Source organism: Helicoverpa zea, chromosome 27 (assembly GCF_022581195.2).
Source record: "Helicoverpa zea isolate HzStark_Cry1AcR chromosome 27, ilHelZeax1.1, whole genome shotgun sequence".
In the NCBI taxonomy this organism is placed as follows: Eukaryota; Metazoa; Arthropoda; class Insecta; order Lepidoptera; family Noctuidae; genus Helicoverpa; species Helicoverpa zea.
Window position 1 is genome coordinate 3445829 of NC_061478.1, and position 71845 is coordinate 3517673.

Genomic DNA, 71845 nt, shown 5'->3' on the forward strand with positions numbered 1-71845 from the left:
CAGAATTTCTAGCTCCAAAGATGTTTAGTGCAAAATGGAAATTCATCATAATAAGATAGTCACCCAACCAAGAACCAAGAAAACCCTTGCAAGTTCAGGGAAACCCTAAAGAAAATCACACCTAATCGTTTTTTTTCCTAATTTAGACCAACTCCCGTTAACCAATGGACACAAACCCCGGCTATCCTTTAACAAGCCTCCATCGCTCCCCTATCACGCACACTAACACAACTCACGCACTTTCATACACACAAACACACACACACATGCAAGCTACGTAAAGGGCGACGTATGTCAGTTTTTTAGTGCATTGACTTGCATACACCCAACCTAGTTAAGGCTCTTTTTAAGATTTTTATAGGCTGCTTTTGCCACCGGCGTTCAGAGGGACCTATTTCCCGCCTCCGGTTAAAAGAGTAGCCTATGTAAATTTTGGGGTTTTGCCGTTAAACCAAACAGACGGACAAACAAGACAGACAGACTTTCGCATTAGGTACCTACTGAACTTTACGCAAGAGTCCGACTCACACTTGGCCGGGTTTTCCATACTAATTATCTATACTATTAAGAAAAATAGCTCATTTTTTTGGTTTGTTTGCATCCTAAAGATTCAGAAAATGATGAACCGATTTGTAAAATTGGTTCTTCAACTGTTAGAAAGCTACACCTACCTACTATTCCCGTGTAACATCCCTACCAATATTATAAAATATGCGAAAGTAACTGTCTGTCTGTTACGTGAGAAAAAAACAGGATAGTTTTAATCCCGGACTTTTGAAGAATTCTCTTGGAAACGCGATATAACCGAACTCTACGCGGGCGAAGTCGTGGGCGTAAGCTAGTAGGCTATATTTTGTCCTGGTATGAGCAGAAGTCCCCTAGGCCGCGGGTGAAACCACAAAAAAGCAGGCACCTAGAAGATTTTAGTACATTTTGTAAACAGAAAGATTCTACCACCCAGTCTATTTCAATATGAAAAATATTGAAACATTCCTTCAGAAATAACTAGAATTGAAATAGCAATGAAATCGTTCACTGAAATAGAAGTTCCGTTAAAAGATGAACACTGAAAAACATGTTAGAACAACCTGTATATGCCTTATTCGGCATGTTTCCGGAGTGTACGCTTCGGGAACCTATCACACTGTATGGTAATATTGGTAATTTCTACTAAGTAAGTACGAAAAAATCTGTGTGACAGTCGGGCTGACTCACTTAGATAAACCGATATAAATGAAAATTATAAATTTAGCCCAGAAAAAATAAAAAAGTAAGTCATTACTTCCATCATTCTACAATATGTTGTCCAATTAAAACGATATTTAACTGTTCTCTTGTCTCATATTAAGACAAAATTTAACCAATGATTCTAATAAAAAAGCTATTTAATAGTTCATCTATATATGTCACCGTAAGATTACAAACATCGTTAGATTACAATCTATCTCGAGAGATTGTAAACTGTCGAATTATTGTAAACCGTAACATCTGATTGCAATTTAACGCATTATTTTTCGCTATATTATAATCTATCAATGAGAAATTGTCAAATTGTCAACTGTCCGAAAGCTCTCCCTGATTGGTCAGTCTTTTTGTAAGATCGAGAGCGATGTAGAGCGGTCAAATTGTCAACTGGCGTAGAACGGAATGCATCTTGCGCGCTGATTGGTAGAACGTCAAAAAAGACAATGTTCTTTGCTACTCCCGGTGTCACAGCTCTTTGACGTGCAAAAATAAGTGACGGTTTAATTTTTTATAAAATCAAAAATTGTACTTAATTTTTAAGACTCAAATTACACACACAATTAAAAATTGAAGTTAGTGACGAAAACGGATCGCTGCAAAACCGACTCCACGTAGTCTTGTCTGCCCTACCCCTAGAGTGCAATTCAAAACCGCGTAGGCGCGGAGGGGCGAGGCGGCCTGCGAGCTGAGGCGCAGGTAGTTTCAGCGCTCGCCGCCGCGGCTGAGGCTGGCCGGCGGAGCCGGCCAGCAAGCCGAAGCTGCGGTGGTGAGCGTGAAAACCATCTGCGACGATAAGCTCGCATGGGACCGCCGGAGCCCCGCAGCGCCGGAGCCGTGACAGAAGTTATGCTTGCTGCATGTTGCATGCTTACTTCCATGCTGGGTCAATTAATATGGGATGTGTTATATTTTAAACAAAAAACTCAGTAGGTACGAGTAAAAAAATTAGAAGGTAAATAAATATTTTTATGATGTCATTTAATAGTATTTAAGAAGTTTACTGTTAGAATGCATGCTACAAATTTAGATGCAAAAAAATAACCACCATGCTGAGTTGTATTTAGAGTGGAAGATAACTCGTGGCTAAGATAGTATTATTTAGATGCTCGACGCTTTATTAATTGTGGCTGACTTAGTAATTTAGAAGGCAACATACATTTTTGGGGGCGAATAATGATATTAAAAAGAAGCCTGTTTAATTAGCACCCCTTTTATTTTATTTTTAAATATTAGTTTGTATTTGAAGACAAAATACCTAACTGTATTTTTATAAGAGTTATTTTTATATAAATTTAATACTTGAAGAATTTTTGAAGAGCATTTATTTTATTTAACTGACACCTCTATTTCATTCCTAACTCTACGGGAACTCCATGGGAACAGAACGGCTGGTCGTGATTGGTCGATCTTACAAAAAGACTGACCAATCAGAGAGAGCTTTCGGACAGTTGACAATTTGACAATTTCTCATCGATAGATTATAATATAGCGAAAAATAATGCGTTAAATTGCAATCAGATGTTACGGTTCACAATAATTCGACAGTTTGCAATCTCTCGAGATAGATTGTAATCTAACGATGTTTGTAATCTTACGGTAACATATACATATAATAAATCTGTAAAAAAACTGTGTCTGTACATTGAATATATTAAAAAAATAATAATTGGGTGGGGTTTAGAAACAGTAATGGAGCACAAATCCAAAAAAAAAATTCTGTCTGTATGTCTGTATGTCTGTTTGTTTGTACACGCTAATCTTCCGAACTACTGAACGGATTTCAATGATTTTTTCTTTGTTGTGTCAGTATTAAGCCTGGTCAACATATAGGCTATAATTTATCTTCGAAACTTGAAGACCTGATGCAGAACACCAACAGACCAACAAAACTATAAAAGATACAAAAATGGTGTCATGGCAAAAATTGTTTCATGTGATGAGCATTTTCAGCTGAGATAATAAATTTGAAGATCTGGAACACCTGATGTGGAACCCCAAGAGCCCAGCTTCTCTGTACCATATACAGGTATGCCGTTTTAGCAAAAGTTGTTCAATTTGATGAGCACTTTCTATTGACTTATACAAATTGAAGATCTAAAACACCTGATGTGGAACTCCAGGGACCCAGCTAGACTATAGCATATAGAGGTATGACGTTTTAGCAAAAGTTGTTCAATCTGATAAGCACTCTCTGTTGACTTATAAAAATTGAAGATGTAAAACACCTGATGTGGAAACCCAGGAGCCCAGCTAGACTATAGCTTATAAAGATATGACGTTTTAGCAAAAGTGGTTCAATCTGATAAGCACTCTCTCTTTTGACGTATAAACATCGAAGATCTGGAACACCTGATGTGGAACTTCAAGAGCAATACTACACTTGAAATGTATAGAAATGAATGTTATGAAATAGGTATGGTGAATCAAAAAAAGTAATTAGTCCGTCTTTTAGATAACCCTAAAATAATGGACACGTATTTTTTCTTTTCTCCTTCTCACAAACAAATAATAACGAAGATATAACACGCTTGAATTTTGTGTTAAGTCACTGCTTAGTACAAATTTTACAAACCTAGACGTGGCGTCACGAGCCCCCACTCTCCGAATTTTTTGCGTTATATATATCTCATTATTATTTTGTATGTCTCTTCCAGACCTCGGACTACAGAGTTCCGAATTTTTGGGAGCCAACGTGAGGCCAAAGCCAACACGCTGAAGCCCTTTTGAGACAACTTTAATGAAATGGTGACACAAAACCGACAATTATCCCTTTATACACATATATAGAAATGAACCCAAGGACAATCCCCGGTGAACGTCGTTAAAAAAAAGACAATCTGTGCTATACCATTGCTAACTGTGAATGAATACTACTTGGGCTATTGTGATGGGATGCTAATGGACTAGGAATGGGGAAACTACGGGAACTATGGCACCTGCCGATGACAATGTATTAGATACATGTAAAAATGGCAGGTGGAGACTCGCCAACTCACTTACTGGGCCCCCGGGAATCTGTCACTGAATATCAACAAAAGGGCAACAGGGACATGAGCGGCTGAAGTGTGAGGATACCTCGGCGGATTTTAAACGCAGATTACGCGCTCCCTGTGGGTCACTTACCACGAGGCACCTATCCTCCGAGCAGGGCTACTAACCCTGCTCAAGCGACTCCACTCTGGATGGTCAAGCCAAGCCAGAGACGTGAGACCTACCCCCGTCATGGTTCACACCAACCGGCCGGAGATGGGGGACAGTATACTCTCCCTGGAGAACTCAGTATATATGCCCCGCGGGGTCGCTACTCCCCGTCATCAGCCTCAGATGTCCTGCGATGCTTATATCTCATTATTATCTCAAGAGCCTTTGTCCCAATTATGTTAGGGTCGACTTCCAGTCACGATGCAACTGAGTACCAGTGTTTTAAAAGGAGCGACTGCCTATTTGACCTCCACAACCCGGTTAACCGCTCAACCCAACACCCCTCGGTAAAACTGCTCAGACTTACTGGCTTCTGACTACCCATAACGACTGCCAAGAATGTTCAATGACAGCCGGAACCTACAGTTTAACATCCCCTCCAAATAACGGTCATTGGTATCCAAAATATACGTAGAAAGTACATACGAACTTAGAAAAGTTGCATTGGCAGGTACTTGCCAGACCTGGAATCAAAGACGCACGCTCATACTTGAGAGATTGGTTCTCTACCCACTAAACCACCACGACTTCCACTAAGTCATCACGACTTTGTCATCTCAGTAACATTTAATGTTTTTTTACGTAATAATACGTGTAATATTTTTGCCACACACAACTTAAATGCGGACTAATTAGAATCACTACTTTTATCCCTATGGTCACGTCTATTGCGGTTCAGTTCTCAGCGTTTTGTTTAGTCTGCTGTGCTTTTGCCGTTAAAGTACAAAAATTAAATATATGGAACATTTCTAATGGCTATGCGTATTCCGTTGTTTTCAAGTCAACGGGCCCTTAAAATTCAATATCAGACGATTCAGATCTTTGATTTTGCTGACCCCGTACTCCCTAGCATAAGGGACAGGATCCGCGTACGAAGTCGCGGGCAGAAGCTAGTAGCAAATAAATGAAACACTATAATAAAGTGCTTATTTTTTACGATCTGTTTTTTTATTAAATACCAACTGAAATATTTTCTGAATTTTATTTCTGTTTCGTAAGTACTTATATTACAATATTACGCTACGGTGTAAGAGGTCCCCGATCTAAAGGCGTGCACTCACTCCGGAAGCCAACACGACTGCACGGCAAACGCAATCCAAGCTGTCTGTACCACGCCTTACGTCATGTTGACAGACTATATATAAATGTCATCACATTAGTAGCTATTTTAGCTGTTATCCCGGTTTCACCTGGATAAAATATTGCCTGTATTAATCAGGGATAGTGGAGCTTTTCCACTGTGAAAGAATTTTTCAGATCGGTTTAGGAGTTTTGAAGCCTTTACAACAATATGATTCCTCTTTATGATATGATGACAAACAAACCTCTCTTTAAAAGGATGATTAAATTTTCTTTATCGTATTAAAGTTAGTTCCTATTTTGGAAAACTGCATAGGTACATATTCCGGTATCTCTAGGAATACTATAAGTATTTAACTATTTAAGTACGACCCAGCTGCGCGGGAGAATTTAATTTGCCTGCAATTTCATACAAAAATATTTTCCAATACAAACCTTGGCCTAGCAAGTAAAAACTCAATAAATATAAAAAAAGCGTTATTCAATTTGTTGCGATCGTGCTGAAGTTATGTTCGTACATTCATATATTTTCATTAGTTAATATTTATTTAAAGCTCATAACAAGTAAGAGCCTAGACTAGTAATTTAAAAAAACTTTATTTACTAATAAACATATAATAACAAAAAAAACATTGATTAAATACAAAGCGGAAATAATTATTTGAAAAATGTTGGTTAAGACATTAATTTAATTATCTACTGTGTTAACTATGGAATGAGTTTTAATTTTCACATGACAGCCCCAAATCGGTAATTTGATCACTGGTCTCGGCCGTCTATGTCCCGGTCTCGGCCGTCTTTGCCCCGGTCTCGGCCGTACATGACCCGGTTTCGGCCGTATATGACCTGGTTTCGGCCGTATATGCCCTGGTCTCGGCCGTCTATGTCCCGGTCACGGCCGCCTATGCCCCGGCCTAGGTCTTTTAATTGGTCTTGGTCTAAAAGACAATGGTCTCGCTCAGATATACAGGGGAGAGTCATGTGATCCTAGGTGTCCTGAAAATTGAAAATAAATTTCATAGTTAAAAATAAAAAGGATTGCCCTAATTTGTACATGCTTGTCTCATGAATTAGTGGAATTATTATGAAGCGATTAATACTCAAAATTTTCTTCCATAATATTGGTGTATAGATATAAATTATCCTGAGTAAGGAAAGTGGTTATCTCGGGTTGCAGGATTAACTGCATAATATTAGCAATTAAATAAATAATTATATTATATTACCTATAGGTCCATGATGAGGTACAATACTTTTCCGTTCTACCTGAGGGTCTGTCTCTCCATGTTGAAGTTCTGCAGCCACCACATAAGGTATACACAAGATAATTATGATTAATATTCTCATATCTGTGACTTCACAGTTAACTTCAACTTACTGCTGACAGGAATAATGTGGGCATTTAGTTGCCCGTACGACGTTATATATGTAAATAAGTATTGTATATTACAATGGTGTATTTAATTTAAAATTTCCAGAAATTGAAACAAGGTTATAACGGGTTATGGTAAGTTTGTATGAATAAATAGGGATAAATAGATAATACGTGTGATAGGATTTTTTAGACATAATCCGTTTTTATTTTATTCAAAATAGCTAAAAACAATGGCGTCCAGGACAATTATCGCATTCCCTGATCCTTCATTCTCATAACCTGACCGGACAGCAATCCGACACGACCGGAGAGAGATCAGGCGCAGGATCGACATTTACGTGCTCTCCGATGCACGGGTGTACCAATCACCAAATTCCAGACTGCGGGCTGCATTATGAGTATCATATATACAACAAAGCGATTTCGGCCCGACTTGGGATTCGAATCCCGTGACCAGCAATTAACAGCACTAGACTTGCGAAGCAGCATATTATGGTTTGGAAAACCCCAAGTGGCGCCATCTACATATTGTATCCCGAAAGCTCATGAATGTGGTCTTATTTCAGGTCATGTCAGTTTATATGTTGTCAGAAAGATGTCATCATATCTTTTCTATTCATCATCTGCCTAGCCTTTTTCCAACAATGTTGGATACTGGCTTCTGACTACCCATATCGACTGCCAAAGTTATTCTAATGACAACCAGTCTTATCTACGCGTATTGGGCTGCCTGGGTAACTGGGTTGAGGATGTCAAATAGGCAGTCGCTCCTTGTAAAACACTGGTACCCCGCTGCATCCAGTTAGCCTGAAAGCCGACCCCAACATAGTTGGGAAAAAGCTACGCAGATGATATCTATAACACTGATCAACAGCATTTTTGGTGCAAAGGTGAAATATATCATTTCTTATAGAATATTTGATACGTAATCGAAGTCCAGAACATAAAGTTGCACTAGCACGTCGGGATTTAGAGATATACCCCTCCTAAATTACCAAAAACGAGTTTTTTTCATAATAATAGTTTTTTGACCAGTGTAATCGATGGGTAACAAAAAAACTCAATATACCGCATAATCATTTATTATTATTTTTAAGTAGTATTAAATTTTTAATTAATGAATACTTTTACAATGAGAACTAAGAGTACACTTAGATAGTAGGCTCGGGTTTGGGACGCAAGCCTCTAATACTGAGATCATAGACAACTTCTTCTATCTTCTTCACGTCGTATTTCAGAACGTCGAAGCGTTTGCGCAGGTGATCGTTCTTTAGGTTCAGTAATCTGTAAAAAGTAAGTTAGGTAGTGTAAAATTTCTCGCTTTAATCACCTAATGAGAATGTTTTTTGAGAATTTTAATGAAGTATATAATGTAATTTTTTTAAGATATAAGAAATCTTTATTGACGGCACAAAAAACGGTTTTGATATATTTTATAACCTGAATAGCTCACAAATAAATAAATAAGGACCACCAAAATAGTATGATTAGAACCTTATTTTCAAAGATGTATAAGTAAATAAGCAATTCAGTTTCTACTGGTTCAATTCAATTCAAGATAAATTCAATTAAATTCAAGAGTTTTTTTTAATATCCCGATACCTTTCACACAGGGTTGGCTGCTATTAATTAGTCTGTGTTATGTATGGATGCTGGACACAACTGATACACTACAATACGTACATGCATGTAAAATGTATAACTTTAAACTTTTAGTTTTAAATGAAGTAATATTCACCTGAACCCTGCATTTAACTCCATGACAAACTTAGAGATCTGCAGAGGTTTCTCATAGTCGCCCCGAGTTACTGAGTTGACTGCCAGGCGAGCCTGCAAACAAATAAGTCAAACCGTTAAAATATGGATTTATTTCGGCTATTATCAAGTGCCTAGCCTTAGCCCGTACCCTTTCCTAATCAGATTGTGGATGGTTTCCAGTCTAACCGGATGCAGCTGAGTGCAAGTGTGGCTTCATGGAGTGACTGCCTATCTGATCTCCTCAAGTTAGTTACTTGGTCAACAGTATGGTGTGACTTTTTATGAGTGTAAGCTACTTTATTACTAAATGTGTTCTAAAATAATAATTTTCAATTTTTTCAATCCAAAAGGAAAAACGGCACTATTATAGTAGGGGAGGCAAGAGTGCTAAACCGGGAGTGACTCGAGCGTCAATGAGACCTATTAGATTGCGAAGCTTAGATGATAAGAAGAAAAAAATGTCCTGACATACACACACTTTCATCGGTGGGTGGAGCGGCTATAAACTTTCAAAAATGTAAAAAAAAACAGTTGCATGGATATACTCGAGCGCGTCAGATATTAATAGCATGCACGTCGTACGTCATTTTTTAAACATACGTATATTAATCTGACTGTTTCCATGGTGGAGGTGGTCGTAGGTAAGGGTTAAAAATGGGAAAAAAAATAATTTTATCGAGCGCGACAGATTTTCAAAAGGGGTGTTAAGTGAACCAAAACGAAGTCTCTTATGCAATAATCTGACGATTTAGACGTGACCTAAACTCGTGGTCATTATTTAAATTTGCAAAAAAAAATCGCCATTTTGAAATACTCGAGCGCGTCAGATTAAGATATATATGGTTCATTTATGTACCCTTAACGTAATCATCTTATAATCTGACGATTATCTGGAGAGACTCGCTTAATCTGACAATGGAAAGTTTTTAAAACTAATATTAATCAATACTGTAACCTAATTTTCTTTGAAAAATTAACACCAATGTCGTTGTTTTTTAATTTTGTTATAATCATTATCTAAGTCGTGGTGGCCTAGTGAGTAAAGAACCAACCTCTCAAGTATGTGGATTCGATTCCAGGTCAGGCAAGTACCAATGCAACTTTTCTAAGTTTGTATGTACTGTCTAAGTTTATCTTGGACACCAATGTCTGCACAGCAAGTACTTAGTACTTACAAGACATACACGTTGTAGCACTTTGGTATTCCTTTAAAACTTGAGATATCAATAGATTATTTAGTTTTCACTTTTACACACTTTTTGATCTATATCCCAGAACGGATAAACATTTCAACAAAGCTGTCATAATAAAGGTTGTTCTAGATAAAAAGGCCTATCCAATGATATGTATGAAATTGCTATTGGCGGAGTGTACCAATCTGCTCATACATTACATACATTTCTATAAGGGATTGTTCACACCAAACGTATTGTCCGCCGCTGACTGTGAGTATACTCACTGTCTGCCCCAGTATGAACGTCGACTCAATCTGCAGTACGCGTACTCACCAAGCCGACAATAAGCTATAGCGTACGATGCGCTACATGTGTGAACAAAAGAATAGGCTCGTGTAGGTTCACACTAGATGCGTACGCTGAGCGGCTGACTATTCTACACATAAAAGAGCTCAGTATTTGAACCCCCCAATCTTCATACATAACAGATGCTATGTCTTCCCAAGCGCATCTTCGTAAGTTTCTATCACTAAATTCTTCTGAATTCGCATTCCAAATACATTCTCTAGAATGTACTTCTGCAATAAACTTTTCGGTGTCGAACATCGCGAGGTGTCACGTGTCACGTCTGTCCTCATTGAAGTTTGTTTCTCGAGTGTATTGCGGCCGAGGCGCGCGGCGGTGCGGGCGCGGCGGAGCGACGCTATTCGGCAACTGCGTCCGCGTAGCCAATCCGCGTCCGCCGTGCATAGTCGCGTAGTAAAATAATCGGCCACTGAGAGTCAGCGACAACAGGCGACGTAATAGCGTATAGTCGGTTCGGTGTGATGTGAACGACAATTTCAATATATATGGAAAAGCAATAAACTGCGTAACGCGCGCTCACAGTCAGCGGCTGACAATACGTTTGGTCTGAACGATGCCTTATAATTACATTGAATTATAATGACATTGATAAATATACATGTGACATAAACAATACAATTGAATCTATAATAACATGGCTTGACGGAAATAATCTACGCGTAAATCTTACAAAAACTAATTTTATTCAATTTAATACATATAGATAAAAAATAAGGTTCATCATCATCTGCCTAGCCTTTTTCCCAACTATGTTGGGGTCGGCTTCCAGTCTAACCGGATGACTAGGCCACCACGACTGTATAAAAAGAAGACTATAAAGAGTAATTATAGAGGACATAAATTACAAGAAGTATACGAAATGGCATTTCTCGGTATCACGATAGACAAGCAATGCAACTGGAAGGAACACGTATTTAACGAAAGTAGCCAATAAAATGAATCATCTTCGTTAAAAACAGTATATCTGCATACTATGTATGACTTCCTGAGATTAGCGAGTTCAAACAAAAAAACTCTTCAGCTTTATAATATTAGTGTAGATTATTTAAGACCCAAAATGTACCAACACTTATTGCAAATGAATTGAATTGAAAAAAGAGAGAGAGGAATAGAAACCTGGGAGGAGAATACCGGCATCACGTAGCTGCACGCTTTAAACTTTATCGATTAATTTTCCTTACTTCGGCTTACGGGAATCGTCAGATTATATATTTTTCGTGAACGTTGAATTATTCCCTTCAAAATAAAAAAAAAATTAGCCGCGCTCGAGAAAGTCAAGATGAAGTTTTTTTTTACAAGTTTGTAACCTTCCTACTTCTTATCGTCAATCGCAAATTGTCAGATTAGTGGAATATACACTTTTTAGCATATAACTAACTTACCCTATCTTAATCTGACGCGCTGGAGAATGTCAGATGATATTTTTTTTTTTACTAATCTGATCCTTTATTCTAGACACGCGGCTACATATACAGGGCTTATATTTGGTGGAGGTGTTAAATGGGGTAATAGGTACCTCCCTATATACTAATCTGCCGCGCTTGAGTAAATCCCAAAATCCCTTCTAGGCCTCCCCTACTATTAGTAAGACCTCTCTTTAACGATAGGAATGAGTGAGCCCAGTGGATGTGTTTGACTTTTGTCCTCTGAAATCCTACGCCCCTGTGACGCTGCCGCCACTAGGCGTCCTATACGGCCTAGTCATAAATCCAGGACTGGACTGGTTAGTGGTTATCAAACTTCTGATTTTTTTTCATGGGGACCATAATGTTGCAGCTAGCGATGCAACTGATTAGTGCACAAATGATGGGTGTGGGTACATATTGTTTCTGAATTCAATATTCATATAGTTACTCCTTTCAGTGAATATTAGCTGTTCCTGCGGTTCAGTAGTTTTGGCATGAAAAGTACAGTTTTCTTGATACATTGTTTCCTTGCACATATATTATGTATTCAAAGACAAAATTATAATATATAATAGTATGTAGATAATGTTACCAGCTCAGAGCACAGCTGCAGCAGTCCATTGAGGTAGTCCTCTATATCTAGATGGAAGCCCGTCTTCCTTTCAATGACACTTACTGAAAATGATTACATAAAAAGTTATATAAGTCTTAGTAGATTGTCTTTTAAAAAATCATCAAGTCTGAAAATCAATCTCAATCAACATTAGAATGAAAGAAGCCTCTCAAGTTTTGTGTGGGTTAGATTCCAGGTCGGGCAAGTTCCAGTGCAACTTTGCTAAGTTACATAGTTGCATGTACACTTTAAGTGTATCTTAGACACCAAAGACTGAGTAAAGGTAAAGGAAACCTTTTGGGGAAACCTTGAAGTGTGAAATCGCCAGTCAGCCATGAGCGGGTCTAGTGATTGAAGCAAATCAAAGACTTAAACCTTCAGTAATCGATCCTACAAGCTGATAAATTGAGAGACAGGTGTTTTACCCACGGGGCCACTGTAACTTGACATGTCATGTTATAGAAACCCTTTTGCTTGTATTAATTAGTGTGATGTGATATATTGTACTTACTGCCTAATATCTGAGCGACAGTGTCGTGTGTGGCGAGGATGCCTGTCTCCAGCCAGATGGTGAGCGCGATGAGGAAGCAGTAACGCTGTGTCATGTTACGCCAATGCTCCTGGTATCTAAAGTCATTACGGAATCAGGTGTTACTTTACTTAGAATTACTAAAATATTATTGCAATAATAATAATAATGGCGTCCAAGGCCGATTTCGGGTTGGAGTGTAGCAAAGGGTGTGCAAGGCTTTTGGGACTTAGAAAATTTTTCATAAAAAATGAAAATTTCTGAAAATGCCTAGTTTTTCATTTCCATCGTATAGAATACCTAAAAATAAGACGAAAACCATCTATCTGGGCACTTTTTGTCTAGGACCAAGGAGCCCCGCGTAAAGGGGCTCCGTCGACTATGGACACCCCGACTTAGGGCAACCCCGACTCGGACAGGTTAGGTTTTTAAACCACCCAGAAGTAGGAGCCCCGCGTAGCGGGGCTCCGTCGACTTTGCCTTTGTTTACAATGACCTTCAGTGCTCATTTTCAGGTGAACCGTTGGTCCTAGGCAAAAGGTGCCCAGATGGTTTTCGTCTTATTTTTAAGTATTCTATACGATAGAAATGAAAAACTAGACATTTTCAGAAATTTTCATTTTTTATGAAAAATTTTCTAAGTCCCAAAAGTCTTGCACACCCTTTGCTACACACTAACCCGATTTCGGCCATGGCAGCTGTTCTCATATATCGGCCAGCTGCACAGGACATTATAGTGTACAAGCATTTGCGCAGACACAGGTGCACTCTCTTTTCCTTCACTCTCATAGCCTGAGACGGCAATCCGACACGACCGGAAAGAGATCAGGCGCAGGACCGACATTAACGTGCTCTTGATGCACGGGTGAATCAATCTCGAACTTCCAGGCTTCGCTTTCGGGGCTTGCTTTGTTAAAGTCTTCTAAAACCCACAAAGCGATTTCGGCCGGACCCGGCAATCAACACCGATTATAATTATTAATATATTATTGCAATATAAGGTAAATAAAAGAGGAGGTATCAACATGGGCGTAACACTGCATGTAGTTACATACTACTGTAGTGTGTATGTAGTTAGTAAAAACGCGGGAAACATCTAAATAAGTATAAGATAGTCATGAAATAATTTACATTATGCAAAAATAGTGAACATACTTATAATAATCATTAGGGGGTAAAGCCTCTTTCAGTCTTGCGTAGCCTGCTTGTGCCTTTTCAAATAATTCCCTTGCCTTGACACAAGCTGGTGTGACTGAAAAAAAAACGAGATTAGTCAAAGGAGTGTTGAGTATTACTTCAAATTAGTTTTATTTATGAGTTGAATGCTTACTGGCAGCCTCATTATGGTGAATTACTTGAAGAACTGTAGTCGCTTCTCGCGATATTTGACCAACATCTTTGCAAATGTTGCGAATAACCTACATCATACAATGTGTGTTAAATTCATTGAAAATGGCGGGAAAATATTGGTAAAACAATGAAAATATTGTCGGACAGTGTATTTATGTTTAGTTGGGAGTTAAATTAAAAGCTTAAGTAGTAAAATTAAAAGTGCGGTTACGGTAAAAAGAAAAAGCCTATTTGTTTAACAAATAACAGCAAATACCTCACGTATTTCTTGATCCGTATCCATATTTCTTTGAAAATCCGTGAAAATGGTGTTTATTACATGATTTTCACACATTTTGACTGCTTTTTCAGTAATTATTTATGAAACAACAGTGATGAAAACAACTTTTCGTGACAGAAAGAAAATCAATAAGTAGTTTTTTTCTCTCAGAACTTTTTGTTTAGGTTTGAATACGCGTCTTTTGAGCCACCATTTTGTTGCGTTTTCAATGTGCTATGACGATTTCTTGTACTCTAGGATAAATGAATGAGCAAAAATAGATCATTTTGAAAACGTTTGTAATGAAAATAACTTTTCTGTATTCGGGTGAAAAACTAAATCAGTTTATTCTTCAAATTCCTACAAGTATTCAAAAGTAGATACCTGAATCAGTTAATTCTTCAAATACCTACTAGTATCAAATAAAATGTAGATACAAGGTAGAGGCAGCTTTTAAATTAACTTTAATCATCACAGTATCAATATCTCTTCAATACATAATACATTTTACAAGGACATAGGTTAGGTATTTGATAACTCAAGCAACCAAGCAACAAAAAAAAAAACAAACCCAATGATGAAAAAAAAACAATCTTTATTCATAGACATGAATGTGCAAAAAGGTTCTACTCTTATTAGCCAGGGGGCCAGTGCATTTGGCGGCCTCCTAGGATGTGGATGTGAAGGTGGTAGACACTCTGGGCTCCGTTCTTGCCATCATTGATGACAAGGCGGAAGCCAGACTTGTCAAGTCCTTCTTTGTGAGCTACTTTACGGGCTGCAATCAGCAGGTGACCTGTAATAAGTAAAGTTTCAAAGTTTAATTCATCCTCCTTGCTAATGATATTAGTCCAAAGTGGTAGTGGTGGTCTTTTGGTAGTCTAATTAGAATTCTTGTGCTGTTTCTTGTGACAGAAAGGCTAATTTGTGGCACCTGATTAGGTATTGTTTTTTAACTAAAATGAGTTAAATGTATACATATATAATAAAACTTTTTCTGAAAACATTCAGTTATTTCTGGAATACCCCACAAATACAAGCTATGACTGAAATGATATTGAGTGTAGATACAGTTAACTTTGTTATAACTATCTGATTTCAGTTTCATTGTAAGTGGCAGTATTGATCTTATATTATTACCAAGGAGTTGTTCATCATTATCATCTGCCTTCGAGAGCTGTGTGATGGGCTTCCTCGGTATCACCAAGATATGCGTAGGAGCTTGCGGATTCACGTCATGGAACGCCACGCACTGCGGCAAAACACCAAAAATGACTTAAAATAAATCAAGTCTCTTGAAATAACATAAGTCGTTCGAAATTCTAGAGGGTTATTTTACATTTATAACATAAAAATTCTAGGAAAAAATTATGAACAACAGCTGATTTCCCATTGCAGTTTCTCAGCCAGCCGGCCGGTGCTCATAAAATGGTTGAAGGAACAAAAATATACTAGTCAACTTACTTGATCATCTTCATAGACGAACTTAGCAGGTATTTCCTTTCTCAATATCTTTCCGAATATCGTATCTGCGGCCGGAGCGGCCGATTGCGCTAGTTCTACCTCACCGCCAGCCATTTTTGTGAAGAAAATCACTGACAGACAACATGTTAGGACAAACGTCATTGTGTTTTTGACGTTGACGTGTAAGTTTCTTGTTACGCAGAATTTTTACGTCGCGATGGTAAAGAGGGATCAAATCTAAGTAGCAGCCGCACGGGTGGTTCGATTATATAGTTAAGCAACGATTGACGCGGTTATTTTAAAATCTTTGGCAAACGTTAGACATTACCGCTAGTCAGTCATCAAGGTTACCAACCTGTCTTGCAAAGGGTATCTTGATACCAAAATGCGCGTGCAAAGGTTCTCTGGATAGGCAGTCACTTCATGTAAAAGTCTGGTATTCTACATCCGGATAAATTGGAAGCCGGTCAACATTGTTGGGAAATAAAACAGCAGGTAAACTTAAATACATTTATTTACATAACTTACAGAGTATTTTACTATTAATCGTGATTATATCTCCTAAATTCTACTTCTAAAGTCTAGATCCAGGTCCAGTGGGCCACACCATGTGATGCAGTGCCCTCCCGAACACATGGAGAGACTTGAGACTTTTAGTTTGATGTTGTTCATCGACCATCACATGATAACCAGATTTGTCTAGGCCCTTTTCTACAGCAATCTGCTTCGCTACCAGTAACAAGTGTCCTGGAAGAAATTAACTTATTATCATCACTATTATTTTCATGTCGAAACGTAGATGTTTATTAAAGATCATCAGTTTTCACGGGCCAAAGCTGTGCTGATTACGATAAAACTAAATAAAATGGTTTTGCAGATGTCTTAAAGTAATAATAATGGCGTCCACGGCCGATTTCGGCCACGGCGGCTGTTCTCACTAAGGAGATCAGCCAGCAGCGCAGGACATATTATAGTGCACGAGCATTTGCGCAGACACAGGTGCACTCCCTATTCCTTCACTCTCATAACCCGATGGGACGGCAATTCGACACGATCGGAAAGAGATCAGGCGCAGGACCGACATTTACGTGCTCTCCGATGCACGGGTGAATCAATCACCAACTTCCAGACTACGGGCTGCTTTGTGAAAGTTTAAGAAAACCCACAAAGCGATTTCGGCCCGACCCGGGAATCGAACCCGAGACCTCAAGCACAGCAGCCGCGATTTCGACCACTAGACCAACGAGGCAGGTCTTAAAGTAGAGGAATGTCGTAGCTCAACAATAGGGTTGTATATTTTTATATTCATTCACTTAGAAATTTCATAATTACGACCTATTTTGAATACCAACAGTAAAACGGAACACGACGACATTGAAAAACAAGGCTATGGTCGCGTTCAAGAACGTTTGCAAGGCCATGGCCGTAAAATGAACAGCCTTGTCGCTGAAAATGATTTACAAACTCTTTGGAGGCCACTCAGCGTTACCTTGCGAATTCATGTGGCCTTTGATAACAACATAAGTATTTGTTAGAGTACTAAAACGCGCAGTCATTATGAGTTTTGTATTAATAGATTTTTACTTTGAGTACGATATGATTGATTATTAATAAACTTATCTTTCTTTAAAATGTGTCATTAAATTACAAAGATATTATGACAACTAAACGCAAGTTTCAGAGGGGTCAGATAAATGAACTAAACTTGTTTGTTAGTTTTTAGGCAACCACTTTTCCAGAGAATTGCGTAGGTACCTATTACTGCCACGTTTCAATTAGGACTAGTAGTTCCTGAGATTAGCGCGTTCGTGTAAACAAACAAGCAAACTCTTTCGTTTTTAATATTATAAAGATTAGAGCGAGCTAAGAGAACTGCTTCAAATAAACAAAAGTAAACAGTGACAAAATGTTTGGATTAAAAAAAAAATACTGACCTAATGCTTTTTCGTGATCCACAGTTGTGGCTGATAGAGTAGGGGTCATCTTTTTAGGCACCACTATGAAATGTACGGGCGCCTGTTTGTTTCTCTGTTCATCAAATACTATGCACTGAAAAAAAATACAAAGTTGATTTTATAAGAGAAGTTACATTATTTATTATGATGTGTGAGAATTTTGAACTGCCGCATAAAGGATGTGTTGAAAATCGGTCAAGTAGCTGTTTCTTGCTACATCGCCGCGTCCCAGGGGTACTACATTCTAACTGTACCTGTATAATAAATAGTCTATGCTATGTCACCCAGGAATAGAGTAGCTTACCAACAGTGGAAGAATTTTTCAAATTTCTTCAGTAGATTCGGGGACTTTGGGCTTACAAACAAACAAACAAAAATCTGTTTCCTCTTTACTATATTAATATACAGATGAGTTAAACTAATAATAAGTGGTATCTAAGTAAATAAGTATTTACTTGTATACCACGTATTATGTTTACCTGTTCATCTTGAAATATATATTCTGTATCTTCTGGCTCTCTCCCGCCAAAAAATACAGACGCAACACTTGGCCTCTTTTGAGACACCGCCATTTTTTTCAACAAATAAAGCTATTGTTCTTTATAACGACAACAATTAACTGATAACATATGAAATAAAATGTATTTGTTGAAAGGCTAATCAAGATAACGGGCTAATCACTTGTAGTTCGATTAATAAGCGTTCTATCTGTTGTACTCATTAGGATATCGTGTATAACTGAAAGAGATAGATAGAAACGTATATATGATTGGCATAGTGATATGAGAAGCCAACAAGAAAACGTTAAACGGAACGTCCTTACGTTTCTTTTCACGCAAGTAATCAATTTCCTCGCTACTGTTTAGAATTTAACCATTCAACTAACTAAAGCAATTTTGTATAGATACAAAGAATAAAACTAGATAAATTATACACATAGATGGTTTATCAAAATTTTAAAGTCTTTCATGTGAAAAATCATAAAATGACCTCTTCCGCTGTGGGTGCAGCGTGAGGCAGCGTGACTTACTGACTAAAACCCACCATGTTCCTTCTGGAGCCCTTTATGTACCAGGGCCATGGTAACTCGCGCGAATAATCCCGTAGCCCCGACAGTTTTTAGACCTATAGGCGTTAAATAGCGGGAAATACGTGCCTTATTAAATGGAATAAATAAAGCCTCAAAATTAAACAAAACCATTTAATATATTAAGTTATAAATACATAACTTGGGCTATATACATGCACAATAATATAATACAATGCAGATCACAGTCTTATATGGTATTCAATATATTGAAATGTCGGATGTCTGTTGATGCGAACTAGCTAGCTACCTCAATGGTGATCGTCAAAATAAATCGTAAAAATTAAAATGTCTAATTAAAAATTTGAATCGTATATGGAATGAAATTATTGTGATTTCTTTCTTAGTCATACAATTTGGGGATGTAAGGGCGCGCCTAGACGGGCCTGTGTAGCCCATCCAGACGGGCCTTAGTTCAAATTTTATTTATCATGTCACAGTTTAAAAAATCTGATCAATTCATGATACATAAAATATTCTAGTTTAAAGGCCAACAAAAGTGACCTAAAAAAATTTGCTAAAGTGACCAGCTTCAAAAATTAAGATCAATATAATTCGATATTATTGTTACTACAAGATCATTATTACAGAAAATATGTTTATTGCACGACAAAATCAAAATATGGGGTGTGTCGTTCACAATCACATTAAATCCTATCGCATATACTTTATAATATTCTATGAGAAATTGTAAAAAAAAAAATAACCTAATCCATTCAGTGGTTTAACCACAGGAGTCATTTTTCGTTTTTATAATTTACAACATCATGTGTAAAGCAGAGATTAAGTTAGGAGTATCGAATGTATTGATCAGTTGACAGCTGTCAGTTTTCAAGGGAGAATTTCAGTTGTTTGTAATGACTGACTTTTATATGGTGTTCTAATTTTCACACATTTTTATTCTATTTACTTTGTTTGAAAAATTCATTTTTTTATTTTTACGTATTTTTCTTTTTTGTTTGTATTAATCGACATATATTTTAAACAGTATATTAACGCATTTCATTTAATGTGATTGTGAACGACACACCCGATATAAGTTCAGTTATATTCGAGAATAAATCTCAACCTTAGTCTAGAAAATAAAATTAAATTGTGACCTAAGGGTACAGACGCCAGCAGGTCAACCTACTCGAATCTGTCAAATTTTACCAATCGAATATTAACCTTCCACTATTGTGATAAGGTTGAAAATCTATTGAAGACATTTGACAGATAGAGTTAGGTTGACGTTCTGTCTTCTGTACAAATCGTATATAGAAGAAGTGTTTATTTTATTGCCAGTTGAAAAAAACGTACCATGTTATGGTAGTTTTTGTAAAGTTATTAAGTTAAATAATTACATTTCTTCGATATTTACAATTTGAAAACATAAAGCGACATTAAATATTAAAATTAATGGAAGATCTTTCGTTCAATTGAAAAGGAAATTAAAACCTATGTTTGTGACGTCATTTGTCAGTAAATGTTAGACTTTTTGGTAATGCACAATATTATACTAAAAATATTTTTTTATTTGAATACAAGGATGTATCAATTCTCCATATTTTGTATGTTTTCGACAAAGATACGTGGGAATAATTTTTGCCGCCTATCCACGGTTTAGCGTTTCTTAAAAAAAGTAATAATTTAATTATATTATGTCCTGTGAAATGGTATTAAAATATAATGCATTACCAAAACAGCCTACACATAAAATTAAAATGATATATTTACAAAATTATCTATAATCACTTGATTTAGTAACTTTATAGTTAAGTTACTAAAATTATTATTACTAAATATCTTAATTTAGTCGACGCGACTTATATTAGTATTGGCATTATTATATTAATTTGTAGTACACACTGAAGCCACAATTTCGGCTCTTAAATTAAGAATTTAAATCTGTATGTTCCACTAAATGGAGAATTCCATTGGTTTATCAGAAAAGAAAATTGTTGCTTCAGTGTATAACTACTTAAATATGAGCAAAAAGCTTAATTTCTGCGTACAAATCTAATATTGTAAATTACCATTAAAAAAACATTTTGTGTAATATCTTGTCCATCACGAGCCCTTCTAATGTATTTTGAAATCCAAAACATGGGAAAATTATTCACATTTCAAAATACATACTAAAATTTTCAACTACAATAAATAAATTGCCAAAAAACATAGATACAGTCAATGGAGAACCTGTTTTTTCTAACAGCCAGTTTCTTCATCAAAAGTTAAAGCCAAAGTAAAAGTCAAAGTAATGTCTAAAGTAAAAGTAACGGTCAAATTCAATATTTCTATTAGTTTTGCTGTCACTTTAGCCTTGAAAAACGAATTTGACCGTTACTTTTACTTTAGACATTACTTTAACTTTTACTTTTGATGAAGAAACTGGCCGTAAGTCGCATAAAATAATCCTTTAATAGATTCGTACACCAAAAATAAGCTTTACATACCGAACTAAACTAGTGCAGTACGCCCACGAATTACATCTAGTACAGTGTAAACATTCGAAAAGACACGAGAACAAACTCGATTGTATTTACAATAATTTTATATCTAGCGCCAGAGTGACAAGACAGCCATTTTAACCATGTTTTTAATTTTTCGACGCCTCGATTTTTTACCTTTAAGATTGGGTATGATGGAATATTTGAAAGTAGAAAGGGTTTTCAAGGTTTTCATGGATGTTATAAAAAAAATTAAAGAGGGGGCATTATAAGTGCCTCCATGAATTTCTTTCATGTTCAGTAAAGTAATTGTTCAGAAAACTATTATTTTCTGTAACGAGTAATATTTAAAAAAAATATTTAAAAATTTGAAAGTTCATAAATACACATTGTATTTTTATACTTCATCGTGGTGGTGTCATTTAATACCCCAAGTAGTCATATAAGGAAAATTGCAGACTCAATAAGCTACACTCACTAAAACATTGGGACATTCATATAAAAATCTACCATTATAGTATAGGGTGCTTGACACCCCCCAAGTTGGGGTTCAAAAAACCCCAAGTGAGAAATTACGAGTAGTCACAATAGTTACAAATTATATTCCGTTTGAGTGAGCACTTAATTTAAGATAAACAATCTTGATATCTTTATTAAAAAGCCTAAAACAAAGTTAAAAATCAATTGATCATTATTGTAAGCAATATTTTATTTGTTTAATATGTTTGTGAAAAAAGTCTTATCAACAAGACTGTTTGTTCGCGCGAGTTACCGCCGCCATGGTACACTGTGGGCTCCAGAAGGAACATGGTGGGTTTTAGTCAGTAACAGTCTGACACTCCCTCGCGCTGCACCCACAGCCGGAGGAGCCGTCTGATGATTACCCACCAAAAAAAAAGGTATGCCTCAGGGACAACGTTGCTTTTCAACCGTGTATTTTTTGGAATCTTACTTCAGTTGGTTTCAAAGGAGAAATATTGGACAGAGAAATTGTGCCTATGAGGTTTTTCGAATGTGTTCGAATGGTTTTAATCGCTTCAGGGATAACTAGCTTTTCAATATTTTTGTTTTTGGGGAGTCATTTGATGATTCCCAGCAAAAAATAGTATACCTTTAGTTAAGTGCTTATTCAAATGGATTATATAGGAATAATAATAGTGTATTACTAGTATATTCGCTAGCCCCAGGTGGGGTAGTACTTGGTCCAGTCGTAGTCGGGCGCCAGGAACACGCGGCGCCCGCGCACAAAGCATGTGACTATGCCGCGGTACGCCGTGCGGGGGACGCCGCTCTGTGCAACGAAAAATAAAATAACAATTAGGAGGAGAAAACGTAAAAGGAATTAAAAACTGTAAATATATAGACAATGCAGCCAAAAAGTTTGGCTATCAATCTTTTCACAGATATTTTTATTCATGAAAGCCCATAGGCAGAGATATAATATTAGGAGTAGCGTAAAACCCCATAACCCCATTGCTGGACACTGCATTCTATTGCTGCACATTGCATCCAATTGCTGCACATTGCATCCTATTGCTGCACACTGCATCCTATTGCTGCACATTGCATCCTTTTACTACACACTGCATCCCATTGACCGAAAACCTGCTAATATTGCTACAACTCACTCTAAAGTCGTCCATAAGGCCCAGTTTCTTGGCGGCCCGCTGGTAAGTCTTGGCGTTGCTGTACATGACCCGCACGGCATTGTTGCCGGAGACGCCGCTCGCCACCTCCTCTGCCGTCATCTCGGGTAGATTGTATACTTTTTGGACTAGAGCGTCGTCGTAATTTTCCTGAAAAAGGGAGAAATTTTTGAAAACATTTGGAATTTACAGGTTTAATTTAATTTTCCAACATTACATTTTACAATTTTATAAAATGGGGGAGGCATCTGTGAGGGAAGGAAAAAGAAAGAGCGAAAAGGGAAAACAGGAAATTGGATAGTAGTTAGAGCGAAAATTAGTTTGAGTGTCAAAAAGTGGTAATAACATCTACAGCAAAAAGTAATTAAAACGTGGAGAAGAGGTCGGTGAGAACTTACCTTGAGTAAATATGTGAGGTTTAACTTTGTAAATTCCACATATTCCATGTTCAGTTGAATGTTACGAAGATGTATATCGAAGAATAGGCCTTTGCTTACGCCTATCTGAAAGGGAACATTATTTTTATGAATACTTAAACATTTTGGAAAAGATGATGTACAAAAGCTAGCTTAAAGGATGATTTATATTAGGCCGGGCCGTGTCCGGGGCGTGCCGTGTACGTGGCTCGAACGGGGCACGCACGGACGTGAAACGTTACATACATTTTGCATGACGAGCGTCGTTTGTGGCCCGGACGGGCCACGGCCGGGCTTTTACTTCATACAAAATGTATGTAACGTTTCACGTCCGTGCCCCGTTCGAGCCATAGTGGAAGATCCGACCTTAAATCGACCTTCACCGACTTGATAATAGAATAAAATATAATTTATGACAAATTTCATATATTAGAAAATATATTAAAAATAGGTTGTCTAAAAAAATCCTGGACAGACTATATTTAAATATTTTTTTAAAAATAATTTTTAACTAAATTTTGTGACGTTATGATAATAAGAAAATTTTTATTCTCACTTAAAGTATAAAGCTGATAGAATGTGCAGCCATTGGGTTGTCTATTATTTACCTGGACAAATTGCTCGGATGTCAGGTATAAACAGGTATGTTCATAGTAGTTACCTTCACTTGAAATGATAATAGAAAAAAAATTATACCAATAGAAGCGCTGTTTTATTACGAACACGTTGATATAGGGTTGTCTGTGAAAAATTTGGGCCCAATAGGGGTTTGCGATTTTTAAAGCTGTTAATTTTCACGTGAGTGGAAATGAGTAACAAAGAGGTCCGAGTTTATCGTAGATCAAACTCCCTTGAAAATCCAGGATATTCTTGAAATGGAAGAAAAAGAGGAAGAATCTAATAAATCCGACGATCCCGAGAGTCCAAGTTTAAGTTCTGATGAATCAGATATTGAATAAAAAATATTTATTATAATATAATTTTCATTGTTTTTGTTTTTGTATACATGCTTTTCAGTAATAAAACTTTTAAACGTAATGCAAGATCTTTAACCTATATTTTTTGTTATTTTTTCATTTGAATTTTTAGCAGTCCACTTTGTATCTCTTTTATTTTCTCTGGAAAGAGAAAAAAAATCTTAGTATAAATATTTTCATTATTTAAGTCATCATATTTTAAGTTACAAAAATGTTTCTATTATCAACCAATTATTAGATTTATAAGTCACTATGAATACACAAATTCTCATAAAAATTTATTTATTTAAATGATGTTATTGTGTTCGATTTTTTATTCATATGAATTATATGTATTTAATTAATTATTCTTTTTGCAACTAAAACATCAGTTGCTCCAAAATAACGCTCACTGTTTACTAGAGTATCGCTGTCATTCTCCGCCGTATAAATACCGAGCATGCGCACTTTCTTATATTCGAGGCCCCGTCACGTGTGACTGCAATGCTGTCCTTTATTATTACACGCTATGCTAAACTCGAACCTCTTTGTCACACATTTCCACTCACGTGAAAAATACAGCTTTAAGATTTTTAAAGCTGTTAATTTTAAACCACAACCCAAAGCCCTATTGGGCCCAAATTTTTCACAGACAACCCTATATCAACGTGTTCGTAATAAAACAGCGCTTCTATTGGTATAATTTTTTTTCTATTATCATTTCAAGTGAAGGTAACTACTATGAACATACCTGTTTATACCTGACATCCGAGCAATTTGTCCAGGTAAATAATAGACAACCCAATGGCTGCACATTCTATAAGCTTTATACTTTAAGTGAGAATAAAAATTTTCTTATTATCATAACGTCACAAAATTTAGTTAAAAATTATTTTTTAAAAATTATTTAAAAATAGTTTGTCCAGGATTTTTTTAGACAACCTATTTTTAATATATTTTCTAATATATGAAATTTGTCATAAAGTATATTTTATTCTATTATCAAGTCGGTGAAGATCGATTTAAGGTCGGATCTTAGACTACCACGTACACGGCACGCCCCGGACACGGCCCGGCCTAATATAAATCAACCCTAACCCAGAATTGTGTTTTCTAACAGCAAATCTTATTATGAGAAAGGAGGTTATACATATTACTTCTTCTTCTTATCAAGTGAGCTTCAGGTTTAATCACCTAAGAAGCCCTAGTGTCAGAGTGTTCTCAAATCCACCGCACAGCTTCTGACGTAAAATTGACAAGACGTCTTTTAATGATGTCGATAGTAGTTTTTACTTTAACCATGTAAAATGTGAATTAAGAAAGAAAAATATAATTTCAAATAGTTCACCAGCTTTTGGAACCCTCAAGATGCAAGGTGAAACCGCGGGAAAATACTATTTACTTATATGCTTACCTTCCCAAAGGAGTATGTCCTTGAAATCTCAGGTCGTATGCACGCCTTGCCGTCAATATTCACTGGGTTACGCAGCCAGTCGTCAAAGAAACTGAAAAGTAGATTGTAAGCAGTTCAGTAAAGAGGAATGTGAATCAACAGATAACTTGTCTTGGGTCAGAATTATATTACTTTTTATCCAGTTGCGGGAAGTAGTTCCCTCAGGAAGCGGGTGAAACTGAGGGGGAAGCCTGTATAAATCTATGAAGAGTTAATTTCTTTGCTTGGACGCGCTAAACTCAGGAGCTACTGGTCCAATTTGAAAAACTCTTTCAGTGTTATATAGCCCTTCTATTGAGGAAGGCTGTAGGCTACTTTTTCTCTGACGGCGCGAAGTAGTTATGTCGGGACACCGAACCTAATGAACCCTATAAAACAGCCATTAAGTTTATCATTCACTAGCCGTTTTTCCGCGGTTTTACCCGCGTCCCGTGGTAACTACTGCCCGTACCGGGATAAAATATAGCCTATGTTACTCGTGGATAATGTAGCTTTCGAATGGTGAAAGAATTTAAAAAAACGGCCCTATAGTTTTTGAGCCTATTCATTACAACCAAAGAAACAAACAAAGTTTTCCTCTTTATAATATTAGTATAGATTACTTACGCAGCGGGCTATTTAGGTGCGAGTGTGAGCCACATCTCTCTCCGCAGTACCCAGCCGAGCCCGGGGAAGAAGTCGGTGCGATGCAACAAGTCGGCTCGAGACATGTCTATCACTTCCATCTTACCGTTATCATATAAAAACCCACACTATTTATCCGACAACGGCAAGTAGTTCCCACAGAATAAGGGAAGGTATACTACTGTAAATCTGCCGAAACCTACACTTTTTACCCAGGTGAACGAAGTAGTTCTCACGGTACAAGGAAAGCTAGACTACTATAAAAATGCCAATACCTACCTTTTTTAACCGGGTGTACGAAGTAGTTCCCACTGGACACTGTCAACTAGACAATACTATAAAATAGCAATAAATAATAATAGTTGGTTACTTACGCAGCGGGCCATTTAGGTGCGAGTGTGAGCCACATCTCTCTCTGAGTACCCAGCCGAGCCCGGGGAAGAAGTCGGTGCGATGCAACAAGTCGGGTCGGGACATGTCTATCACTTCCATTTTACCATTATCATATAAAACTTACACACTTTATCCAGTAGGTCAAAGTGGACACGGGAAGCTAGACAATCCTATAAAATAGTCATAAATAATAATATAAAACCTACACTTTTCATCCTGATGCAGGAAGTAGCGCCTAAAGGACACGGGTAGCTAGGAAATACTTTAAAACTGCCAAAAACTTCACTTTTTAACCGGGTGTGCGAAGTAGTTCCCACGGGCAACGGGGAGCTAGACAATCTTATTAAATAGTCATAAACAATAATAGTTTGTTAAACCTACACATTTTATCCCGGTGAACGAAGTAGTTCCCACTGGAAACTGGAACCTAATAAATGCTATAAAATAGTCATAAATAATAATAGTTTGTAACTTACGCAGCGGGCCATTTAGGTACGAGTGTAAGCCACATCTCCCTCCTCAGTACCCAGCCGAGCCCGGTGAAGAAGTCGGTGCGATGCAACAAGTCGGCTCGAGACATGTCTATCATTTCCATCTTGCCGTTATCTTATAAAACCTATACCTTTACCCGGAGGTTGCTCCCAAGGGACTCAGGAACCTAATTAATCCTATAAAATAGTCATAGATAATAATAGTATATTACTTACGCAGCGGGCCATTTAGGTGCGAGTGTAAGCCACATCTCCCTCCTCAGTACCCAGCCGAGCCCGGGGAAGAAGTCGGTGCGATGCAACAAGTCGGGTCGAGACATGTCTATCATTTCCATCTTGCCGTTATCTTATAAAACCTATACCTTTACCCGGAGGTTGCTCCCAAGGGACTCAGGAACCTAATTAATCCTATAAAATAGTCATAGATAATAATAGTATATTACTTACGCAGCGGGCCATTTAGGTACGAGTGTAAGCCACATCTCCCTCCTCAGTACCCAGCCGAGCCCGGGGAAGAAGTCGATGCGATGCAACAAGTCGGCTCGAGACATGTCTATCATTTCCATCTTGCCGTTATCTTATAAAACCTATACCTTTACCCGGAGGTTGCTCCCAAGGGACTCAGGAACCTAATTAATCCTATAAAATAGTCATAGATAATAATAGTATATTACTTACGCAGCGGGCCATTTAGGTGCGAGTGTAAGCCACATCTCCCTCCTCAGTACCCAGCCGAGCCCGGGGAAGAAGTCGGTGCGATGCAACAAGTCGGGTCGAGACATGTCTATAACTTCCATTTTACCGTTGTCATTCCATGCTGATATGCACCTGGAATATAGCAACAGTACAATATATTGATCTGCCTAGCCTTTTCCCAACTATAGTCTGTAGAAAGCCTGGAACTACGTGAGTACTGGAAGCCGACCCCAAGATAATTGGGAAAAAGCTCATCATCCCCGAACCTTTTCCCAACGATATTGGAGTCGGCTTGCAGTCTAAAGATGCAGCTAAGTACCCGTGTTTTAGAAGGAGCGACTGCCTATCTGATCTCCTCAACCCAGTTACCCGGGCAATCCAATTCTCTCGGATAAGATTGGTTGCCAGACTTTCTGGCTTGTATCTACCCGTAACAACTGCCAAAGATGTTCAAATAACAGTCGGGACCTACAGTTTATCGTGCCTTCCGAAACACGGAAGAACTCATCATGACAAGATGGCCACCCATGCTCGAAACGACCGAGCTAAGCGTTTTATTTTATTTGCACAGTATGTACATACATACTGCAAGGAGATCTGATGTTTAAAAATTACAAGAGGGAATTCTTGTACTATCAACTGATCCACTTTGTCAAAACATTATTTCAGAATGTCAAAACAATATAGATTACCTCCTTTACAATGCATGAGGAATTCCGAACTTATGGTTTTTATTATCTCTACGAAAACACGCTTACATAATATGTCATAAATGTAAATGGCTGATAGAAAATTCTATCTTAACTTAACTCAGGTATGCAAAACATTTGCTGGGAAGTTTGTTGCGCCACTTCTTCTTCCCAGCAAAAACACATAGGAAGTGATGAAGGGTGGGCGGTTTGGGGGCAGTCTTATGTAATTTTTTTTTGACGTTCGAAAAGTGCTGTTTTGCAGCCAAGTTTGAATAAATGAGTTTTGATTTTGATTTACGATGAATTGCACCATTTAACTATAACGATAACCGAACCATTTTGCAGTTGTCAAATCGCCGATGTGAGCAATGGGCGGCAAGTATACGGCTGGTTATGGTTTGGTTATCGTTATAGTTAAATGTTGCAATAGAGTCTTAGTGTATAAAATATAATGATGATGATGATGATGATTGTAAACTTACCAAAGCGTATGGTCTTTAAGGAGTAGGGGATATGTGCCGAGGAAATACTCGAAGAAATCCGGGGATATATCCAGGTCATCTGAAATTAATGATAACAATCAATAAATCCCCGAGTGGAGTATATTCATGATGGAAATAGTACTTACTTAAATGTTCTGACAAAAACATTAAAATGAAGTTATAAAAAAACACTGAAACGCAAAAAAAAATACGTTTATATCGCTCTAGAATACTCAAGATTGGAAATAATAATGGTCGGTATCATAAGTTGCTGCTTTATTAGTATGTAGTTCCATTATTGTATTATGGTATATACCTATGCCTGTTTGTATGTATTATAATATACACATACACCTATTTAGGCAGGGTTGTCTATTTAACAAGGAGCATCAGGTTGCCCGGGTAACTGGGTTGAGGAGATCAGATAGACAGTCGCTGCTTTTAAAACACTGGTACTCAGCTGTATCCGGTCAAGACTGAAAGCCGAACCCAACTTACTTTGGGAACAGGCTAGGCAGAAAGAGAAAATAACAGGCGTAAAGTCTAGATATATATACCTACATATTATCCTATTTAGGGTCAAGTTTAAAGTTAGTCTGGACTTGCAACCGTGACATATGAACAGACGAATTGAGTTTTATTTCATTGATAACAGGAACAATGCAAAGAGATTGTCTATGACCTTGCACTGAATAGGGGAAGGGGGACAAGATGGCGGTGTCTCAATTATTTTTTTAGTGAGTTATGACCTAACGAAACTGCAGGTTAATTTTAACCACAATAACATATGTTTTTTTTTACATATTTTTGCAGAAACCGTTTCTGCAGAAATTATGATGTTCTATTATGGCAAAGTCACTGAACTTTGCTTCCTCTGGTAAAATTGTTAGAGTGCAAATTAGTTTGCCACCGGCCAGCGATCAGCAAACAGAGATAAGTTTGAACATATTTTGGAAAAAAAAAACATTGAGACTTTATATTTAATAGGTGTTTAGGCCATCTTCATAAAAATGTCAAGATTCTACATGACTAAATTGTTACTCCTGTAGTATAACTGCTGAAGCCAGTGTATGGAAAAACCTGAGCTATCAGTACTCCAAATTCCACGTTGAAGTGCTAATACAGTTCAGCACTCGAGTTTAAAGGCTCAAGTTATTGCAAAACAGTTATATGCTCTCCAAGTTTCTGATAACACCTACATATATATTGTATGTGTTTTGTGTAAGCGATAAACGCTTGCTCATTTGCTTTATGACATCGTCTCTATATATTATACAAATCCCTTTATGTAATGTAAAAAAGTAAGTAAATGGTCAGAAAAATACAGAAAAAAGTTTTCTTTATTCCTTCGGATCACATATCCATACCATGACAGCCGGTTTCCACATAGCTTTTCGGTAACCGGTGCTACTTTCAAACTTCCTCTTATCCGGACATACCCATATCTTATTATTTATATTCGCTTAACACCACATATTCCTCATGACATTCTCTTATCCGCACTATACAGTTGTCGATTCGATTCAACCTTAACAGCGACTTCAAAGTAGCGGATTTCCTGCTCGGTTAGATCTTAACAAGCGGAAAATCCGCTAGTGTGATAACGATGCATAATAATGGCGTCCACGGCCGATTTCGGCCACGGCGACTGTTCTCATACATGAAGATCAGCCAGCTGCGCAGGACATATTATAGTGCACAAGCATTTGCGCAGACACAGGTGCACTCACTATTCCTTCCCTCTCATAGCCCGATGGGACGGCAATCTGACACGACTGGAAAGAGATCAGGCGCAGGACCGACATTTATGCGCTCTCCGATGCACGGGTGAATCAATCACCAACTTCCAGACTACGGGCTGCTTTGTGAAAGTTTTTAGAAAACCCACAAAGCGATTTCGGCTCAACCCGGGAATCGAACCCGAGACCTCGTGCACAGCAGCCACGCTTGCGACCACTAGACCAAACGAGGCATAATACCAAAATACTCAAAGTGTCAATACACTTTAGTTGTTAGAAATGTTAACAATATGTTCACGATTGGCCAACAAGGCCGGGCTAGTCAATGTACGGACCACCATTGTGTCACGGTATTCTAACGAAACCATTCATATACGCTGCATACAATTTAGGACAGTACCTATTCGGTGAGTAAGAGAAATATTGACAGTTACGTTTTCATGGATCATCACCTGTCAGCATTTTCACTACTATGTTTGGGTCTCCTGTCAGCCTAATGGGATGCAGCTGAGTAATAGTAACATGGAGCCGCTGACCATCTGCAACCCAGTTTATTGGACAACCCGATACCCCTTGGTAAAATTGGTTCTCAGATTTTTTTATTCCTCTCTTCTCTGTACTTAACGACTACTCGCTTTACAGAACAGTAGAAACGGTATAATTATTTATGTAGATAAAGCTATTTAGACTGACGATTAGGAAAAGGCGGCGGGCAGTGGATGGATGCGGGTTGTCCACGACCGAGATGGTTGACGTTCGTTTGTTTATGCCTAGGTTCGGCAATGGATGGCTGATATGATGATGAAGCTATTTGTATCTTCCAAATAAGTCTTTATTTCTCAAAAAGCATTTCACAAAAAGTATTCTACAAAGGTTGTCTGGAAGAAACCGCTGTTTAGCGATAAGACCTATTGTAGATACCTACTTTCTTTGTTTGTTGTTAATTTACTAGGTTTAATTAAAGAATAGTCTATCTGTCTACTCACCTTCAACAATAATAACCGCCTCATGTCCCAGGGTCTCAAAAACATGGTTGAGAGCAAACTTATAATGCCTGGCTATCTTATAATAGCCTCTAAACTTGACTTTGACCCTCGGCAGTACGATCTCTGAAAGGTCCGGCTGTCTCACCACGGAGATCGACGAGTCTAAAGTCGTGTAGGACTTTATCACTTCGTATGTTGCGTTGTGGCCGCAATCCTGGGGAAAATGGATAGAGAAATAAGTTTTATTTAAGGTTATTTTGAAGACTGTAAATAGGAGTATTTATTGTACCTCATTTGGTGAAAATCGTCAGTTTCAAAACTGCATACATTCGTAAGTAAGACAGAAAAAATATCAATTAAAGGATTTAAGCGACTCATGGATTTATTATTTTTCACTACATATGACTTCTGTAAATTGAGCGTTCAGCTACTTTTGAACATTTAAAATGTTACCAAAATTCTGTCGTTTGTATTGTTCAACAATTTCTGGACGCTACACACAATACGTTGCTCAGCAGTTATGTAAAAGAAGTGTCCATTGAATTTTGGGGCTGACTCTACCAAAAAGAGCTAAAAGTCAAAAAATTACAGTCCAGCCCTTTGCTGAAAAAAGCATAACGTCAGGTCTGTTTTATAAAATTATCGGACTCAAATATCAGTTATGATTATGAATAATAGATGGCTGCTAATAATATAAAAGTGTCGAATATCACGCCATATCGATGACATAAATACAAACAGAAAGAGTTTATGAATTACTAACCACGTTTAAAAAGACCATGAAAGAAACCTAGTTTTGTATTCCCTGAATAGTTTTAGAAATCAATGTATTTTAAGTGGTAATAGTTTTCTTGGAACAGATAGGCCCTTCGTCAATTTGTTATCAATAGCATTTTGCTTTGTAACAATTGCAATAAACAGTTATAAGTATTCCACGGCGAAAGTATGGACAATATACATATTTTGTTTTTCAATGATAGGCGAGACTAGTTTCCGCTAGTCGTACGTATTGGTAACTATTCCGCGCATCCGGATATAGCCTTCCTTGATAAATGGGCTATCTAACACTGAAATAAGTAATTATTCAAAGAGTTCCGTAGTTCCTGCGATTACCGCGTTCGAAGAAAGCAACATAGAAGTACAGACGAAAGGCTCCTTTAAATTGAAAATGTCTCTCATCTAAAATCCGTAGTAAAGCAATAAAAACCTATCATAAAACCGACATAACCTAGTCGTTATCGTGGTATCTAGCAGTAAACCGTACATAATTTCGCTTGATAATTGCAATCAGCGCTGTATAAAGATATGCTCTTATGAAGATTAACATTTTAAACTATGACGGTAAAAACCACATAGGTAATTGGAAATCCTAACTAATATGTATTATAAATTTGAAATAACTCTGTCTGTCTGTCTTTTCTTCACGCCTAAACTACTGAACCGATTTGTGTGAAATTTGGTACATACTTAGTTTTAACTTAAGAAAGGACATAGGATAGTTTTTATTACAAAAATTTATTCCGGACATATAGCGCCATCTATTGGTCAAAGTGGCTAGTTTAAAATACTTCTCAAACTCAAAAACTCTTTCACCAATATCCTTTAGCTCTAATTGACAACCTCAGCGGCATGTGATGCAAATGGGGATGCCTTTGTCCAACAATTTAAGATTTTTACAACGACTCAACCTTTAGAAAACGAAAAAATGTGATACTTCTTCACTTTAAACAAACCTCGTCAAAATCATTTTTTTTATGAAATTTAAATTACAAGCCTGAAATTCCTAGACCTTCTTGGTGACAACATTTTGATGTACCTAACAAAACATAGCGCAATGTACCTCTTTATATTATCTGCATTTTTACATGTTTCTACAAATAATAAATGACTTTGATATTGATGCAAAACACCTTTTCATTAGGTAACATACCGTTTATGAATTAAGTTTATTTCTTTTAATTATTTGAAACACAAACAAGCAAAAGAAGTCATAGAAAAGCGTTGATAATCCCCACTAACAAGGCTTTTGTGGTGAACAATAAAATGAGGACTGATTTATTGATTCTGAAGTCATTTTGTCCGTTTCGCGTTTCACGAAAACATATACATGGTGCAATTATACTCGACTGACAAGAAATATTCTGTTTTTCAGACAATTTTTTACTATTTGTTTTAATTTTGCGAAAGCTTATTTACTGTTTTTGAAAAAAATAAGCACCGGTAGGATCTATACGACGGGAGGACGACAATCCGACACGACCATAGAGAGATCAGGTACAGAACTGGCAGGCTTACGGTTTCTTGTGAGACAGGGGATGGACCCCACAAAAACAACGAGGCAGTAAATACTGCAAATCCTCAACTCAAATTCAAAAATCATTATCAAAACAGCACTTTTTGAAAGTCAAAATGTACAAAAGACAACCAAGAGACAGCCAAGACGCACATCTTTCACCGCACCGAAGAAGAAGCTGCGTAGCAAATGTGTCCTTGGAAGAAGAGGCTCAACAAACTCCCCAGCAATACCACACAAAATGTAAACTAATATTCATGGGAGAAGCTATTAAATGCGCTTACCTGACTAACTATAATAGGGAAGGTCTCCTTACTGGGCCTGAACTTCACCAGGTTGTCTAGACACCTCTTGACTGTCACTCTGTCACACGCTATCACTAACACTGGCAGGATTGGTTGCGCTACATCTGAAAAGAAAAAACATTGAAATATAGTCAACATATAGTAAAAGGAAACTAAGGAAAGCCTGTGTTCGCGCGAGTTACCGCGGGTCTGGTACATAAAGGGCTTAAGAAGGAATATGATGGGTTTTAGTCAGCAAGAGTCTGACACTCCCTCACGCTGCTAATCCACAGCGGGATAATTTGATGATTCCTCATAAAAAAAGGGTTTCGGATAGACGATGACCTGAGCAATTTAACAACATAATACCCCTCTTTGCATCGGGGGCTAAAAAATAGGAAACCGTATTTATAACCCATTTACGTAAAATGTAGATACAGTATATATGTCACAACGATACAGTATATATTTCAACGATTTTCATTCATTTCAGTAACAATTTTATGGCCAACGGCATTCGATATGCATACTGGTTGGTGATAAAACATTCAAACTAGTGTTCTTTGGTTCGTCTTAATACTCCTGACTCTATTCCTCTACTAGCCGTTTTCACCCGCGCCCTGTAGTGGGAGAACTACGAGTGAAAGAATTTTACAAATCGGTTGAGAATTTTCTGGGCCAAACAAAAAATATTACAATAATACATAATGTGTAATAGGTGCATGTATGTAATGGGTAGGGTACAAACAAAAAAATATTTCCTGTTTACTAGGATATTAGAATAGAGGTAGACAGCATAGTTAACAGGATAACAATCAAAAATAAAATCAAGGTAATTACTGTAGCAAGGATAAAACTAAACCTTTCTGATAACAAAAATTAGGTACATTCACGTAAAGATAATAATAGCTATCCTCTAATTGACACAATTACTTCCAACTGTACAAAAATCAACTCTTATCCTTTGACATAAGGTCGAAAGTTCTTAATTTACTTATTACACTGCAAGCCAACAATACAGGCCACACAATACTAATAAAACAGCTTCATTAAGATAAAAAGAATCATCAGTTGACATCTGGCGTACATGTGGCTGATAAAATGAGAATTGCTATCACAACTTTTTTTAGGGTCCCGTACCTAAATGGCAAAACGAGACCCTATTACTGAGTCAGCCGGACAGTTACGGCTGTATCTCATGAACCGTGATAGTTAGACAGTTGAAATTTTCACAGATGATTTATTATTGTTGCCGCTATAACAACAAATACTTAAAAGTAGAATACAAAATAAGATAAAAGTGATTGCTTCGACTAGAACTGAAAAGTTCTTACAATTCAAATGCAATTCGAAATATTGTTTATCCTCGTTACGGGTAGTCAGAAACCAGTAAGCCTGACACCAGTCTAACCAAGGGGTATTGTGTTGCCCGGGTAAGTGGGTTGAGGGGGTCAGACAGGGCAGTACTCCGTGTAAAGTACTGATTCTCAGGCTACATCCGGTTAGACTGGAAGCCGACCCCAACATAGTTGGGAATAAGGCTCGGAGGATATGTATACGAAATATTGTTTATCGGATTACATTCTCATTGTAAGAACTTTTGTAGTAAAACAATCGCATTAAAAATTACTTGAAGCTATTATTATTAAGCTACCCGAATGATTAGATCATCTCTAAATAAATAATAAATAAATAAATCGAGTTCTTTGCTAATTTTACAGATAGGTAAAGGTACGGAACCCTTAGTGCGCGAGCCCTATTCATACTTGGCCGGTTTTCACCGATAAGATTGTGAGATATGTGTATCTGTGTAGTAACAAAATTGTTACATTTCTAGTCATTGATAAGTCTACATATTTAGCTAGATGGTTCCAGATAATATCAGATTTTCTTATCAGCCTGAAAATATGGTTCAGGAAGAAATTATGTGTGAAATACGCCCATCCCATACCTACTCGTCCTTCCCTTATTCTCTCAACGGAATTTATAAAACAACTGGCTTCCGCCCGCGGCTTCGCCCGCGTAGCGTTCGGTTATATCGCGTTTCCAAGAGAATTTTTCAAAAGTCCGGGATAAAAACTATCCTATGTTCTTTCTCAAGGTCAACTCTATCTCTGTACCAAATTTTATCAAAATCAGTTCAGTGGTTTAGACTTGAAAGCGTAACAGACAGACAGAGTTACTTTCGCATTTATAATATTAGTAGGGATGGGAAAAATGGCTTCTGTACGTACCTATTTACATAATAACACGTTTCTTTTACAGTAGGTAAACACAACAATTATTTTACCTCAATACTAATTATTCATACAAAACGTTACCCTCCTTTCTTTGCCGAAGTCGGCGAAATTACACCATTGCATTGTCATTCTCGAGTCTGAAGTAAGATCAGACAAAACATGTAACATTGCTTGCTTACATAACAGAACTAATTGTTTTCACGAGCCACTGAAGGTTAACATTCCGCTGAAGAGTTTCAGTAAACGGTTTGTAGATAGATTGATTTACATGCATGATCATTTTCATAATGTTAGGTACGAAAATTTGATTTTTGACTTTTAATTACTGTAAGAAAAAAACTAAATAATAATTCAACATTGTAATGTTGACTGTAAGATTAGCAAATCATTGCATCCTGGCCGATTATCGGTCACGGCGCCTGTTCTCATATAAGAAGATCAGCTAGCTGCGCAGAACATATTATTACAAGCATTTGCGCAGACACAGGTGCATTCACTATTCCTTCACTCTCATAGCGCGATGCGACGGCAATCCGACACGACCGGAAAGAGATCAAGCGCAGGACCGACATTTACGTGCTCTCCGATGCACGGGTGAATCAATCACCAACTTCCAGACTACGGGCTGCTTTGTGAAAGTTTAAGAAAACCCACAAAGCGATTTCGGCCCGACCCGGGAATGGAACTAGAGACTCGTGATCAGCAGTCGCGCTACGCGACAACTAGACCGTTGAGGCAGAAGCGATTGGCAAATAAATAGGTATGTAAGTATTTTTAGGTAGGTAGGTATTTTTTTATATATCAAGGAAAAGTTTCACATGTTTGTACCTACTGATAAGTTTCACGTTTATTTTTTTATCAAGCACCTATTTAATTAAAAACCGCAAGAGCTCGGAATACCTAAAAAATATAGTTTAGGTTAAAATTGAGGAAAAAACTTTGACTTAATTATTATACAGTTAAAGTTATTTAATGTTTGAATCATTAAAAACTAACTAGCTAACAAGCCAATTAATAAAAAAAAAATCATATTAAATGATTATTTTTTCTATTGAAACATAAATTTATAGATGACTAGCTTCCTCCTACTGTTTTATCCATGACCTAAGGGAACTATTTCCCGAGCATGGTTACAAAAGTGGCAAGTTTCATTGAAATTATGTGGGTAGATTTTGCTTGAAAGAGATAACTTTCTCATCTATACTAATATTATAAAGCTGAAGAGTTTGTTTGTTTGTTTGTTTGAACGCGCTAATCTCAACTACTGGTCCGATTTGAAAATTTCTTTCAGTGTTAGATAGCCCATTTATCGAGGAAGGCTACTTTTTATCCCGGTACGGTAAGTAGTTCCCACGGGATGCGGGTGAAACCGCTGGCAGAAGCTAGTTAATAATATCTCTCAATCTTAGTATAACCAGTATATTTTGTTAAACATTTCATGGTGTACATCATCTCGTCTTCCGAGCCTTAACCCGACTATGTTGGGGTTGGCTTCCAGTCTAACCGGATGCAGCTGTGTACCAGTGTTTTACACGGTGCAACTGCCTATCTGACCTCAATGGTGTTCATTCAATAATGCTAACTATCCGTGCTCACGCCTGCATCAACAAAAATAGGTGCATTGACATTTTATTTGTAATTCATTTAGCATATTACTGCTACTCACAATATCAGAGTTGACTGGACTTTACAACCTGTTTAGTGATAACCTTCTTGTTTACGGCACTTTGTTTTTTTTTTCATGAGCACGCATTCATGTTTGGAATGAAAAAAAAAATACTACGCTTCAGACTTTTCACACAACATTTTTTCTTATATTGTTATCTATTATGGAGTTGTAAATAAAATAAAGCTTGAAACAATTAAATGAATTTGTCAACAAACTGTTTAGTTATGTGTAATAGATTATTTTCTTATCTATGTACTCATAAATAGGTGGCATGCCAACCAATTTTAGTAAGTTGGGAAATTATCTGTCTTTTACACTATTAATTCTTAAGTTTGTACCAAACTACATAGACAATAATAGCATTTGCGGTTTCCCACAGTTTCACCCATATTACATGGGGACTACTGCCAATACCGGGATAAAGTATAACTACCAATGCAACTTTTCTAAGGTTTGTATGTACTTTCTAAGTATACCTCAGACACCAATGGCTGATAAAAAGGTGAAGGAAAACATCTTGAGGAAACCTGGACTATATAGTCTGATAGCCTACATAACTTGAGGATAATCCAGCTTTCTAACAGTGTAATAATTTTCACATCAGTTTCTGAGCCCCTAGGGTTTGTATATCTGTGTAATATACCAACAAAAAAAAATCTTCTTAATTAATTTACTTTATAAGTTATAAGTTTATATGGTATGACTACACAGGTCTTAACAACACATAGTAAATATGTAAACAATTTTAAAATACCACATACAATAAGCTGGCTAAATTATAAGTTCCTGTTTTAGCCAGCATTTCCCCCACATCCAGGGGTAATTATTTCCCATACATGGATAAAATTTAGTATACAATTATTATGACATATGAGCTGTATTATTGCTAAGTCTCATATAAATATGTTCAGTTGTTTTGATGTGGATGAGTAAGAAATACATTTCATGTGTATAATATTACAATGATGTGGTACTTACGCTGTAAAACTTCCATATCTTTCGCATTCTCTTCTTCTTCTCCCTCATTAATGTCATTATCTGTCTTCCTCAACTTCTTAACTTTCTCTAACAAGCGATTGCTCTCAGCTATCTGCTCATCCATCTTCTGCTGTAGTCTAATTATCCTATTTTCTATTTCTACGGCGGCATTTTTATAGCTAGAAGTCTTCGGCACTTCTATTACAGAAGCGTACGATATTAGAATCCATAAAAACACCAGACAACCCACGAATATAGTTAATTTCTTGATATTTAAACGCATTTTCGAACACTATTTTGTTAACGTCTATGTGAGAAATATGTTGTCATGGACAACTTAGCTCGTCCATAGTCCCGTAATATATGTTCCCGCTATGCGGTGGACGCAAATGTAAATAAGAAACATCACAATTGATACTCAGAACGTACAATATTCGAGTTCTAAATTCTTGTAACACATTCACGGGGCCAATCACTTCTCACACATCGTTTTAACGACAGAAACTTGATTGTAACCGTTGATTAACACTTTTACTGTTGATAAAGTGAATAGTTTGCGATAGGATAATTGAATAATTACGATTTTTTTCTTTTATAAAACCACAACAAACACCGCTCGTACGTGTGTACACGTCAAAAAACAAATGACGGCTGACAGCTGGGTGACCAGTGTCTGAAATAGTAACGTACCGTAATAAACTGCAAATGGTAGAAAAAATTCGTATTGTTTTGAAACAAGGTGTAGGTTTTTTTCTGATTAGTCTGTTAATGTTTGTTTATACTTTTGTATAAAACGTCACGACTTTTGTTAAAATTATCGATTATTTTCTTCGTACTCTAATTCTTTAGATCTATAAAAGTTTATTTTAAGTTTATGTCAATAAGTAAATAACTCTTTAGATATTCAATATTTTCGTATGAATCTACAATCTATAGGTATCACTCTACTTACACAGTCTCAAAAGGTTCCCAGCAGCATGCCATGTAGATCGAACACTAATCACATCGATCTTGCTCAAGTCCACCCACAATAAAAATAAATAGAATACACAGAGTGTCACACACAGCACCCTACGAGAACAACTAGCTACACATCGTCTGCAAGCAGTTTTGAACCCCATCATCTTACATTTAAAGTCCACATTCAAAACATCAAACTGTCTTGCAGTGTTTCTACAATCGGATTGTCGAATTCGCAAAGGTTTAATGGTAATTATATGAGAGCTTACATTATTTTAGTTTAACAAGCGTATTTACTAAGTTTACTTCAAGAAAACAGGTTATTAAGGTATTTTTAATTGAGAAATTTTGCTATAATTTAATTAAGCACACCACTTTTTAGTTTCCTCGCCTGAATATTAATTGAAAGCACTTCAGGCATATAAGTGCAGCTGTAAAAACCAGCACAAAGGTAGTTGTTATCACAGTTGTACCAGTAATAAACTATGGCACGGTATAAAACAATGTTATCGTGGCCAATGTGAAGAATAACATTAGATACGTCGTGTGTTGCTATTCTTTGAACTGGTTAGCAATATAGTTACAATATGGACGAAACATTGTATATACATCATCTGTTGCCTTTTCTGTACCTATGTGTGATTAAGATAAATTCAAAAAGTACTGATTTTCGTGCGGTTTACATAGTGATATCGATAGATATAGTGACTCGTTTTTTATTTATGAGGAACTAGGAAGTTACTAGTAATCAGGATGATTAAGAAGGAAGTAATTACATCCTGGTTGAATTTATTACATGTTTCTGGCATCCGTATTAGTTTTTCCTTTATCAAAATAAAGAATACCTACATGTTTTATTCTTTAACAAGATCCACCTAACATAATGTTTACAATTCAACAACAGCAACCAAATTCAACGTTTGGTATCTAGACGATGCATGGGACCCAAGGAGGTGATGTAGAGACTGTTTTTTAAGATTTACTTCATTTAAAACATAGTAACCAAATGCGAATTGTTTATTTCCGCCAAGACATGGCCAAGACTGACAGACAACCATAGACATAATATTAGTAAACAGGACTGCGCACGTAAACCCAAAAAACGAGCCGAGTGAAACAGTTAGTACGGAGGCTGTCTGTCCCTTTCTAATAGGGTGACTATGAGATTAAGCTATGTGAGACAAATCCGAATTTGCTAAGATTATTAAACACAGATTGGTATTGAAGTTTTAACTTACGCAGTTTGTGACCTTAAGATACTAATAAAGGCTTTTAATAATTAGCGGGAATTAGCAGTATAAAAGCAGGAAGATTCGAAGTGAAGACTGTTTTTTTTTTTATTTCTACTTCATATATGGACTGCTGAGCCATTTATGTCGCCTTTCTTCATTTTTTGGGAAGCTATAACAATAGTACAACAGTTTTAAAATCTATCACCCATATTTTGACTCATTACAAGAATTCATGGGCACCCTAGTTGTTTGGTTTATGAAAATGTTATTATTAGCTAACCTGTGGAACGATATATTGCAACCACCATAGGATTCACTTTTACAAGTATAAACGCAACACTTTTTCACCATTTAAATAGTTTAAATTGATTTAATACAAAAAATATAAACAAAATTTTAAATGCTGATTACGCGCCAAGAATGTTCAGGGTTACCGCTAGAAAATAAAAAAAAGCAAAATAATAATTTATGTTGCTTATGTTTTAAGAATAAATACGAATAAATTAATGCGATTTTTATTAATTTGTTGACTTACAATTGTTAAAATAAGATAAAAATATATGTGATTCAATTGTTTTTTTGGGAAGACAAAACTGTTCATCACAACATTTTTTTATGCTGGCAAGGTGTTAGAAAGAGACAAACGGCCTCCGTTCTAACTATCCCTCTCGGCTCGGATTTGCCTCTGTGTATTGTGCAACAAATTTAGTACCTTATTGCGTTGGAATAGAGTTCATTTTCGTAAATATATATTTTGAGCGTGCGCTATCTTGTTTATTATATTACATCTATGCAGACAACTTAGTCTTTGAGACAACTCACAATTTATTTATTTTTTTTTATAAATTTTTAATGGCATGGCCCTCTAGCCTTTGTGCCAAATTTAAAAATTTCAATCAATAGCACCACAGATCAAGTTAAAAGATAAACAGTCTCTCCGCCTCCTTGGTGCTCCAATGCTAGTCCAATCTTTTTCTGAATTTATTTCAAAAAAAAAAAATAAAATAAACAAAGGTTTAGCATGGTGATCCAACGAGGTAATGCTGTGATTTTCTTTTAAGAAATTAACAGCCTAATCATTATCACCCTCCTGTCCTTATCTCAATTTTATTGGAGTATAACAAATAAAATAATAATTCGATAACAACATAATACCAAATACAATATATTCCATCCTAATCCTATGAACATGATTCCTACATTTATTAAGATATACACCAAAAATGACTGGCTGACTGATAATTTAGGGCCTAAAAATTTCGGAACTGGGTAGATAACGCTTAAAACTATCACCCGACGGGTGAATCATTCCGCGGGGCGTACCCAAGCAAAATATAATAAGTTATGCGGGGTATATATTATTACACCAGTCGTTTAACCATTTGGGGAATTCCGCGAAAAGCTCTCGTTTTGTTTAATCACCATGACCGTTAGTAGAGAAGTACCTCAAATCCGTTGTTGGTGAGGCATCTACATACAGAATACCTACATGGCCATGGCGGCCAGCCCCGGATCTAGGGGGGGGCAAGCCGGGGCCCATGCCCCGGGCGGCAAATTCAAGGGGCGGCAAAATCAGGCGGCTGCCAAATTCACACTTCACAGACCAATGGACTACTCATCATTTATTTAACTTTGGCCACGGAATAAATAATAGCACAAGTAATTTCATGGCCATATCAACTTGACCGATACCCTGAACGCAGAGTGAGACATGCTGCACGGACATTTATTATTCACGGGGGGAAGTTTTAGCAAACTAAAACTGATTAAAATTATTTGCGATCATCTATGAGCCAGAAACGCTTATCGCATATTTATTTTTGTTTTAAATCCTACATCACAGATTACTATAATAGTTACCTACAGGGCTGTCTTAACCTATGGTGCAAGGTGTGCGAATAACCCGGGCGCCTCGGCCTCAGGGGCGCCGCGGGACACCCCACCACCAGGAAATTTCAATCAAATTACACCCTTTTGATAAGGAACTTTCACATTGTATCATGATACTGACAAGCAAAGTTTCTAAAAAGTCGCCTTCGTTTTGTTTGATTATTTTCCACTTTTAACATACACCAAGTGAAAAAATTCGCGCTCGCTACGCTCGCGGCTAAGGGACAATGTATGTCCATTTTTCTTATTGTTTATTATTTTTATTGACGCACCGAATCAACGAACACAAATGGCACTCGCTCTAATCACAGTTTCTTTTTATTTGTACTTACATAATTCCCAGTTTAATTTGTGAGTCATCAAAGAAATAATTTAAAAAAGTTCGCTGCTGCTTTACAATGTACTTAATCATGAGGTACTTTTGCGTCGTGGGCTCAAAAAATTTTGCGCTCGCTTCGCTCGCGCAATAGTATACATAGTTTGCCTTCGTAACTACATAAGTCGAATGTAGCAAAAAATATTTTTACGGAGTCCTTAAAAACAAAAAGTTTGCGCTTCTGACTGCTTGTTACTTTACACCGCTTTTTAAAACTTATTAACTTTTTGTGCCCCAAAATTGAAAAAATTTGCGCGCTCGCTTCGCTCGCGCTACTTTTTACAGTTGCATGAATCTCTCTCAACTTTCATAACGTAAACCTGGCCAACAGTTTGAGCCTACAATGATTTGGACACCTTTTTTTTGTCCTTTACCTACCAAAAAAGTGGCTTTCGTTCGAACGTTCTTATTTATATTCCTTGTAACTACTCTAAGTACTTTGATCAATATGTACTACTCAAAATCTTTCAATACATAGGTGGCGCTTGGGTGATGATTGCACCCAAGCTCTACATGAGCTAGAGACGGCCCTGCCTGCCTACATAATGATAGCTGAAATTAAATGGATGATAAAGGTGAATAAACATAAGTAAGTAGGCGGGGCGGCATTTTTCAGTTTTTGCCCCGCCTAAAAAAAATTGAAGATCCGGGGCTGATGGCGGCTGTTCTCTTGTAAGGAGCTTAGCCAATTGCGCAGCACATAATTATAGTGCAGAAGTATTTGTGAAGACAGAGGTGCACTCACTATTCACTCTCATAGCCCGATGGGCCGGCAAACCAACACGACCAGAGAGAGATCAGACTCAGGACCAACATTTACGTGCTCTCCGATGCACGGGCACTTTGCGAAAGTTTCTAAAACCCACAAAGCGATTTCAGCCCGACCCGGGAATTGAACCCGAGACCTAGCGCATATCAGCCGCGCTTGCGACAGCTACACCAACGAGGTAGTTCCAACCATAATTAGACAAGACATAATAGATCTATGAGGCAGTAAAATCAAATAGAAAATAACTGAGCTAAATACTTCTGAGCTGTGTTTGTTGCCAAATGTTTATTGATCAATGAAGATCGATTACTCGTGCCAGAGCAGCTGTCGTGAGCTGGAGTGTTGACAAAACACGCCTAATTGCATGTTGGGAATATTCTTGATAGATTAGGTTAATTAATTTTAAGTTTTTTTTTTGGGTTTTTGGGTGTTTTTTATTTTTATCGTCAAGATTATTTCCGTGGATGATTGGCTAGGGATTAGCTAGCTATTTCCTAGGGAAAAACATATTTTATTCCGTGTTGTGTATGTTATCTTTAATTCTATACTCACCTAAATAATAAAGAGGATATATTGTTTACATGTTTGCACCCAAAAGGCACCGAACCTACAGAACGGTTTTGAAATAATATTTCACTGTTGGAAAGCTACACTCTTCCCGATATAGGCTATATTTTATCCCGGTACGGGTAGTAGTTCCCATAGAAAGCGAGTGAAACCGCGAGAAAGTGCCTTGTCTTTCATAATAATAGTGAGAAACCCGCAAGAAAAAAAATTAGTTTCCTAAGTCTTTCTGTAACTAATGTTAACATGGAAGCTACCATTCAACACTTAAAAATCGCTTTTTAATTTGATGCGTATGTATTCCCATTCCGATATTTATATAAAGCATTTATTTGATGTTTTTTTTTTATTTCAAACACCGAAGGTAATAAAGCATACATTCCATAGTGTGAAATCCTATGTCATTTTGTGTTAAATATTTTGTGTGCCGTTAGAACATTTCATGAATTCCTCATTTCAAACAAAAACTATCTTTATAGGTTCCGCAAAGTTCCGGCTCATAAATATTTGACAGCTAACGTTTTTTGGTAGGAAGTTAATTGCTGTTGCCATAAACAAAAATTCGAATGATTTAAGTAGAAGTATGCTAGCAATGCCACGCTTTTTAAGGGGACAGGATGTGCAAAGGTCATATTTAAAATGTCACCTATTGATCTTGAACTTTAGTGCAACATTTTTATGCTGTATACATGATTGATAGATGATGATGATGATGTAGAAAAAATAAAGTGTTCTTCAAGTTCAGTTATATGAGCGCATGGTTTAAAAAATGTGTATATCGAGGAACCTTTCTAAACAAGTTTTTCCAATATTATTCCTAAAGTTTAATTACAAACAAATCTTTGCTTACTTCATCATTCTGCATCATTCAATTAAGCAAGCCAATAAAACGTCTTAATAAATTAAAAACGATACTTACTGTTCCTAAATACACTAAACATTTTAGGAGCGGACTAATTAAGCGGTAACCACACTCATCCGTACACGTGTTTATTGATAAACGATGTCGACTCCCGCGCATCATAGAAAATAGAAAGCACAGAAGGCCCATATTAGGCTCTCTGCGCTAAAAGAAAGCAAATTTGTTTGTTTCTAGATGAATATGTGGTATTTTGGACATAGTTTTGAACTTACCTCTTCATAAGCTTTTCAATTCGAATCTTGAAGTAAGGATTCGTTAGTTCTTAAAAAAAAAATACACTTAAGGGAATACAAACTTTAACCTTAATCTATTAACTCTACCTAGTAGGTGCAGTTATATAAAGATTAATTTCTTATCTCTATTCGCACACTATATGTATACCTGGACACCTAGCTTAACTACAATTACAGAAAATATTTTAAGGGTGCTAATTAAACAGGCATCTTTTTAATATCATTATTCGCCTCCAAAAATATATGTTGCCTTCTAAATTACTCAGTCAGCCATTATTAACGAGCATCTAAATAATACTATCTTAGCCACTAGTTATCTTCTAAGTCAGTGTTTCCCATTTGGTGGGTCGCGACCCGGTACCGGGTCGCGAAAAATAAATACCGGGTCGCAGCATTGCCTCCATATTTTAAATAAGTACCTCTAGCAAGTATCTAGCATCACACCCAATCTTAATAACGACAACAATTTAAGTATAAAAAGTACCTTTTAAGTTGTAAAATCTGCGCAGCTGTGTGAATTGATTTGGATTTGGATTGAGGACAGATTTCGCGATGTTAATTGGTTGATAAAGGTTGCCTACATTTCTGATATTTTTGATTTTTTAAATAATCTAAACAAGACGTTACAAGGTAACAATATAACTGTTTTTAAAGTACAAGACAAGGTGGAAGTTGCAAGAAAAAAACTTAGTCTGTGGTCACATCGTGCCGAAACAGAGAACTACACAGCGTTTACTAAGTTAACTGAATTACAAAAAGAGTATAACATGTTTTCCTTGGCACATGATACTTCAGCTACAATCAAAGAACATTTATTAGGGCTGGAGACTAATCTAAAAGAATATTTTCCTCCAATCGACAGCAACAAAGCATGGATAAGAAACCCACTTTTCCACTTTACACACATTCAACTTAGACTCCGAAACTAATTTGACAGATTCAAATGTCGAATAGTTAATTGAACTGCCATGTGACACAGCACTGAAGGACATATTCGAGCGAAAACCATTGATAGATTTTTGGTTATCTTGTCGTCAGGAATACCCAATTGTAGCTAATCAAGCAATACAATTTTAATGCCTTTTGTCACAACCTATAAATGTGAAGCAGGGTTTTCAACACTAGTGTACCTCAAAAATAAATTAGAAACCGACTTGAAGTCGAATCAGACCTCAGGATAAAACTGTCATGTCAAAAAACATGTCATTCGGCGAACTTGGATGCCTTGGTCAAAAATAAACAGCTTCATACTTCTCACTAATGATTGTAATACATACACAAGTTCTTCTATTAGCAATATATGTGTTTTATTTTGCCTAATACCTATTTCAGTGGGTCCAAAATCTTAAGTGGGTCACGAAGGAGGAGTATGAAATTTACCGGGTCACGGTAGAACAAAGTTTGGGAAACGCTGTTCTAAGTAAACCACTCTAAATACAACTCAGCATGATGATAATTTTTTAGCATCTAAATTTGTAGCATGCATTCTAACAGTAAACTTCTAAAATCCTATTAAATGACATCATAAAATATATTTAATTAGCTTCTAATTTTTTAACTCAGTACGTTTAAAATGTAAGCAAGCAACATGCAGCAAGCATCGCTTCTGTCACGGCTCCGGTGCTGCGGGGCTCCGGCGGTCCCATGCGAGCTTATCGTCGCAGATGGTTTTAACGCTCTCTCATGTGTCCAATAAATAATTTTGTGGCTACACTTATAATTTCCCATATTTTAATACCGAATATAACTTTGCAATACAAGAAAAATGTACTCCTGATTGTGAAGTACGTACCTATCTTTATTCTTTAGCAAGGTGCCGTTAAACTTCTGTAATATTTCACTATTGTGTCAACCATAGTTACGTGCATGCTGTAGCAATTTAGATCATTTTGGGTGTAGGGATCGCATGCCACAGTCAAATATGCGGAAACGAAACGGTGTGGACTTGTCAAAAATTAATTCACGATTTAGGGTGCTGCAGGGAAGAATAGAAAACCAAGTATGGAAACCACTTCAGCTGTGTAAAAAAACACTTAAAAAGACATGTTAAGTCATGAATTCATTGATTATCACGTCTCAAGACATTTTTTTTTTAATATTTGGGTTTGTATTTCTACCACATAATTGATAGGTTAGTAAAACAATAAATAAATAATCTAGAAAATAGTTCATTTATTTCAATAAAAATATAATTACGAATTAAAATAAAATTAAAGAAAATTTTAAGAAAACAAAATCAGCGGAACCATCTTACCCCAAACTATTTTTTGTGGAAACACCGAACATTCATCAAATGGTAGAAAAAATTAAAAAGAAAAAACGCTAAGCGCCACCGACCTCCTTCAGCCTAATTATGACAATATACGTCGGAGTTTTGAAAGGAGGCGACATGAACCATTTTTTTGTCTATGTTTATTTATTGCTTTCATTACGGTTAACATTTGTTTTGAGATGTCGCCTTTTTTATTTGGTGCCTAGAAATACTAAATTTACTAATGGCCTCCAGGCCGATTGCCGACCACGGTGGCTATTCTCTCTTAAAAAGATCAGCCAGCTAAGCTGCGCAGAACTTACTAAATTATAGATACCTAGCGCACATGCTTTGCTCAGGACATATAGTGCACAAGCATTTAAGTAAACACAGTTGCACTCTATATTTCCTTAGGTATATTCTCATAGCCCGATGGGACATGACCGGAGAGAGAACTGGCACGGGACCGACATTATTGTGCTTTCCTATGTATAGGTGTATCAATCACAAATCGCTTCGGGTTCTACCATTTTTAGGCATAATTACTAACGCCGGGCATTGCCGGTTTAATCAACCGATGTAAGTATTCAAGGCAAGGTAAGTAATGCCGAGTAAGTATTCAAGGCTTTTCGACCAGATCTAAAGGTTGACAACTACTCTCTTCCTTGCTTAAGACCTCAGCCAGATAGATTTATTGGTCCATTTTGCTGGACGAGTTTTGCGAACATTGGATGCAACAGCGGAAGGGTAGGTAGACTTTTTTGGAGATGAGCACTCCCTTCCGCTGCAAACATAGCAAGAAAGAATGTCAGACTATTACTGTCTAAAAACCTGTCTTTGTTCCTTCTTCGACCAAAGCAAACTCCCGGCAAGTTAGACCTAGAGTACATAATAGGAATAAACTATTCCAAGCAATACTAACCGCTCATGAGCATCTTCGTCTATCAAGAAGAAACCACTTCCTGTCATTATAATTTTTTCCCAAAAATGCTCACATTACATTGTGATTAACATTCTAATTCCTAATCCTATAACTTAAACATTTAAAACACAAATCAGCCAACAAAACCATAAATTAACAATTTCAAAATTCAAAAACAATTAACGGCAAAATTAAGAAGTCATAATGAAAACCGTCCCGACATTACAGAATCTAGCAAAATAAATCAATGGAGACTCTCTCGGTTCTAATATAAGCGGCCATCTGACTAGTCCAATTAAACGAACTAACTAAATAATTATCAGAATTAATGACTCCGCGCATATATCAACGGACTCCTTAAATAAATCTTCGTTTGATGTACAAGGAGTGCTCATACGCAACGCGTCGCGCTCCCGCCACGCCCCCGGACGGTGATTGGTCCAACTCTAATTATAACTTTGTGGATCTTCATGAGCTATTTGCATCGTTTAAGATCCTACAGCTAATTATCAACTCTTGATCTTCCACATAAGAGTGAGATTTGAGTGTGTTTCCGTTTGAAATACTGTCATCCAGAAAGACGCCCATTAGTAAAGGCTCTCAATCTTCATTCGGATCAGTCGCACCACTGCCAGATATAACTAATTTGATAAATAAACGATTTTCAACCTTATATCTATTGGAAAAAAGGTGGTTCAAGCAAGAATATGTTGAGATACGATTATGTTTTTCAAAAGAGGTAGTTAACATTCCGTCCGCAGCCGTTTCAGCGGACGAATTGACAAAAACGCATCGTGAAACTTTCTTATTAGTTTAAATTATGTCCCTGAGTGAGACACTTCGTAATAGTGCAGTGCTTAAAGTGTAATTCAAAATGTCCCCCAAGCTCCTGCCGAGCACACGTTGATTAAAATAATTAAATAAATAAATTAAACACCTAAAATGGATCCTTCGGAAACAATGGACGTTGACGAAATAAAAACAGAAAAATCTGAAACTAAGCTACCGTTTTCTATAGAAAATTTATTGGCAGATAAATTCGAAAAGCAGACTGATTTTGCAAATGATGCAAATGCGTCGACTAGTGGTGTGAATTGTGAATTAAAGAGCAGTTTTGTTAGTGATGTGACTGAAAATATCGATTCTGACGATGATGCAAGCAGTAATAGTTCGGAAAATGTCGACGTTGAGAGTTCGACCGTCGGCGATGCGCAGGAGTTGCTCGATATTAAATCTACTGATTATCAACAATCAGGTAATTTATTTTGTAATATTAAATAAGGAAAGTTTTGGATCCAAAGTCATTATAGTTCGGCCATTCAGAGAATGCGTTCCTGACACGTCGCGATTGAACTGACGACGTAACTTTGCAATGGCGTTGCAGTTACGATAAAAATATTTTTGCTGGTTGTTTACCGTTTTAACAATTGAGGAGCATTAAAACAACATTATTATATCAATAATCAATGAATGTTATTACGTCGTCAGTTCAATCGCGACGTGTCAGGAACGCATTCTCTGAATGGCCGAACTATAAGAATTTTGGAAATGTATTGCAGCATCTAGGATTTGAATTAATTTCTGAAAATAAGAAGATATGTAATTACGGCCTTTTGTCGATGAAAAAGTTTTTAAAGTCGACAGTGATGGGGACGAATTTTTTATGCTTATTAGTTTTAGGTTTTTTACTAGAATAGTTTTTAATTTAAATGTAAATACAAATATTTGGGAATATGGTTTGTAAATAAATTCGACATTTCTATTCCTAATAGTGTGACAGTTTCAGTTAGCATTATTTTAATTAATGCTCTTTCGAAATTATTAAATTCTAATAAAAGTATCCCATAGAGCAGAGCTGGCAAACAATTCCATGGATATTGTTTTTAAAAATATTATCGAAAGACATAAAATAAAGCTAAGGATAGAGAAGATTCAGAAGGTGGTCGTGATCTAATTGGTCATCGTTTCAGCCGAAAGTTAGGTTAGGTACCAATTTTCGCGGTCTTCAGCGTTCCGCATTCATCCATCTAGTTTGTCAAATAATATATTTTGTTAACCGACTTCTTTTATAATTACAATGCAAGAGAAACTATTTTCTTTTTCTACTATGTAGTTGGTGGAACATAAAAAATATGCTGTGCTTTGTGCAAGTTGTCGGGAAAAACCATGCAGAGACCATGCCGCTGGCGCCATACATTTCTGTAGTCTTCAATAATTTAATATGCTATTTTATCAGGAGAAAATATGAGTTTTACTTGTGATCTTAGGCCTTAAACTACGTGAAGCGGACAACCGCAAGGTCCAAACAAAAAAGGCGCGATTCGCAGCGCCTCTGGGTAAAACCGCGTCGGCGACTTCGCGACTTCGAACGCAATAGAATTTAGATTTATAAATATTTCATTAGTTGTATCAGCCGATAAATGATCCGTTCCGTGCGTTTAGATTGCAGCGGCATACAAAAAGACTGAACGAACAAAGAACTAGAACTAAGGCATTTTTTTAAGTACTTAAACATACGTAGAGTCCTCCGAAGTTAACTACTACAGCTACTTTTTTATAGAATGTATGTTTCACTGACCTAAGACTTTCCTGGATCTCACTATTTACTGCTAACCCACATTGGCAAATAGGAGCCTAAGCGCTTAGCGTCCTTTTTTAAATGCAACAAATGGAGTAGGCCTCTGGCTCTTAAGCTCAAATTACCGACTATTTGTTACGAATTTTCAGAATCAATTCTCAAAGAAAAAAGTTTTTTTAAGGAAACCAACGTCTATGTTGGAACGCAGCTCACTAGCCTCTAGTACGGTTTTGGCAAGGGTGCATCGGCAGAGTAATCCTCTACCAAGTATTGTGATCCAGACATATGGAGAATCCTCGGCGGTCATTTTGAACATAGCAAAAGCCTTCGATTACGTCAGGCACATAAGACTTATTTCAAAGGTGCTCCTATGGGCTTCCCGAAATATTATGTGAACAGATCGCCAGCAAAATTGTATTGCAGATAGCAGCATAAAAGTTGTTGTGAACGGTAAATGTTCTGACTGACTCCATGTTGGTAACTGCTGGTGTTCCTCAAGGCTGTATACTGTCGCCTACTCTATTCGTTGTTAACTAATTAACTATAGCGATAACCAAACCAAACCATAACCATCCTTGAACTGATCGCCGAATTAGTCAAATCGGCGATTTGGCAATTGCAACTTGGGCTGACAAAGTGTAGTCTCACTATAAGACATGTCATCGCATCGACACAAGAAGAAGGTGCAACTCACCGTTAGAACAACCTTAATTAGAATCACTATTCGAATAAGAACTTACGAACCCTAGACGCTATAGGTTACATTACTGACTATTAAAACAAAATTGTTAATGGATAACTCAAAGATAAACTTTGACACATATAATTATTCCTTCCGGCGACAAAATAAATCAAAAATATACAATTTCAAACTGAATGCTATTCGTAACAAACAAATAAATCACAGAAACGCGAGCCTGTAATTTGAAGCAACATAATTAATATAAAAAGATAAAAAGTAAAGCAATTGACGCCTTCCCGCGCCATTTGACTCCACGCCACGCTCCCGCGGTTGGTATATTTTTGGCGCCAATTAATCTGTTGGTGCGTTCGGATACAACTTCATATTTATAAAATATCACCCCTAAAAAATATTTACATGTCAAATGGGCTAAGCAAACGATTTGTTGGCATAAGTCATCAATATTGGTTCTGTAATTAATATATTTCATCTCAATCTCGGTATTTATTTCAAATCAGGTCACAACTACTTACCTTAAGTACCTTTTGTTTTGAGTTTTTTTTTTTATTAAAACCTTTTTAGAGCTATAAATTATAATACGAACTACTTGGTGTTAGGTAGGCAATTAATTACTTTCTGCGAAAATGCAGAGGTATAAGAGTTTTTTCAGTGAATCGTATTCACAGCTGCAACTATTTATCTAGCTTCTTATTACCTGCAAAAACTGTAATTTTCACTAAATAAATTCCAACAAATTGTAAAATTACCAGAAAAACAATCAAAAATCCATTTTTCACACACATTTTCTTCAAACCGTTTCATTCTACGCAAGGAGACAGCTGACACAGTCCGTTTTTCATCAATACTGTAACGAAACTGAGAGAGTTTTGATTAATGATTTTCTTGTTTACATGAAATAAAAACTTTTTATAATTTTTCGGCTGCTCGGGTGGTCTGTGATTCCACTTTCTGAGTGTCTTGTAACTTTGGTTAATCGTTTTATAAAGACGTGTTGTCATCAAATGACTGTTTATAGAATAATGGATCATCATCCTCCGAGCCTTTTCCCAACTATGTTGGGGTCGGCTTCCAGTCTAACCGGATGTAGCTGAGTGCTTTACAAGGAAGAGGAATAATGGATATTATACCTATATTGCCGAATCAGCAAGCTGAAGTGGCAGTGGGCTGGCCATATTAGTCGAAGAACCGATAACCGTTGGGGTAAACGAGTTCTAGAGTGGAGACCACGCCTCGGCAAACGTAGTGTAGGACGTCCTCAGGCACGGTGGAGTGATGACTTGCGCAAGACGGCTGGCAGGAGCTGGATGCGAGAAGCTGAAAATCGATCTCAGTGGCGTGCACTTGGAGAGGCCTATGTCCAGCAGTGGACTGCGATAGGCTGATGATGATGATGATGATGATGATGATACCTATATTACAAATTCGTTTTCAGCACATCCTTGTAATAATCAAATGTTCCATTTCTCTCTTACTCTTTATACATATAATGATCTAATAGGTACCATTAACGATCACAATTATAAATTATATCAAGCGAATATTGTCAACTGTTCCCTATCTCATATATAATAATAAAAAAAAAAACAATATTGCTTAAAAAAAAATTGTTAACTTTTCATCTCAAATTTTACTTCACGTAGTAATCAGGCAATAAAATACAAACAAACCCATAAATCGAATTTGATAGTAAAAACAGAAGTTGTTATAAAAAAATATCACAGGATTTTTTTCAGTGACAATTGCCAATAACTCGTTGTAACGAGTTTTAAACTAAAAAACGTAATAAAATGCTAATTTATTTACGATCTGCCAACTATAAAGCGCCTCGGGACATTTTTGTTCGAGCAATTGCGGCTCGAATTAGCCGTTTGAATTGGTTTCCCGCGTTCCACTCACACATTTGTAACGAAACGATTTAGATTTACACATACATATGCGAAATAGGGGCACTTCTTTCTCCGAATTCAATAAAAATACCTACCATTTTACGAGGTCCGAAAATAAATAATTAGCGAGTCGTTTGAGGTTTATGATTTTGTGTACTGATGACAGTAAGTATAGCAGTTTTTTTATACTTACTGTTTTTAACCGACTTCCTAAAAAGAAGGAAGTTCTCAATTCTCTCTCGTTCTCAATAGGGTGGTAGGTATGTCCTCAACGTAGATAAAAAAACACGTTTTCTCAAACTTAATCGCTTTATTTTGAATTTTCTTTACAACCAATTAAAACTCTTCTGTACATCTTAGTTAGGTGAAGATTTTTCCAAAAGACAAATTACAAAACATGTTAATCCCGATCCAGCAATCTATCACTATGTTCATAAAATGTCAAATATTTTGAGTAAACTGACAGCCCTACACTTATAGTACCCGTTAACCGCGCAGTGATGTCTCATTTTCTAAATTTGTTACGAAAAGATAAATCTCGACGCGTCCCGGCTCTCGTTAGCTAAATCTTTCTCCCCCGTAATTATTCACCCGTTAGAAAAAAAGGAAATAAACATGAAAAGAAACGTCTCCGGACTGAAATTTAGTAAGTGGCCTGGGCTCATTAAAAAGCTGTAAAATTCTATTACCAGACAACGGATGGGTGTGTATCCGAACGACTCAAACGTCATAGAGAACCGACCACTCTCTTTTCATCACTTATGTTTTTGGAAAATAGTCTTTATTTAAACGCATTAAGAGTGTCAATAGACTAATTGGATTGTAAATAAAATGGCGCGGGGTTCACAATGGCGGGAAACAAAGACGTGAAGCGTTGACAAGCGAGGATAAATTGACATTAATTGCCTTACCAGTGTCGCAGTGGTTTGCATGCGTGTTACGACGCTCGTTTTTGACGGCAATGGGATTATTTTAGGCGCTAATTAATTTACTTTCTACATTATTGCGCGCGATTTGATGTATTGCGTCTGGAAATGTGTTCGGTTTTTGAAAATGTTTGACGTTAGATGTTTGAATGCGTTCGGATACATTTATTTTGTAAACAAGGCTTAATAATATTTATTTTGATGCAACTTAAATACATACCATAATTAAATAGAATTACTCAAATAATGAATTAAAAGTTACTACTTACAGATCCATGGCAATAGCGGTTTTGAAAAAAGCTAATAAATAAAATTTTGACACCATTTCCAAAAAGTTTATAGGTCGTATTGCAGGCCCACGATCTCTCTTGCTTTTATTTTCTAGCCTCCCAAACAAAATTAACCGCAGACATTAATGAAAGCCCAATAAAATTCAAAATGTTCCACTTCCAACTATTGTGAAACATTTTAAAGCAAGATGATCTATAATTTTAAAGATAATATCACACTAGCACTTATCAAATCGTTCCAGAGATTTATATTGTCGTTACTGGTCATATCTGAAACGTTATTTCTACGATAAATTCTAATTTTAGATTTTATTTCTGTAAATTGGTCCATTCCAGTTATAAGTGATGAATTTGCGGTGTTTCTTTCTTAAAGCTACCGGCTATTCCCGCCATTTTTCCAGCGTTCCGAGTGAACTATTTTACGTAGCTGTAGAATAATTACCGTCCTCTACAAATATAGGCTGTCTAAACGTGAAATATTTTTTCAGAATCGAGTAGCTCCTAGGTATTTCGAGTTCCATAAAACTCTTTTAATGATCTTTGGTCGACATTATATCGTCATCTTAGAGTGAAAACTCGGAAATGCAATCAGTGATTTTATTTTGTTTCTATGAATAAAACTTCACAAAACAACCTACTTCATGATCCTGAAAAGTTAAGTTTTCCACACTTATGAGGTTTTCACTCAAAGATTTTACAAGGGTTTACATGTTACTTAAAAAAATTAGTTAAAGAACCATTGTTTGCGAAATAATCTAGTTTTGTTAAAAAATATTATCTAGATCTAGACCGATACTACTGCTATATACAGCCAGATTTAGGATGGCATAACAAAAAAGTTAAAGGCGTGCTTAAGTAGGTATGTAATAGCGTTTGACATTATGACATCCAGATCTTCGCATCACCTGCAATAGTGACAATAGATAAATGAATAGAGCATTCATTTTATGCCTTTTGATGAGACAACAACGAGGCGATAGATACATTGTTATTACGTTTAAATTTAGAACCCACTAATGGAGACATATGGCTTGTTTCATCCAATGACGTTCAACCACTTCTTTTTATGCCTAGTTGACTTTCTTTAAAGGCTTGGTATTATTGGTGGGGAACAATCAAATGACCCTTCCCGCTGTGGGTGCAGTGTGAGGAAATGTCAAACTCTTACTGACTAAAACCCATCATGTTCTTTCTGGAGCCCACAGTGTACCAGGGCCGAGGTAAATATTTCGTAAAATCCCGGAGTCCCGCAGTGCGAAGGCTGGATCTGTTGACTTTACAGCCTTATTTGTTAGTTGTTTGTGAACGTCACATTTGAAAGAACCCCTAGACTTTAGTATGAAATTAAAACTGTTTCACAATTCTGAGAACCAATGCGTGCCTAAAAAAGAAGTCGCTTGGCGGCGGCTGCGCTGAATGAAATTGAATTGCATCTAAACGATTACATTATTAAACCACTTAAAATAAATTGTTTGCAGCATTTAAAAACCACAACTCGCCACTAAAAAACTGTAAAAAAATAAAATGACATATATTTTGGCGCGCTAATTAACGCGTTCGGATATTCAGCGTGGCGCTCTCAGCTCACAGTTCCAAGATGGCGGCGGGACGTTAGTTTGACATGTTGATATATTACCACTAATTACTCAAAGAGGGGAGGTGTTTATTGAAAATAGCTGTAAGGTGACGACGAGTCATGTCTACTACGATATCTATGTCCGTTCGGAATGACTTCCGTAATAAATTAAGTGCACAATCATTAGTTTACGAAACCTATTCTAGCATTGACGTAGTTGATGGACAATACGTCACTATTGACGTTTGAAACCATTAATTAAGTTCCAAAAAGTCGTTAAATACTAGGTAATTACTTGTCCTGCCAAAAGAGCTTGGCTTCAAATAGAACAATTGTAATCAATCAACATAATAATGATAAATATTGGCAGGGTGACACTCGTCTCATGAACCATTAAATCAACCTCATAGTTATGCAGGTACATCTACTCTATAAATAAAACTGGGGCCCGATTCTCCTAAGTTAATAATGTCAAAATCTAAAAGAAATTGAATCGCAAAATGATCGCAATAACAGTTTTAACCATATCGGGCATACTGCTACTAATATAAGACCAATCATACTCGAACGACATTCGATTGGTTTGCGATTGGTCTGCTATTTTTAACCGACTTCAAAAAAGGAGGTTCTCAATTCGACCGTATTTTTTTTTTTTTTTTTTTTTGTATGTTTGTTACGCGATTACTCCGCCAGTTATTAATCGATTTTGATGATTCTTTTTTTGTTTGATAGGATATACTCCCGAGGTGGTCCCATAGACATCAGGTCAGGATCTGATGATGGGAACCCTGAGAAATCGAGGGCAACTTTCGAAAGTTGTAGGCATAATAGGGTAAAAACTTGACAGTCAGGTGTATGCCTGATAGCACTATTCAACAGTGAAGGTTTGGAGCTGACCTGATGATGGAGACCAGAGGAGGTCGAGGGAACTCGACAACTGAATATGTAACCTACCTCGTGTTTAGGCTTATATTATTCGTAATGACAAGACCTTAGCAACAGTGAAGGTTTGGAGCTGACCTGATGATGGAGACCAGAGAAAGTAAGTCGAGGGAACTCGACAACTGAATATGTAAAATACCTCGTATTTGGACTTATATTCTTTGTATTGATGAGAACTTCTCACTTGTATGGATAGTGACAACTATTCGTATCACTGAAAAGCTTTAAATAAAAAACTTTTTTACAAAAAAATTAAACCGACTTCCCAAAACACTAAAAAGCAAAAAAAAAAACTATTTTTAGGTGCATCGGCCTAGAAGTCGGTGGCAAAATTAACTTAGTAACATCCATTAGACACCGACTTCTAGGCCGATGCACCTAAAAATAGTTTTTTTTTTTGCTTTTTAGTGTTTTGGGAAGTCGGTTTAATTTTTTTGTAAAAAAGTTTTTTTAGTGATTTTGGTCTATACGGTAGTTTGTTCTACAATCATATTGCAATCGTAAATCATTTGCAGACAACATGATTCATTATTGAATGACAGAAAAGGATAAAAACGTTTATTTCAAAGAAAAAAATAGCGGAATGCCACATACGCTTCAATCGCCACTGCCACATACGATTAAATACGTAATTGAGTCGGGATTGGATCTCAGTCGAACTTGAATCGTATGTCGCTTGAGTAAAATTAGGAGAATCGGGCCCCTGCTTCGGACAGGCCATTCACAAAGGCGTTGGTTCATTGAAGAGACCAAAACTATTCCAGTTTATTCCAGTATTTCCAGTTATTGTCGGTCATGTTTACCAATATTATAAAGCTACAGAGTTTGCTTGCTTGAACGCGCTAATCTCAGAAAATACTAGTACGATTTGAAAAAATATTTCACTGTTACCTAACCCATTTATCGAGGAAGGCTTTATGCTTTTTATTCAGCTTCGTGGAGAACTTCCCGCGGGACGCGAGCAAAACCGCTATCAGAATCTAGTAAGACAAGTTACCTGATGGTACCTACAGCGCCAAACATTTACTTATCATTTAGGTACTAACACATATTATAAAACTGAAGAGTTTGTCTGTTTTTTTGCTTGAACGCGCTAATATCATCAACTAACCATCCGATTTAAAAAATCTTCCAGTGATAGATAGCCCATTTATTGGGGAAGGCTGTAGGCTACTTTTTATCCTTATTCAGACTGAAGTTCCATGATGGATGCAGATGAAACCGCTGGCAGAAGCTATTAATTAATAATAGCATTAACTCCATTGTTCCAGGATCATGTTCATCGCGAGGCAAGCGCGCGCGCACGGCGTTCAGCGCGCAGCAGATCAAGAGCCTGGAGGCCGAGTTCGAGAAGAACCGATACCTGTCCGTCGCAGCGAGGGGGAGGCTCGCCCGGCAGCTGCGGCTTACGGAAACACAGGTTTGTTGTGCACAGCTCTCAAAAGAAACGATTGGTTTAGCTTTCAGGTTCTCAGTTTGACCTCCATGTATTTATATGTAGGTATGTACTTGTTTGTGGGCGATTACCTCACGTTTAGATGAACCGATATTAATGCGGTTTACAACGTAGTATTTTTCAGATTTAAAAAGTAGTCGTAGTAGTAAGAGCATAGATTACCTTAATAGTAGAAGTAAAACGATTTTCTATTTAAATTAAAAACTTAATAAAAATGATTTTTGTCGAGTTTTCATCATTATTTCTTGGAGTTTCATACGATAAGCCTCATGTCAAAACACTAGGTACCGTCGGCAGATAAACGAACAGTTTCATGCATTGCAGGCACAATTTTAATAATACATACATTTTAATTCCAGATAAAAATATGGTTCCAAAATCGCAGAACGAAGTGGAAACGAAAATACACAAACGACATCGAACTCCTTGCTCAACAGTATTACAGCAGCCTCGGAATCGTGAGCCCTCGGCCCATGTTCGTCGGCGATCGACTCTGGATCTTCAACTACCCCAACCGGGTCCCACCAACACAGCAACAACAATGGATGAAATCTCTAAACACAATGAACGCACAAAACCAGATAATAGACAGAACAAACATGTTTCGAAATCTACCAAAGCCAGAGGTCCCATTTCTAAACCCTAGTGTGTATCCGAACGAAAGAGTTTTCATGGACAGCGGTTTGAGTTTGGCGGGAAATGTCAATGTCAAAATGCCCGCCCAAAGTCGAATTTTGCCGCGTGAAGTTTACAATAATATGGCTCAAAGGAGTATGGATGTGTATAAAAATAATATTTTAAGCCATAGCAGCCCACCGCAAGAGTCTAATGTGGACCATTTGAGAAGATTAGAGGAGAATTTCAGTATTTAGTAAGTAAAACTTCGTTTGAAAGGTTGTCAATAGGTTTAAGTATTTGTAAATAAAGTTTTCATTGTAGTCTAAGTACTTATTTGATGTGGTCTTTTCCAGCCTTATTGCCTCTCTCACCAGCTGTTTTCCCACAATTTCACCCGCGTCTTGCGCGTGGAAACTTCGTCCCGTCCTTAAATTGCTGTTTCTCGGGAATAGTGTACCTAACCTACCTACTTTCCAACAGTGAAAAATATTTCAAATCGGTTCAGTAGATACGGAACCTTTCGAAGAAACAAAACAAATCTGTTTCTTGTTTATTACATTAGTATTAAAGGGCTTATGTTTAACTGATCACCAGATATAGTAACAAATAGCAGACAAAAATAGTAAATGATCACCAAAATGAAACTCGCATTTTAATGTAAAACTATAACCAAAGTTTTAACACTTTGCTATCCTATTTAAGTGGAATTACTCCAAAATAAATCATGCGTAAGCCAAAAATAGTAAAAGATCACCAAAATTAAACCACCATTTTAAAGTAAGATTATAACCAAAGTTTTTAAATTCTGCTATCCTATTTAAGCAAAATGAGTCCAAATAAAGCATTGTTATCCCAAAAGTAGTAAATGATCACCAAAAGTAGGAAATGATCATCAAAATTATACCAGCCGCCACCAGCGTTTTAATATAAAATGATAATCAAAGTTTTTACATCTTGCTATCCTGTTTAAGTAAACTGACTCCAAAAAAATAAGTTCGGCCTGATACAATAAATGTAATAACATTATGGGGACCCTTTTCCTGCACTAGGGTGGAAAATTGTCTATTGCATGCCTCTAAACAGTGCGATAAGAGTGTTTTTTCGAGGGAGTGTATTGAGAAACACATTCTTCTTCTTCTTTCTCCTGCCCTGTTCCCAATTTTACTTGGGGTCGGCGCAATATGTCATTTTCTTCCATTTTCTCCTGTCACTCATCATACTGACACTCACGCATGCATTGCAAGCCGGACACATAACTTAATATGGCATCATAATACTTTATTTGGTAATAAGCCTACATTTTATGGCAATCACAGTGACTTATTTAGGCAAAAATAATACATTAATTTGGTCGTCAAGAGTTGGTGATCATTTACTAAATTTGGTGGTCGAATACAATTTAAAGTGAAGTCGTGACTAAAATAGCTGGTACTATTACATTTTTAGGCTTTATTTTTCTGGTGTTCAGTAGATATTTCCGGTTACAAAACTAAGGGTATCAAAGCATTTTATGGTGGTCATTATATCGGGTGTGTCGTTCATAATCACATTAAATGAAATGCGTTAATATACTGGTTAATATATGTCGATTAACACAAAGATAAAAGAAAAATACGTAAAAATAAAAAAATGAATTTTTCAAACAAAGTAAATAGAATAAAAATTTGTGAAAATTAGAACACCATATAAAAGTCAGTCATTACAAACAACTGAAATTCTCCCTTGAAAACTGACAGCTGTCAACTGATCAAAACATTCGATACTCCTCACTTTATCTCTGCTTTACACATCATCAACATCCTCCGAGCCTTTTCCCAATCATGTTGGGGTCGGCTTCCAGTCTAACCGGATTTAGCTGAGTACCAGTGCTTTACAAGAAGCGACTGCCTATCTGACCTCCTCAACCCAGTTACCCGGGCAACCCGATACCCCTTGGTTAGACTGGTGTCAGACTTACTGGCTTCTGACTACCCGTAACGACTGCCAAGGATGTTTAATGACAGCCGGGACCTACAGCTTTACACATGATGTTGTAAATTATAAAAACGAAAAATGACTCCCGTGGTTAAACCACTGAATGGATTAGGTTATTTTTTTTACAATTTGCCATAGAATGTCATAAAGTATATGCGATATGATTTAATGTGATTGTGAACGACACACCCGATATTTGTTCCCGTATTAAAGTACAGATTAGTATCGTAGTATTAGTATAGATAGGTATAGTGTGCCTTGAACAAGTGAAAACACCAAGTTCGCGTCTATCATCCCGATGCCTGGATCCCATGTTATAGTTCTCCCAAACATTTTGGTGACTTGGAGGGAGAAGAGGGGAAATACCGGCAAGTTTTATCAAAATGTACCCGAATTCAGTAGCGTGAAATAAGACGAATTACGTTTCTAATATTCGTAGGATAATGGAAAGCATTGTACCCTCTTTTGAACATGTGAGGAGGAACATAATAATCTAGATACCAGGACTACAAGCAAAATAAAAAAAGGAACAATCCAAAATCGTCCAAAAAATGTGGAACGCTTCACGATTTTGCGTGTCATCCTTGCGCAGGGGCCATGCTAATCTTCTCTGTATCGTTCCAATTTTAGTATATGTACTGCCGAAGCAAGTACATTTGATAAGGACAAAATTTTGTACATAAACTTTCGAGTACGAAAACTCCACTAGCGTGATGTAGAACTATTTGGATTAAATCCACAGAAATAACATACTAATCCATAAAATCATATTTTACCCATGTTATCTTTTATAACATTGTTATCCAGAAAGATATTTTTGATAAATAACACTATAATTAACATAAATTCAAGAAATATCAATGTTTTTAATGACATTTATAAAACAGCGCCATCTATGCAAGATTTTAGAACTATCCACACATGACACGTCACAAACTTGTTCAGTTTCTAGTAACGGATTAAAGATGGCGCTTTAGCGCGGCTTAGTGTTTTTTATTACGTGATACAGATGGGGCTAAAACTTAAACACGCTTTTGCGTAACGAGGTATGTAGCTAAGCAAGTTCTCCAAATACGAAAGAAAATGTAGGTTCCCTATCATTTGTTGAATGGCAGAAACTGAAGAATATCTTGCAGGAACGAAGACAGTTTCATAGCCGTAACAAATTGCGACGATAATTTATTAACTTTCCTGTTACTATTTTTGGAATTGTAAGTTTTGCAATAGGTATTGTTTTAAACACACAAATAAAATAAACCTTTGTTTTAAATACATAATTTATTTCTATGGTACAAGATATTTCCAATGATTTGCTGTTACAGAATTGCAATATCAAAACAAAATGTACAATGTCATAGAACGGAGCACTTTATTTTCCAAATGTTTCTTATTTTTTTGTATAACAATTTCGTTTAAATATAAAAATCTATATTCCACGCTTGGTTTATTGATTATTAACACTTTAAATCATCGGTTTTGTATAAATAATTCCACCAATTTTTTTCCCCTAAATGTCCATTTCCACGCATACGAGACACTTTTTTAAATATTTATTTATCAATATAAACATAAAAAATAACAAATCGCACATTCATTTCTTGCTTTTACACTTTTTTTAAGACAGTTGCCATATTGTGTTGTAAAAAGTGTTCGTAACATCCGTCCTTACATTTATGTGGAGAAAGCACTTTAGGCATTAATTTTATTGTCTACAATTCATACGAAACGGACGTCTCCGAGATGTGGTAACGATTAAACATTACTGGCTTAACAAATAACAGCACTGAAGAGTAGTTTGTAACATTTATAGTCGGTATAGCAACTGTCTAGCCGCCATTTTGTTAATCCTGCATGGGGCTACATAATCGGAAATGCATGTTGTTCTGTCTGTATGAGTGTGTGTTGTATAGGTAATATATTGTATATGCTATGCGCCAGGCTTCGCTTACAAGTCCATATTGACACTTCACTTTAATGCAGCGTATCACGTTGTGGCTCTGTGTTACCTGTCAACAAAATGTACATTGAGTTCTCAACTAGTAATATAAATTATACGAAAAAATATATAGGGGAAAAACACAAACATTATTACACCGAAATTACGAGGGTACTTTCGACAGTAGAAATGTATTAGCTAGAAAAATAAAATATTGGACGTTAGATCCGAAACAATTAAAGCTGTCCTGTACGGGAATTGAACCCGCGCCGATACTACCTACCACTATGGGATCTATCAGACAGAGAGTGGTCACGCAGACGAGCGGCCAGTTTTGCGTTCTTTGTGTCACATTACGTTACAAAGATATACACAGGAGGCATTCTGACCGCGTCGGTCAAGTAGAAGTAGTAGTAGGAGAGCTCGAACGCAGAACGCCCGACCGCGTCACCGCTCTATGTCTGATAGATCCCTATCATAAGTCCTACAGTTGTGAGGGTTAGTAGATGTTCACCTGGCTAGCTGTCGTCCTGCAGCGAGGTGAAGCGGTTGCCGAGCGCGAGCGGCTGGCGCGGCGCGGAGGGCTCGCGGGCGGCGCCGGCGCCGGCCGTGCTCCAGCCGCCGCCGCCGCGCTTGGCGCTCGCGCCCAGCACCGGGAAGTAGTCGTCGTTGTGGATGTCGGGCGCGTGCTTCTGTACATACATAATAAAGCAATCAACATCACATATACAGAAAAAAAATGTATTGCCTAGCCTGGAGTGTCCCACTGCTGGGCAAAGGCATCCCATCTTGTCTCTCAATCTTTTGTGTTTCCCACCAATCAGGGCCAGAAGAGATGGCCAGACAATTTGGACGCCTACAGCGTCCATCTCTTTCGGGGCCTACTACCCCTGCGGTGGCCGTCTTGTGGTATACACTAGGTGGCAATATTGACCTCTCTGGACGCATTCGGTTAACATTGCAGCAAAGTGAAAAAAGATCATAAACTTCAGGCTTTCCGCTCACACAGAGAAGGATTGTGCGTTAAACACCACGCTTGCTCAATGCGGGGTTGGTGATTTCAGACTATATAGTCCATGTTCCCTAAAAATACTTGTGTACAATCTGACTTCGCACATAGCCGGTTTCAACTTAGTTCTTGTCCAAAACACCCTGAAAGCCACCACAATCTTACCGTACTCCTGCGAACGTTTTCAATGGGCCGCTGACGCGAGGACGGCGGCACGTAGGTCGCCGGCTTCACCTCGCGGGGCTTCGGCTCCTCGACGAGCGGGGGCGCCGGCGCTTCCACTTCCGGTTCCGGTTGCTTTAAGTTATATGGTACATTATTGAAATGTTTATTAGGCACAGTTGGGAAGGAATACATAGGTATATAACCAAAAAAAAAAAAAAAAACAAAAAATGTGCGTTATTTATACTATAATTATTGATTATACTCATAATGCTTTATTAATAGCAAGAATCTCTGAGCCCATTTTCAATTTTTCCGTCATTCTGATCAAATTAACTTTTACAGGGCATGTGAGCGACGACATTTAAGAGTTTTGTCCTAATGCATGATCCATTCTCAGGACAAGAAGCATGTAGTAACTAAACTTTACAAAGCTGAAGTGTTTGTATATTTGTTTGTTTGGACGCGCAAATCCCAAAAACCACTGGTCCAATTTAAAAAAATATTTCATTTTTAGATAGCACGTCTGTCGAGGGAGGCTATAGACTGATACTTTTATTCGGATGCGTAAAGTAGTATCCCCAGAATGCAGATGAAACTACTAGCAGGCTGAATACATACAGGCTTATTCCACGGTCCCTTGACCTTCCCGCCTTCAGGGGCGGTGTCCTCGGAAGCGGAGTCGCGGCCCGACTCGCCCTGCTGTCCGTTCCCGCCCTGCAGCACCTGAATCTTCAGCCCAGTGTAGTCCTTCACCGGTTCTTCGTACTCCTTCCATTCTTCCTCTTCCTGGAATGAGTGGAGAAGGATGTTTGTTACTTAAGAGATGTAGGTATTTATTGAACTCAATACATTTTGGTTTTAAAATAAAGTGACTTCATGAGACATTTTTTGAAATATATGGAATCCTATTAAAAGTGTTTTTCTATTTACATTTTATCCTGTAAGATGCAAGTAAATATTTTCACATCCACACTAAACGCTAGTGGGAACCACCAGTGAGCAGCTGACATTTACAATACCTACTTTTAATGAAAAGAATATGGTACATTAAAAAAAAGGACTCAAGCAACGATTTTAAACTACTTTTGGAAACAAGCACATCCGCCTTAAGGTTCATCTCTAGTATTTAAATTGCATAGAAAAAGATAGTAAGTACGAAAACAGGTTAATCATTAAACATACAATTTTGATAATCCCATCACCGGATGTCAATATATAATATATCTTGTGGTGAGTATATCTGTTGATAGTTCATTACTTTTGTGCATCAACCGATATCTGGTATCAATATTGGTTTATCAGTAATGGGGTTTATAATCTCTGGATTTTAAGGATATCCTTAAAGCAACTTGGCACATCACTGTCATGCAACTTAACTCAATAGTAATAAGTACGATTTTTCTATAAAACTGTTACCACTGACCTGAAGTTGACTGTACACAGGAATAACAGAGAATTGCATAGTATATTTACTATTATTGTTAATGTCTATTCATTTTGGGATGCTAAAAAATATGTATGAACAGTATTTTTAGTGACAAATTGGTGAAAAATAAATAAATTATTCAGATCTACGAGTGAAAAAATGAGGTTAGTATCTACTATTGTTTGTGCCTTCATTTTACTCAAAAAAATCTAATGATTTCAATACCTACAAGGGAGTTTGGTATAGTCCTTCTAAACAGACTTACATTACAATTTATTTAAACTGTAAATTGTGATTGTTTCCTGTCTAAGGATCTATATGAAAGCAGGGGACTCCCCGAACTGTAAAGGCAAACTGAATCTACATAAATATGATAAGACTATTTATTGGCACACCAACAGCATTACAAACAATAAAATATATATAAAAAAAAAACTCAAGCGACTAAAATACACACATACATTGCCATTTCCAAAGTTTTACAAACATTTAGTCTACAGTTTAAATCGAATAAAAATCGAACAAAGTGCACTTTCTTATCATCATCATCATCAGCCTATTGCAGTCCACTGCTGGACATAGGCCTCTCCAAGTGCACGCCTCTGAGATCGATTTTCGGCTTCTCGCATCCAGCTCCTGCCAGCCGTCTTGCGCAAGACATCACTTTCTTATACAATGCAATAAATATTGTAAAACTTAAAAAAAAAACACAAATAAAAAACTTCTACCTTCACTTAGAAACATGATGTACTTACATATTGTTTAAAAATTCTTCAAGTCAAAACAGAGATAATAAATTGAGACAGTCTGGAGATGAGATGACGCCAATATTATTATCATTGATTGCTTAATAGCTCTACATTAAATATTAATGTTTTTAAAACAAGGCTAGACAAGTTTGCAATAACAATGGTTTCCATGACAGATGTAGTTTTTGTCTCTTTTATTTAAACCTACAATTTTAGAGAAAAAATATGATGCCATGAATATTTCTTGACATTTATAATGATTTACTATGTTGTTAACAAGAAAGTAAACGTCAATTTGACCATTTGTTTATGTTATCAAGCACTTTTTTACAACAAATTAGGAATTTACACCAAACTACTTTTTATAAAATAGTTTTGGAAACATACATTACAAATCTCAAATAAAGTCAAACTATAATCTTCAATGGAAGAATAATAAAATCTATAGTTCAAAAAAATGTTTATGCACATACATTATGCCTCAACAACAAATGTAGATAGATATATGTATGGATTTACAAGGAGAAAACAATATAATATTTTTCCATCAAGAGCATGCATAATAAATAAACACTGGTGACAAGTGGCATTGAACATAAAAACACACAATATACTTACAACTTATAACTTTGACATAAATACATATAAGGATACAACAAGAATGATGATTTACAAGGAAGGTAGTGCAGACACTTTCAAGCTTTACAAATGTATACTAATACTAGCTTCTGCCAGCTGTTTCACCCGCATCCCGTATGAACCTCTGCACGAACCCAGATAAAAAAACTCTTCAGCTTTATAATATTAGTATAGATTAGAAAGCTGAAGAGTTTGTTTGTTTGCTTGAATGCACTAATCTCAGGAACTACTGGTGCGATTTGAAAAATTCTTTCAGTGTTAGATAGCCCATTTATCGAGGAAGGCTATAGGCTTATCCGGGTTCGTGCAGAGGTTCCCACGGGATGCAGGTGAAACCGCTGACAGTAGCTAGTCTATTATAAACTGACCGTTCAATTTCTATAAAGATCACATAGCGAGTCCAAGACAAACTGGTTTTGTATAGCTTGATGTGTAGCCATGTGTACTAAGTAGTATTTGAAATTGACCATTTTGTTATTTAATTTCATTTATGTCATGTTCATGTCATTATGTATTATTAACTGCATCATTTAATTAAAAAGATAACCAACATTCAGTTGTCTAGCCTAGTATTCAACCAATGGTGCCTAATATAATGCTGGTTATGATTTAGTTATTGTTATAGTGAAATGGTTTCTCCGTTACTTAAAGTCACTATTAATAAATTCATACATTGAAGAGACTATCATTTTTTTAACCGATTCACTTTGAAGGGGTCTTCAACTGACTGGTTCAATCAATAATTTCAGTCATCATTAAACATTAAATAACTAAGCATCGCAAGATTATGGTTGAAATAACATTTTACTATCTGACAAAATTATTTTCCTTAAATACTGCATAAATATTTATGAGACTTAAATAATTGAATTGCTGGAGTATAATAAATATACATACATAGGGATTTCATTGTTTGAGTTGTTTACATAAAGTTGTTTATTATTATTACATGTGCAGTTAAGATAGTGTTTCACTTATAAACACAAAGTAGGTAGCATGAAATCATGTATTTGGCTGTATCCAGTTTCCTTTGCATTTTGCAGACAATAGACAATTAAGCAGTAGTGATGTCTATGGATAACTCATGACTAATTTCATGATTGTTCTTTACTTTCTACTTGTTAGCTTTTATTGTAATTTCTGTGTGTTCAGCTCATTAATATTGCACACATAAGTAATTTTCATTTGAGAGAAATTAGTCTTGGTAAATTGTTCAGATAAAAGTGATTTGTTGAACATAACCTATCATGTTTCTTTATTGCCATGAATGACATTGCAGCTTCGTCTGAGAAGACACGTCTACGACAAAAGACAACTTCTGCATGAAAAACCAGCACGACACACATGTTAATAGCCCAAAATTACGCTTATTGAAGACGACCTACTAAAATTGCCAGATTTTCATACAAAACCAGGTCAATAGTGTTAGTGAGATGAGAAGTAGACATTAGTCACCGCGAAATGGACAAGACTTAAACAATCATCAAATTGACCACGAATCGCCCAGTCACACGAATGAGTCGAACTTGTGATAATATACGAATGTTTTATATCAGAACTCACCCCTGCTCGGCCTCCTTCCTCTCCCTCCTGAGCCGGCCGCTCCTTCTTCGGCCTAACATCTGATTTCTGTTTTGGGTCGTCCAATTTTTTGGCTAACTCATCGGCTGTAGCGAACTTTTTCACTGCCTTTGACTTTTTGCGATCTTTTTTCGCGAAGAAATCGTCTAAGTCGGCCATTTCAAATTTTGACTTACGATTTAAAGTTTTGCTCTGGTAATGAGGTAATTACAGCAATATTGGAACTAAACGTAAAGGGGGAAAATAGGCCCCCAAAAAGTGAAATGATTTCTGTAGCAAGCGTGGCCGACTGTTTCTTTTTTTTAAAATGGCAGATCCTATGTTGCCACTTCGGCACGCAAAAATGTCATTCGCAAATTGCCATTCTACTAAATGAAAACGCTACTATTTTCTTGCAGTTAATACGAGAAGTTGTTTAATTTTTATCCTGGAAATAACCATTATACTCCTAAGATACCAGATTTAATTTACTATAACGAATGGCTAAAGACTCAACTATAAACAACAACGTTCTAAGGTGACATTTGTATAAAATGTAAGCACGGTATAAATAAATCTAGTTGGCATTTAAATTGCAAAACATTTGAGGAAAAGTTCTCAGAATATTGTTTTGAACTAACAAAATCAATACGATGTTTATATTCAAGTTTTTCCTTCCTTATTAAATGAGTCAATATTTTGGGCGTGTTGCAGTAAATTTTATAATTTGGATTTATTAATAAATCGCTGCTGCCGAATGTTTCGCAAACCTTAATAAATAATGATATTTCACAGTCGTCCACTTTTTTATCTTGTTTGTTACTCTCCTATTTTGTCTTGAATCTACTGTTGATTAGGCATACTTTAAACCTAAGTTTTAATTTACTGCTATTATATCTTAAGACAAGTTTTGATAATGTTTGAAGAAGTAGTCATTATGATTTATGCAGTTTTAACTTTGCTGTAACCAGCTAAGTACATAGGGCCACCTCAAATCAATAATTCAAAATACCAGACATTTCAAAAATGTCTATTAATTTCATTGACCCACAACATAACAACCCAATCAGTTTAAAAAGGTTCTCATACACACTCAGACAGGCCACACACTACATCAACATCATATTGGCGGTTTATACCAACGCACTTATTTGCTTTAAACACTCTAGTAAGCTTATCAGCTCACGCCGGGCAGTCAATACCCAATATCGAATACGATTATCTTATCTACCTGTATACCTGGCCATTTTGTTCAGTCAGTAAAAGGGAAAAAGTCAAAATGTTGGGTCCACTTGCGAGGATTTCAAACCAGTCAGGAAGGAATGTTATGAGGAGTTTCATCAGGAACGGCTCCCATGGAGGTGTTCCCGGGGAGGTAAGTCCAGATTTTTTTGTTACGTAATTTTCTTTTTGGTCAGAACACGTTTCTGAGTGCTATATACGTTGTTAATTTCAGTTAGATTACATACGGCATGATGTAATTATTTTAGATTTTAATACAGTTTGTAGGTACGGCTCGGCAGAAATAATAAACTGGGTGTTTATTGTGCAAGAATTTAATAAAAGGAGTTTATTGATTCGTTATCACACATCGATTACATTTGCTTGCTCTTCCATATAAGTCGCCACCCATATGATATTTAGGTAGATACCTATGCAGCACCATTGGTCAACATACTTCACGTAATTAATTTCATATTCAAGTAAAACTTTTAGTTTCAGTATTTTATATGCACACGATTTCTGGTTAGACCGTAATAATCAAGTTTAAATAATCCTAGATTCGTTATTTATTTAACGAGTGTATTTCTTAGGATATCTACTATCGGCTCCCGGCTACCAATCACTTTCATAATCTGTTAATCATGTATCCCTATAGAATTCCTTAGCGCTACTATACTGGTGTAACTATCATTGCTCCTCCTTAACTTTATTTTTGTAGATCAATGAATTTAAGATTCAT

The 71845-nt window shown here is 36.7% G+C and overlaps 6 protein-coding genes, 1 long non-coding RNA gene and 1 other non-coding gene across 8 annotated transcripts; 2 read left to right on the forward strand and 6 right to left on the reverse strand.

Moving 5' to 3' along the window:
• Positions 1-7967: 7967 nt before the first annotated feature.
• LOC124643363 (translin) lies at positions 7968-14516 on the reverse strand. Its single transcript, XM_047182331.1, has 7 exons — positions 14355-14516; positions 14079-14166; positions 13904-14000; positions 12731-12846; positions 12199-12281; positions 8640-8731; positions 7968-8185 (listed from the first exon to the last, which is right to left on the reverse strand). The coding sequence occupies exons 1-7, from the start codon at positions 14430-14432 to the stop codon at positions 8053-8055; spliced, it is 687 nt and encodes a 228-aa protein (XP_047038287.1). The 5' UTR covers positions 14433-14516; the 3' UTR covers positions 7968-8052.
• A 416-nt stretch (positions 14517-14932) lies between these two features.
• On the reverse strand, positions 14933-15998 carry LOC124643364 (adenosine 5'-monophosphoramidase HINT1). The gene is made up of 3 exons (XM_047182332.1): positions 15822-15998; positions 15498-15609; positions 14933-15153 (listed from the first exon to the last, which is right to left on the reverse strand). The coding sequence occupies exons 1-3, from the start codon at positions 15981-15983 to the stop codon at positions 14993-14995; spliced, it is 435 nt and encodes a 144-aa protein (XP_047038288.1). The 5' UTR covers positions 15984-15998; the 3' UTR covers positions 14933-14992.
• Positions 15999-16317: 319 nt separating this feature from the next.
• LOC124643365 (adenosine 5'-monophosphoramidase HINT2-like) lies at positions 16318-18475 on the reverse strand. The gene is made up of 3 exons (XM_047182333.1): positions 18256-18475; positions 17756-17870; positions 16318-16568 (listed from the first exon to the last, which is right to left on the reverse strand). Exons 1-3 carry the CDS (start codon positions 18346-18348, stop codon positions 16396-16398), a joined length of 381 nt encoding a protein of 126 aa, XP_047038289.1. The 5' UTR covers positions 18349-18475; the 3' UTR covers positions 16318-16395.
• Positions 16565-17905, forward strand: LOC124643366. The gene is made up of 2 exons (XR_006985920.1): positions 16565-16700; positions 17073-17905. It is a non-coding gene; the product is annotated as an uncharacterized LOC124643366 (long non-coding RNA).
• A 1559-nt stretch (positions 18476-20034) lies between the features above and the next one.
• LOC124643418 (alpha-1,3-mannosyl-glycoprotein 2-beta-N-acetylglucosaminyltransferase) lies at positions 20035-39970 on the reverse strand. Its single transcript, XM_047182404.1, has 9 exons — positions 39331-39970; positions 34444-34568; positions 31867-32080; positions 29142-29220; positions 27950-28099; positions 25725-25815; positions 23337-23441; positions 22921-23088; positions 20035-22583 (listed from the first exon to the last, which is right to left on the reverse strand). Exons 1-9 carry the CDS (start codon positions 39611-39613, stop codon positions 22470-22472), a joined length of 1329 nt encoding a protein of 442 aa, XP_047038360.1. The 5' UTR covers positions 39614-39970; the 3' UTR covers positions 20035-22469.
• A 10421-nt stretch (positions 39971-50391) lies between these two features.
• On the forward strand, positions 50392-60701 carry LOC124643449 (homeobox protein ceh-19). The gene is made up of 3 exons (XM_047182437.1): positions 50392-50704; positions 59622-59770; positions 60166-60701. Exons 1-3 carry the CDS (start codon positions 50392-50394, stop codon positions 60676-60678), a joined length of 975 nt encoding a protein of 324 aa, XP_047038393.1. The 3' UTR covers positions 60679-60701.
• A 2244-nt stretch (positions 60702-62945) lies between these two features.
• LOC124643576 lies at positions 62946-63052 on the reverse strand. The gene has a single exon (XR_006985954.1). It is a non-coding gene; the product is annotated as a U6 spliceosomal RNA (small nuclear RNA).
• A 605-nt stretch (positions 63053-63657) lies between these two features.
• Positions 63658-70224, reverse strand: LOC124643371 (protein CDV3 homolog). The gene is made up of 5 exons (XM_047182343.1): positions 69886-70224; positions 66127-66294; positions 65509-65640; positions 64849-65026; positions 63658-64404 (listed from the first exon to the last, which is right to left on the reverse strand). The coding sequence occupies exons 1-4, from the start codon at positions 70060-70062 to the stop codon at positions 64853-64855; spliced, it is 651 nt and encodes a 216-aa protein (XP_047038299.1). The 5' UTR covers positions 70063-70224; the 3' UTR covers positions 63658-64404; positions 64849-64852.
• Positions 70225-71845: the final 1621 nt, after the last annotated feature.

Coding starts and splice junctions, on each gene's coding strand:
- LOC124643364 (XM_047182332.1), bottom strand. CDS start 15,983: ATGACGTTTGTCCTAACATGTTGTCTGTCAGTGATTTTCTTCACAAAA. Junction 15,610..15,821: donor TCGTCTATGAAGATGATCAA/GTAAGTTGACTA, acceptor GTTTTGCCGCAG/TGCGTGGCGTTCCATGACGT. Junction 15,154..15,497: donor TAATGATGAACAACTCCTTG/GTAATAATATAA, acceptor TACTTATTACAG/GTCACCTGCTGATTGCAGCC.
- LOC124643365 (XM_047182333.1), bottom strand. CDS start 18,348: ATGGCGGTGTCTCAAAAGAGGCCAAGTGTTGCGTCTGTATTTTTTGGC. Junction 17,871..18,255: donor ATATATTTCAAGATGAACAG/GTAAACATAATA, acceptor ATTTTTTTTCAG/TGCATAGTATTTGATGAACA. Junction 16,569..17,755: donor GGATCACGAAAAAGCATTAG/GTCAGTATTTTT, acceptor AATTTCTTCCAG/GACACTTGTTACTGGTAGCG.
- LOC124643449 (XM_047182437.1), top strand. CDS start 50,392: ATGGATCCTTCGGAAACAATGGACGTTGACGAAATAAAAACAGAAAAA. Junction 50,705..59,621: donor TACTGATTATCAACAATCAG/GTAATTTATTTT, acceptor CCATTGTTCCAG/GATCATGTTCATCGCGAGGC. Junction 59,771..60,165: donor TGCGGCTTACGGAAACACAG/GTTTGTTGTGCA, acceptor TTTTAATTCCAG/ATAAAAATATGGTTCCAAAA.
- LOC124643418 (XM_047182404.1), bottom strand. CDS start 39,613: ATGCGTTTAAATATCAAGAAATTAACTATATTCGTGGGTTGTCTGGTG. Junction 23,442..25,724: donor GGACATACTCCTTTGGGAAG/GTAAGCATATAA, acceptor GTTCCCTTTCAG/ATAGGCGTAAGCAAAGGCCT. Junction 23,089..23,336: donor ACCTCACATATTTACTCAAG/GTAAGTTCTCAC, acceptor TCCCTTTTTCAG/GAAAATTACGACGACGCTCT.
- LOC124643363 (XM_047182331.1), bottom strand. CDS start 14,432: ATGTGTGAAAATCATGTAATAAACACCATTTTCACGGATTTTCAAAGA. Junction 12,282..12,730: donor TGTCGCTCAGATATTAGGCA/GTAAGTACAATA, acceptor AATCATTTTCAG/TAAGTGTCATTGAAAGGAAG. Junction 8,186..8,639: donor GAGTTAAATGCAGGGTTCAG/GTGAATATTACT, acceptor TACTTTTTACAG/ATTACTGAACCTAAAGAACG.
- LOC124643371 (XM_047182343.1), bottom strand. CDS start 70,062: ATGGCCGACTTAGACGATTTCTTCGCGAAAAAAGATCGCAAAAAGTCA. Junction 66,295..69,885: donor AGGAAGGAGGCCGAGCAGGG/GTGAGTTCTGAT, acceptor CACTCATTCCAG/GAAGAGGAAGAATGGAAGGA. Junction 65,641..66,126: donor AGGGACCGTGGAATAAGCCT/GTATGTATTCAG, acceptor TATAACTTAAAG/CAACCGGAACCGGAAGTGGA.